The sequence below is a fragment of the Amborella trichopoda genome, chromosome 6 (genome assembly GCF_054954075.1).
Source record: "Amborella trichopoda isolate Santa Cruz 75 chromosome 6, AtrichopodaSantaCruz75HAP2 v2.0, whole genome shotgun sequence".
Lineage (NCBI taxonomy): Eukaryota > Viridiplantae > Streptophyta > Magnoliopsida > Amborellales > Amborellaceae > Amborella > Amborella trichopoda.
The window spans coordinates 24,820,048-24,892,136 of NC_142341.1; the positions used below are offsets into that span (position 1 = coordinate 24,820,048).

Sequence of the window (72,089 nt, forward strand, 5' to 3'; positions counted from 1 at the left end):
GTTCCATATGCATCAAATATTCTCACACCTTTTGAGGGTGATAAAGAATCAAGTAAAAAATCTAATGGCCCCAGTCCCATGAGAAAATTCTTCACATCGAGGTAGAAATCTCAATTTTGGTGACCAGGTATTATTTTGACTGTAACTCAAAGGGTATAAGGCTTTCAAGGCTTAACTGCCGAGCGGTACGGATGATAGGTTAAACCACCTCCAATTGATGTGAAACTTCAAGGTGAGGGTTATAATGCCTCGAACATAGGTCTATGAGAATCTCGGCTTAGTTCCAAAATACAAGTTCTGGGGCGCCAGTCAAGGCATATATTAACTAACGGTAGATATAGACATGGGTTAAGCCAAGTCCAAATATTACCCAAGTTATATCATTTTTGGATTTTAAGGCATAGCAGGCCTTAACATATATATCTTCAGGGATTTACCTCAATATATCAACACATGGTGAGGTTACCTTTGTGCTTCATCTATTAGAACGTCACATTAAGCTGAGGGATTAAAAAGAATCATTCCTCGTAAGTTACCACATTTATGCATAACTAACGGCAAATGTTGAGAAATCAAATCGTATCTAGTTCTTCAATATATCACATGAACAATTATATCATGTCTTAAGAGTGTATGTATCTTAGAACTTTTCTCAAAACAAGATTGCTTCAATTCTTATGCCAACCTTGAATATGCTCGGCTGACGAACTATGGCCATCATATCTTTATCGTTCGTAAGTTAAAACATTTAGGGATTAACTAATGAATCAAGACACTTTAGGCATATTAAGGCCTTCAAATGGGGAATCTTGATCATATCATGTATTTCATATCATATGGGGGCATATCTGAGTAGGTATTATCAAGAACGATACTCGTATCTTATCGACCGTGCATTAAAATAATTATCCAGCATACGTTATTGGTTTTGTTGTATAACAACATCTTCAATCTATCGAGCATTCATTCACTTAGTCTTATATGTGACTAAGAGACATATCCACCATTTCAAACTATATCTTCAAGGGATTCATCAAATTTGCATATCCTTATTGCACGTGCGTTAAAGTCATAACTCATAATTGTTTAAAGACATACTTAACGACTGGCATATCATTTTAGCCATGATCATCTCATTCTCCCATCGAACGTTCGTTAGAATGTACCTAGTCCTGCATATGACTAAAAATACACCCAACAGAAATATAGCTAGGTTTTGGTATAATTTTGTGAGACCTATAACCCACTAAATAGTATTGATATTTCCGGTAGTATGGCTAAAAGAATCGGATTGCCTACTCATGAAAACTATTAGAAATGAAGGGGTGAGCATACCCTGATTCATGGCCCAAAATACTTTTCTTGCATGGTCTTCTGCTCGCAGCTGCCTCCACTGATAGAAACAGGCTCTCCACCCATTCCAGCTTTTAAGTTTATTCTTTTGGGGGGTGTCCCAAGAAAAAAGATGAAGTTCTGGCAACTCCAAATACACACCGGGCACCCCTTGGCTTTTCCACCACCACGGACATAAGATACAAAGTTTCAACAAACTTGAAACTTCATTCCTTGCCCTCTCTGGTACATCAACATCATTGTTCGCAAAATCGTTCGATATAATCGCTAACTGCCGGTTAGATCGGAATTGACCAGTGGCTAAGTCCTTTTTTGGGCGGTTAGGGTGATCAACCGGTATTTTTTTAAAAAAATTCAAAAAAATGTATATAAATTCAAAAAAATAAGGAATTTGATTTGTAATGCATTTTTAAATATTCTTTACATTATGGTAAAGATTAAAAATTGTTATGGCCATTAATACTCACTTTTATATTTTTTCCATTTTTAAAAAAAAAAATTAAAATAGCCCTCGAAAAATATAAAATGGTTTAAAATCCATTTTTTCGTTAATTTTCAACTTCATTTGAATGTGTTTTGTTTTAATCATTCTTTATATGCTTTTCATATTTCAATAGATTTTTTTTGTATTTTTTTTTTTTTTTCAACACTTTATTGATCGCCTGGGACTTGTCCAATTAGTTAGGTTGAATCGGCTGGTTTACCAGTTAGGCCGGTTAAACCGCTTTCATGCCCACGTCCGATTAACCATTTTGGTTCAATTTTACAAACAATGATCAACACTCACTAGTAACATACACATGCGCTGCTTGCAACACTAAATATTAAGGCATAATTAGACCAATTATAATAAATAAATAACTTACCATACCAAAATAATAATGATAATAACAACTACAGCAATAACAATAGATATAAACACTACCTAAATCTAAATAAAGAGAAAAAATATAGAAATCAATTTTAAAAAGGACCAAGTTTTTATGCAGCCAAGCCCACTTATGTATAAATCTATTTTTGAGATGGATTTTTTGACTTAATTTTTAAGGATATGTAATATCTAACAGATTAGGAATATGACAAAATAAGTAAAATTTAAAAACTAATAATAATAATTCTAATAAAAAAATATTTAAACCGTTAGTTGCCATTGTTTTTAGATGAAACACCTACTTGCATCCATATTTAAGATGGATGCTTTATACTTTTTGGACTGCACATGTGGTCATGCGATCCGGCCCGCATGAAACAATTTTCCCTTTAAAAAACTACTTAACAATTCATTTCGGAATTCGTTTGATAATTGCAAATCTACATTTGGCAAACTTTTAGTAATGTTTATTATAAACAAATGTTATGTTTATAATATCTATTATATATTATCTATTATCTATTACTTAATGTCAGGCAAACCTTAAAATTTTAATACAAACTTTGTGAGCTAGAGCCCTTATTAGCATATACTTATTAACCTCATCAGTCTTTAAAATATCGTTACGTCACTTGAAAGGAATATTAATAATTTCATATCCATATTGAATGCGGATTTGGCGGTGCCTCTGGGTCTCTTAGTAAGAGGGGATAAAAGGAGTCAAGAGTGCACGTACATACTTCGCAGGTCTTATTAAAACGTTATAAGTAAGGAAAAAGTTTATATACAGCCGAGGCTCTAAACAATTAAATTAGAGCCCACCTTAAAAACTTCACTAGAAGAAGTTGTTTTGATGCTCAAATATCCTCAAATTGATCATCTCGACATCAAGATGCATGGACATGAGAAAAAAAATGGATTTTAAATTTTGAAAATAGTACATCTTGTAATGCATTTTTGGACCATCAATTTTTCAAGTTTTCATAGATGTACTCTATCTACACTACTTTTGAAGCTTTAAATTTTATAATAAAAGTTAATAATATATTTTAAGGCTATTACAAAGATTTCTAATATTGAAACCACTTTTCTCGACACTATTTGAAGGTGCTCTCTAATTTGAGCCTTGACTCTATACAAACTGCACCCTATACGTAATATGATTTGTTAGAAGTACTATGAAGGCAGATGCCCTTATCTTGCTCGAGGGACTCATATTGTTCAATCCACAGCAGAGCCCTTCCTTAATCGTTGAGGAAGATTCCAAGAATGTGATTCATTGGGCATCGGTTGCCTCTCGGGTCGCTGAACTCTGGCACTCTTTCTATTTGTGGCTCTAATGATACAAAAGGTAAGTCTTTATTGCATAGATTTTGTTTAGGATACGGTTTTTATGCAACCAAGCTCGAATAAATCTATTTTTGAGATGGATTTAAGACTTAATTTTTCAAGACATGTAATATCTAACATGGAGATCCTGAATATGAAAAAATAAATGAATTTAATTTAAAAAACTACAATAATAATTCTAATAAGAAAACATTTGGACCGTTAGTTACCATTGTTTTTAGATAGAACACCTACTTGCATCCACCTTTAAGATGGATGCTTTATACTTTATGGACCGCATATGTAGAAATGCGGTCCAGCCCGCATGAAATAATTTTCCTTTTGTTTATAAGAAAAGACATGTAAATGTGTTATTATAGGAGGAGATTCTCAAAAATAAGTCTCGAGTGTCACAAAGAGAAGGACGGTATTAGACGAGATTTGGGATAAAACTTCCCATTTAGATGTTTTTTGTACTCTCTTGCAAGGGGACCAATATGGAGCAGCCAAAGAAGGTATTAGGAAATCCTTATCGAGTATAAAAACTTTTAAATGAGTCTATTTACAAATTGCACAACATTTCTACCAATTAATGAAAGTAAAAAAAAGTTGACTATAAAAATAAAAAATAAAAAAAATAAAAAAAAGAAAAAAAGAAAAGAAAAAGGCTAAAGAATGGGAAGTAAACATAAAGTAAGAGAAGTGAAATTCTCAAGGGTACAACTAGCTAAGAAAAAAAAAAAAAGGGTCTTGCAAGACTCCACGTTCTCTGTTGATAAGCAAGAGAGCTGACATTTTTTTCTTTTGGAACGTTAATAGATGTGAACTGTCCAGTCATATTTAAACCTTCTATATTTTGTTTTTCCTTAACCTTTGCTGGTTGTTGGTTTAATATATAGAGTGTCAATATTAATAGGTATGCAGACATTGCATTATAATTATCAGATAAATTAGGAACATTGCATTCTAGTTATCAGATAAATTAGAAATCATTGTATAGAAAAACATCATCATTGTTAAAGCTTTTTTCTAACTAATTAGAGTCGGCTAGCTTTTTTCCAACTAATTAGAGTCGGCTATACGAATCTTGGTTTAAAGCTTTTTTCTAACTAATTAGAGTCGGCTAGCTTTTTTCCAACTAATTAGAGTCGGCTATACGAATCTTGGTTTGTCATTTTGCTTTATTAAAAGTCATACCCTCAGTGAGGTCATAAGTCCCTATATTTTTTCTCACTACTTCCAACCATATCTTTTCGGACCTACCTCTTGCCCTTTTTTAGCCTTCCACTTGAACTAACTCACACCTCCTAACAAGTGTTGTATTGAGTTTGCGTCACACATGGTCAGTCCACCTAAGTCTACTCTCTCTCTCATCTTATCATTATTAGTGTCATACCTAAATTTTTTCGAATTTATTCCTTTCGAATTCTATCCCTTCTTGTCTTGCTACTCATCAATCTCAATATCCTCATCTCCGCTACACTTATTCTATATGTATATTGTTTTTTAACCGCCCAATATTACGCCACATAGAGCAAAGCTGGTCTCACAGCTATCCTATAGAACTTGTCCTTCAACTTCATTGGTAGGCGGTCACCCAGCTCTAATTCTATATGCGACATTGTCCCCAATCTCTCTATTGTCCTAGATTATTGACCCAACAGATTGAAAGTGTGCTCTTTTTGGTATTTCTTGACCATCAATCTTAACTACTTCCTCGTCTCTACTCCTTTTATTACTAAACTTACATTTCATACACTTTATCTTAGTCCCGCTAATTTTAAAACCTTTAGAAACTAGAGTATCCCTCCAAAGTTCTTTGTTTTGGTACTATTTCAGGTCTCATCGATCAAAACTATCGCATTTGCGAACAACATGAACCACGGTGTCTCATCTTGTAGGTGCCTAGTTAAATCGTTCATAACTAAGACATAGGTACGTGACTCAATGCTAATCCCTAATGGAGACTCATTGTCAATGAAAACTCATCCATCTCTTTGCTAGTTGTTTATACACTAGTTAGCGCTCCATCATACATATTTTTCACCAAGTCAATGTAGTGTCTAGAGACTCCTTTTTTTCTAACACGCACCAAATCAAATATTGAAGTACTCTATCATAAGCTTTCTTTAGATCAATAAAAACCATATGGACTTTTTCATTCGCCCTAAACTTGTCAGTAGTTTTATAGAAAAACATAAAGTTATTTAAAAATAGGTTGGAAGACACAAACTAACATAATGGTCGAAGCTAGGAAGCTCAATGACAAGAATAAATATAAACTATAAAAAACTTTATTGTATCTACTGGTATTAAATGTTTATGGCAAGGACTTTTGGGGAGGAGAACTAAGATTGGAGAACATAGGCACAGCTATGTTAACACATTCAGACAAGAAGGTTGAGACCATCAGATACTGTCGAGCAGATGGGGATCATAAGAGGGAACTACCACAAAACTTTGTTTAGATTTGGAGAGCCTCCATATGTCTAAGAACGCATGACGGATAAAACTGCTCTAAACCACAGCTTTAAATTATATCGTTTTCTGTAGCATTTTAATGAAGGATCAATAGCAATATCTACAAGTTAGCCATTATTGGGGCTTTTGACAAAAAATATTTGTTAGTCGAATTTCTTTTTGCTTATATCTTTGGATACTAAGTCGCATTACAAAGTTCTAGCAAGGGCGAATCTCCCGCCCATGGCAGACTTCCTGGTGAAAGAACAAAGGAGAAGATGAACTCGGCAATTTTTTGGTGGTAGGTTAGGATGGGATTGGAACTTTGGATGTATGCTTGCTATTATTTATACCTTACCAATCAAGCCAATGGCCAAATCCCAAACCCTAAGATCCTTAGAAAGCATAATTATACAGCGTTTTTAATCAGAGGATGAACACAAAGGAGATCGCAAAGAGAAAAACCTGAAGGAGAAAAGTTCAGAGAGAACTTCAAAACAATGAGGAATAAACAACAAAAATGTATACAGGAGGAAACAGAAGAATGGGAAAGTAAAGAAGAGAGAGAGCAAGGAACTAGGATCTAGTCTCCACCATGACGGTGCCAAGTCCGCCACCCTGCTTGACTTGCCAATAACCGCTAATTAGCTACACATGACGCAAGTAAAATCTTATCATATACAGCTTTTCAATAAGTTCTTAGGGCACCAAACAGAGTGCACTATTATCCTCTTCGGTGGCAGGATACTGTTGCTTCACAATGTTCATGTAATATCAATCTCGCCCTTACGAGATTACCTTCCTAAGGATATGTTTTTGCAAAAAGGCCATTCATGAAACTAACATAATTTCGCAATAGAGAAACTTACAGATGCGCAATGTCACTCACAGACCTGCAACCTCCTGCAAACCAGCCAGTCAAAACGAACACATGCTACAGCAATAGACCACTTAGAAATCACACTCAGTTTCACTTTCTCAAAGGACATTTCAAGCTTTTGTGTATGTGCAGCTCATAAACATACTTCTAGAGGGATGCCACCCACAAAGTTACATGCCCTTCTGCAAATGGTCACTCCCAAACCACACACCATTCTGCAAAACTGATAACAATCTCTCTCAAACTCATCTACATTGTATACCTTGTGTATTATGTGCAAATATTTGGAAATGCTTTGCTCTACATTTTGCAAACTCCAAATAACAACCACTCTATGGCCCTCTGCAAGTTCGCCAACTCTAGGGTTACTCCTAGCATGATCCATCATTTTATGATTGTTAGATCATAGTGCATCATGCATAGAACACCCATATTGTGATCATACCAACACTAACTTCTGACGCCAAAGCAAAGCCAGATTCTAAGAAACTATGGTAGGCCTTCGTGTGGCAGTGCATTGCCAATTCCACAAAATCTATTCATGCCATTATAGGAAATGGTTACCAGCACCTTCTCGGCAGCTACTTTCTTTAATTCATAGGCAATTGTCCACATCATAACAAACCTAGTTGTAGATCCCTAAAAGTAAAGAATGTAGATATGAAATATGGACATGTATACCTCTTCCTTACACAGATTCCTAGGATTGATGATCAATTTCACACCTTTCGTATTCCCTTTCATAGAAAGAGGTTCACACCATTGGTGGAAGAGAAGTTGAGGGGGCAGCCTTGTATAGTTGAGGGCAGTTCTTTAAATACCATTCTTTGGTGTAAGGCGCAACGGGTTCCCTGGCAGCTGCGGCATCTTTGGTTACAAATCATAGATTGGCTGATGGGATTGGTGTTTCTTTCCAACATATATACAGGGAGGGCAATGATTTTGCAGATGCATTGGGAGCAACTTTGTATTCTTTGGTTGTTTCAGATGATGTAATTCCGTTGTTGTAATTCTTTGTACTCTCTCCTTTTTTAGCAATAAAATATCGAATATTGTCAAAAAAAAAAAAAAGAGGATAAACTGCCTAAGTCATGCAGCACTAGAGTAGAACTACAATAACAACTACTTGCATTTTAGCAAGGTCCAAGAAGCAATAGAGACCATAAAGTATGAGTTCATTGTTCCAATCTCCTTTCTCCTTTCCTTTTCTCCTTGTTTTCCCTTCTCTCTCCTTATACAAGCATTTGATGTTGTCCATTCAAACTAATTTATGCCTTTATGGTTCTTCAAATGACCGAGCCTTACAGGCCCTGAACCCCATGGCCTGATAATGTAGTTGTGCAATGGCTCTAACAAATATTATTTCCTAAACACGATTCATATTTAAGACGATTACCTAACATAATGAAATATTAATTTTCTTAACACAATTAGTCAACAAAACTTTTATCTCGTGTTTCACACCCTAGTGTCCTCGTAAGAGCTGAAAGTCATTATATCACTTTATGGCAGGCAATCGAAAGAACATGCAAATGTTTGGGTTAACAAGTCAGGTTTTAGGATTATATTGGTTGCCCTTGGGGTTTATCGCAAACACACTTGGTTCTTTCTCAGACCGTCCCTTGGTGACTTACCATTCAAAGAACTTAACATGAACCAAAGCTCACCATTCAAATGTCACATCCAAAGGCTTCCCAGAAATTTTTGGCAATATTTAAAAAATAAAAAATAAAAAAAATAGAAGAGTTTGTTACTATTTCGTTGAAATATCTAGAATTTCAAGGAAGAAGATAGGCCGTGTAAGAGAGTTAGATGCAACCAGCTCTACTTTAACGTTTTTATCAGGTCCTCTCCAGTAAGAGTTCAGGTCTGATGTTGTAGAAAAGTCTTCAATTTTCTCAGTTCAGACAGTTATGCAACATTGTTTCAATAGTAAGTAGAAGAGGATTATAGTAAATATATTGTATGTTTGCAGGTTTGGTTTTAAATATAAAACTGGAAAATCTAAAGTTAGTATATTTATTTGTGAACCTAGCGTACCCCATTTCATTAGATACCGGGTTGCAACATTGTGAACGAAGTGTGACATACTGAATCTGTGAAGTCTCAATAGTTACTTCGAATATGAATATGGGATATGAACCAATACCTAGTACATATATCATGCTGTTCAGAATGAGGAAGGCATCATATGCAGACCAAATGATGGTCTTCATAAACGAAAGAATGTTCAAATAACAGAAAAGGAGAGATTCAAGTCAACCAAATCAAAATAGCTCAATTTTAGAAATTTAGGACACATTTTTGTGGACTCCTAAAACAGATCCATTCAGCTTTGCTGATTCAAATATTTCATCCCAAATTATCCAAGATAAAACATCAAGTTCTAACTTGATTACTACAAATTCAACTAACAAACAAGGATACAAAAGGACACGGTTTACCGCTACAATGCAGGAATGGTACTGTCTTACCACTATTCACAAGCATTTTAGTTAACATCATTTCGTCTATTGTTGCAAGTTGCATGATGTAAGGAAATTTTCTGCCACTCCCAAGTTGATGAACCAATTCTGGTTTTCTGTTAAAGAAGTACATCGCTGAGAAATTTGAACAAGGAAATATGCCAAAATGTGAACTCTGCAGTGATGAACCCATCACCAACTAGAGCTGCAAGTTTAAAATAAAATTAATAGAGCAGCAGTACTTTATTCATCGTCTTTGTATGGGTACTCCTCTGGAACTTGCTTCAACAGTTTAACTCTTAGCTCGTAGGCATCATCTCCACGTAGCATATCACGTACCCAGTTGACTTCCGTTTTCATAGAAACCTAAATCAATAATCATAGGCTGACATCATGCAAGCAGATAAATTCAAGCACTACTGCTCAACAATGGTCTCTAATGATTAATTGTAGCAACTGCTGTATAGAGATTTTGAAATATTTTAAAGAACTTTAAAAAATAATCCTAGTTGTATATTAATACAGTGCAATTGCAGGTTGCCGAGTGATTTTAAACTACAGATACCCAAAACAGGACCAACTTGACAAACTGTAGAAACATAATTCCAATGTTGGTATGTTCACTATGATAAAGTGCCTGATTATTTTGTGTCTGCCAAAGCTAGAATCTACAATGGTCAAGAAGGAATTTGGCACCAAATAAACAAGACCGAATTTATGAGTAGAGGAATGAGTTCAACAAAGTGATACAATCTTTTCTTAATATAATTAAAGTGTAACTGAATATTCAGCGGATACCGGATTTTCAGTGGATGCATATTTGAATGTCACAATAAAATAAGCTCAGATGCTCCATAATACGCCTGTTGGATAGCATGTGAACATCATAAAGATTTATGTAGCTTCCCAGGCAAGGAGAGTTATTCTTATTTCATATGTATGAAGAACTTTGACAATTGTGAACTTGTAAGATTACAGTGCATAATATGATGTGGGCTGTTGAAGGCAGTAAAATATATATAGTTCTTAAATACATGTGATTTTTTTGGTAAATGCTTATGTTATATGCAATGTTCAAAAAAAGGGAGATCAGAGCCTAGGTGGCTTGGGATCCTGGCCCACTAGGTTAAACACCTTTGCCCCATTGGGGGGGGACGGGACCGGGGTGAACCTTAGCTATAATCTATTTATTTCTAACACAGATTTTTTTTTTTTTTTGCTATAAAGTCCATTTCTTTCAAACAACAATATCGCAATCGCTTCGAATACATGCATGAAGGAATATGCATTATTTTTTTTAACTTTTGCACACAAATTCTTTGTTGCATAATATGAAACCATATATTGCACTGATCCGTAGTCAAATTTCTTATAAAATTTTTGTGGGGTTTAGACAAATTTCTTAATTTTTTTTATAATTCATCTCCCATCCAACCAAATTATGCCTACCCCTAATTTGCGAGGGTTCCTTGCATATTTAGTGCCACATATCATCTAAACTAGTCCCTTTTATCAATGATGATTTCAAAATTACATTTCAAGAATAAAAGAAGACATATTTCTGAAATAATCAACAGAAATCGCAACTCAATTCCTCAAATTAACCATTAATTGCTCCCCAAGTAACCATCAGTTTCCATTAGCGCAGCTAAAAATCATCGATATAATCCCAAAACCCATTACGTTTTTTTGGGGGTTGGGGGGCCAAGATTGCCCCCCCTTTTGTTTTGGGGGGTGGGGGAGTACTTTTGTGCCCTTGGCTGACAGCCTTTTTCTGCCCTCGGCCAAGTTGTTCCAAGCCGCATAGGCATTTTCGAGCCTTGGTCATATCTTAGCATGATATCAAAATTGTAATAAGGGTTTCCCAGCAAGAATTTCAAAAGGTAAATATTGATCCAAATTAAATCATTCGAATGAAGTTAATGCAAACTTTAGGTCAGCCAAGGCTCACCTTACAATTTGAATAATGTGGATAATTGCAATTAATAAAACTATTTTATGAATTATAAGCTTCACAGTTTGATTTCACTAAATATACTCCTTTGAATCTAAAAGATCATGCAGAAAATAAACATACACCAAGGATCCAGCATTTTAGCAACCCCGATTTGACGATACCGACTGGGAATCTTCACGGAACCCCTTTCTGTGAAGTCTCGAATCTCGATTTCTAATATTACGAATCTCAATTCCAACACTTACGGAATTTCATTTCCAATATTTAACAATTCTTGATTCCACAATTGGTGAATCTCGATCCTACACTTGTTGAAACTGATTTCCACATTCACTAGAATTTTACCTCTTCCCTCCTAACACTTGTTGAATCTCAAGCTACAAGGTGTAGTCTTTTTTTTTTTCGGCATGAAATGACCATTATAAATCGAAGTCGTGGTCCACGTTCTCCACATAATTCTCTAAGTATGCATTGTATTGATCCAATGGAGAGACTGCAACTCCAAGATCAAGGTTTCAAAAAAAGCTAGGCAGCCCCAAGGCAGCCTGCCTGGCAACAAGCGCCTAGCCAGGCAACCAGAACCTCGGGCGCCCTGTAGTTTTTTTCACTTTGAGGGTTTTCATATATTGAGGGGTTTTTTTTTTTTTTTCACTTTGGGTTAAAAATAAACCCCATAATGTGCATATGTGGTATGTCGGTCAGTGAATGGCATTGAGACAAGTAATATTTCCCTCAGTTTTCTTTCGATTCCAAAGATGTCTTTTTTTTTCTGAGAAAGAGATTCCAAAGATGCCAGAATCTTAATTCCATAAATGAAAGAATCTCGATTCCATATTAGTCGATTCCAACTAGGTCAGAAACTCAATGCCATATCAGTCGATTCCAACTAGGTCAGAAACTTGATTCCAATAAGCTAAAAATCTAGATTCCATCTATGTAGGTATCTCGATTCTATTTTAGTCAAATCTCGATTCGTAAAAATAGGAATCTCATCCCCCCCGCAATTCCTCTTGTACGGACATTGATTACAAAAAAAAAAATCTTCCAGCCAGCGGCAATTCAGCACTTCCAATTCCTAAATCAATTCGGTTTCCGAATTGATTCGCGTAACTATGGTTTGGACCGAGAATTGTTGCCTGAACCGGTTGGTTCAAGGTCCTGAACTAGGGGAGCATTGAACCAACATCAAATAGGAGAATATCTGGTTCAATCCCTAGTCTAGCTGTTTGATTGGTACAAACTGAACCTGCAACTAGTAAGAACTATTCAAAACTAGTATGAACCAGTCAATTCGACCAATCAAACTGGTTGAACCAGCTGGTTCAGAAAGTTTCGACCAATTTTTTATTCTTTTATATCTTTCCTTATATATTCCAAACCTATGAACTAGCTAGACAAACCAGTTTTGGATCGGACCAGTGCCGTCATGAGTTTAAATATAGGTCTAGTACTGATATCACTGGTTTAGACAAACAAAGATGTATGTATATTAGATAATTAATATAAAAACCCAACCCCTTTAGAGGACAAAAGAAATAGACAAGTTTAATTGAGGTATCAAAGCATCAAGAAACTGTACTAAACAAAAAAAAAGACAAAATAGTCCTCCCTAAATATTTTTCATTGCAAAGGATCCTATAGCAATCTGATACAATATGAGAAGAATCCTGAGAGTTGGATTCAGCATGTCAAGAGTCAAGAGTCAAAAGATCTCATCAGTGATTTAAAAAGAGGACCGCCCAGCACCTAGGCCGTCCAGAAGGCCTATACGCATCGCCCATGCCTAGGCGGCAAACAAAGACGGAAATCCCTAGTCCCCTGCTTAGGCGCCTGGGAGCCCGCCTAGACGGGGCGCCCAACGCTAAACCTTGAGCGACCCAGGGCCTTTTTGTCATTTTTTTAATACTAAAAGGGCAAAATTGTGTGTTTTAGGTTCATTTGAAACCTAAAACTCATTAGAGCCTATTTTAGGGAGAGAAAAACTCCAAAAACCTATTTTTTGGTGATTTCCATAGGATCGAAGGGTTTCTCAAAGTCATGAGAAATTGATCAAAACATCACCCATTGATTATAGATTTAATTTTTGATGTTTTATAAATCTATTAGAGGGCTTTTTAGAAGATTTTGAGTCTTTAGAAACATCTTAGAGGTGGAAATTTGGAGAACAAGCAATCAAAGTTAGTGATTTTTTTTTTATTGCTTGTATAAGTTGTATTATTTTGAGATATCTTCTTCGGGATCTAATCGAAGTGGTGATCTGGGTTGAAAATATGGCTACAACCCAAATCTTTTACATAAAAATTGCATAAGATGCAAGTTTTGTGAAAAGGATACAAAAGGGGGCATACTCCAATGCATATGATGCAAATGCAGCTCACCCTACTTTTTCTGATGATGAATGATGAATGATGATTGAAGATTCTTTTGAGTCTTCAAGTATTTTTTTCATTTTTGTTGTCCTCCTCTTGGTTGGGTATTGTATATAGTGGATTTGTGGTTCCACTAGTTTGGTATTTGGTAACTTTGGTAATTTGGTTGGTAAATTTTAAGTTTTAACTATGTGTGGAATGTGGATTGTGGACTGTGGACTATCAATCAGACTATGGATAATTCATAATTGTAGATGGACTTATGGTTATGGTCTTATGGAGTGTGTGCTCCTATGGGTTGTGTAGTATACTTTAGAATTTTGATGTGCCCTAAATCCCTTATTCTTACAGTTATATTGTGCTGCCCAGGTTCTGGGCACCAGCCTAGGTGTTGAGCGGCTTGGAACCCCCAGGCCGTCTAGGACCCGCCTAGCACTTTTTGAAACATTGAGTCTCATTTAAGTCCAGGTGCAAAGCATTTTGGGGTGTTGTTCAAGAATTCATGTTCATACTCGAACACAATTTACACAACTGACAAGATGCAAATCCAAGCAAACATCATTAAGAAGAAAAGACATTTGGTTAACCAGTGGTCAAATAGAGAGAAAATAAATAGACAAGTTACAAATATGATAAACTTAGAGTTTCAAAACTTTTATAGAAACAAAATAAAGAAAATCAAGTACACAAAAGATAAGAAATCTATATGAAATACAAAGCGTATAATTCCCTATAAGTTAAATGGAACTAGATGAGAGATGAAACTACCAGTTTTTTTTAAGCGAGAGATGAAACTACTAGTTATGTGATTGGGAAAACCCATATCTAATACACCCAAGGTGCTCCAGGATAATGAGAATTAGTACCACATGCAGGAGTGGTGAAGATAGTCTAGAGTATCAATTGCAGCATTGATCAAAAATCACAATAAAGAGTTTTATGCATCAATAAAAGAAAACACCAAAGCAAGCCACCACACCATTGCAGCTAGATGAATAACTGAAAATGATTAGTCATGTGAACCGAAAGTGAACGGAAGTAGATGAGAGATGCAACTTACAAGTTATGTGATTGAAACCACCCAGATCTAATATCCAAGGTGCTTTAGCATAAACAGAATTAGTACCAAATATAGAAGTGGTGAAGATAGTCTTGAGTATCTATTGTAGCGATGATCACAAAATTACCCTATATAGTTTCATGTATAGAGATAAACACTGAAAAGGCAAGCGACTACATCATTGAAGGTAGGAGAATAGCTAATAATGGATCGAGATGTACCTAGAGCATCAAGGATATGATTTTTTTGCATCAATTCAACTGCTAAAGCTAAACAATTTCTGTGCCATAGGATATGAAATCCATCTGCCAACATACATAACCCACACTAGAGCAAGTATTGCTCAAGCCAACAAACTACTTCCCTCATTTAGAAACCTTGAGCTCTAGCAGAATTACAGGGCTTGATATAGTAAGTACGATGAACTATAATTAAACTCTTGATCATGAGACAAATAAGGCCAATTAATCTCCTTGCTAACAACTGGCAAGAGGTGCCTTTAGCATTGAGCAACACCAGCAGATGAAGAATATAAGCCCTTCTATTCAGATCAGCCCACAGGCATAAATACTGATGGTGACCTATCCCGAAATCGTTGGCTTTACATACTGATAGTATAAGGTGTACACTCCCAAAATTTTGAAATGATAGGTAGCCTGCCCCAAAATTTTGAAAAAAAATTCTTGCCTGAACAACAAATGGACTGCCAGCCTAAGACTGTTTATTCCGCAGAGGCAGGATCAAGTAATAGTCATCTTCATCAGTATAGATATTCAAATTTTTGTTCCAACTGATGATAGTTAGCACCATCAGTATGGTCATAATGACAGTGAAGATGATTTTAGAGTCCAGACTCCCTTCACTGCAGTAAATCTCATTCATCCAATAACAGTTAACAACTCCACTAAAGGAGCATTTTCTCAAAAAAAAAAAAAACTCCACTAAAGAAGCAATTATGCAATATGTATAGAGTTATTTTAAGGACCAATGATTTTTCAACAATTCTACTTAACAAATCCAGCAGTGAATTTTCCAGGTTTCAATGGTTCAAATGCAGTAAATCCAATGTAGGCCCCAAGATTACATTCAAAAAATAAAAGTACTTTAATACAAGAGCATATAAAGTAACATCTGCAGTATATATATTGCTCCAATAAGAAAACACATTACCAAAAATCAAAGAAAACACATTACCAAAAATCAAAGAAAACAAGCCAAGAATTAAAAGAAAAAGAAACACATCTTATTGGTCCCTTTCTGAAGTGATTTCTTCAGTGGGATAATGAAAGAAGTCAATGGCATTAATAAACTAAAATTGTCAAATCCTACTTACCTAACTAGGACATATCAATCCATGCTACATAAAGACTATAAAAAAATTTCTTCCGCACAAACACCAGTTAAAATGGGAAACCAAGACCTTCAATTCTTGATATGCTTGTGAAACTTGAACCAAAATAACTTAGAGCATTCTATAAATACCAGACTTTCCTGTGAAGGCATATTCACACGTATGAAATATCCAACTTTCAGAACATAACATGATTGAAATTTGAAAGGAATATTGCTCCAATTTGCTTGAGATTTCTAGATCCAATCCATGGTGAGTATTACCATTCTAATCCAACTAGTTCTAGGCCCAAACATGCTCCCACAATTAACTGCCATAAGTTTGATATCCCAACCTCGAAACTGATCTTCCAATGTATTTCTTGAATGCTTACCAGATTCACATAAAAATACTATCGATGGGCCAGTTTCACTCTAATAATCATCAGCCCTAAGATTTTAAGTTCAGAAAGCTTCAATTGTGGTATAGGAGTGTATGGTTGCTCATATGTGCAACATTCCAATGTGGGAGTTTCAGACAGCAAGCAATAGAAACAGAATTTGAAGATGTCAGAAATTTCTTGAAACTCAGACTTTTGAATGACCTAAAATTCCTTGATTAGGGATTTGAAGCTCAGGGTTTGATATTTTAAAATATCAAACCAGAGTCCATTACCATATAACCTCAATCAATTTGGGCAAAATGAATATCAATAAGGTAACAATGGGATTTTACTATTTTAGGTCAAATTGCAAAATTACAAGGTTAATTTTCTTTAGGGTGTGGTTTGCATAAGATTGCAACCTTAAAAAATCAAATTAAGGCGCGCCTCCAAATTTTATCATAAATGTAATTTTGGTGTTAAAATTTCTTAGGATGGCTTAAGAATCTATTTTGATCTCTAATTATAAAATCTTAAACTTCAAAAATGGTTCAAATCAAGTAGATCTATAAATATATTAAAATATTGAAAATGGACAATCCATATAATATGTTGCAACATACACTATTTTTGGGATTTGAAATCCTTATTTCTTTTCCTATTCATACATCTCGATGTTGAAATGATCAATTAGAGGGTTTTCCAACATCAAAACAACCTTTTATGATGGACGTTTTAGGTGCACCTTAATTCTACATTTTAAGGTTAAATTTTTTCCTTCCTTTATTGCAATATACAATGGCGCTGAACCCAGAAAAACTCACAACAAGGCTGAGTTCAATCTAAGTATATATATATATATATATATATATATATATATATATATATATCAGTTGTGCTAGTAGCTCACAATACCAACTGTATCAGCAAAGTAGCCTTTGTTTGCAAGTACAGCAGCCACCACATTTACCAGTCAACCCAGTCCCAAGAAAGCCAAAGCCCAGAGCAAATGGTTGAAGAATTAGTAAACTAAACCAAATTGAAACTCGCCAGAGGCAAATGAGTCAAGTTCAGAAAGTGCAGGTGAATCTACAGCCAGTTTTGGTAATATCAATGAACTTTTCAATTAGTTTCCCATAAAAGATATTAAGATAACAAATGACAGACATCAATACCTCATATACGCTAAGAAAGAGCTCCAACATATGCAGAACTGAAACTAATGAGAGAAAACAAAGCTTGAGACACTTACCATCTCCAGTGCTCCTCGAATAACTCCACTTAAGATGTTGCAATAGTACAGACCTTGGCAAGTATCAGGAAGCTCAACAAAGTCTACCAAGGGGTTATCCTCCAAAACAAGACTGCAACTTGTCCCATCAGCATCCCAATTTGTAACAGATGCAGTGACCCCTAAAAACATTTTGAAACCTACCTGTTTCATCACATTATCAAAGCAAGCCAACTTAGATAAAGGTGCAAAACTATCATTCAGAAAGGACATATAAAAAATGCAATCTTTAGAAAGGAAACTGATTTGACTAGTGTTATCCATGCAAGGCAATACTTTCTAGCTCATGAAAATCCATTGAAGTTAAGAAATGTGCAAAGCTAAATTGCAGGTCCCACCTGACCAACATAGCCGGAGATAAATAGGGCTGGCTAGGAATGGGGGAGGACATTAACAATGCTATGCTGACCTTTTTCCATATGATAGGGCTCAAAGATTTTGATCCCAAAAAGAATCAGTGTGTACATGCATTTATGTCCAGAAGTACCAACGCTGCTAGGATCTCCCAATATAGGTGGTCATTGCTCTACAGAATAACAGTCCAGTGCTATGGGAAAGGGATCTTCTTGGGATCTTGATTTTTAAATCTGGGATCTCACTCCACCAATAGGGATCTCAATCCCCACCTTAAAGACCAAGATAATGACCAAACTAATGATTTTCTATATTATAGCCGGCTAGCAATGCAAATATACTTTAGTATGCTTACATTGCTTGCTAGCTATAAATAAAGGAATCCCTACTTTAGGGCATGTTTAATAACATTCTAATATCCTGATATTTCAAGTTATTATTGAATACTATAATTCTAATTATAGAAATTGGTGGACCATGTTTGTTAGGACCAAATCATATCAGGATATATCCAAATAACTATCCAATATCTAAATTCCAAAAAAATCAAGTAAGTTGAAATTTCAAAGATACTAAAAAGTTTATTGGGCGGCATTCCACGCAATTGACAACTTGTGTCCTCTCTCTCTCTTCTCTAGTGGAGACTACTTCTCCCTCTTCCTTAATCTGTAACCTCGAGCTCTCTCCAACCGAGCCCCTCCTCTTTCTCTCTCCAACCTAGCTGAGCCTCTCATCTCTCTCTCTCCCTCTACAAACCAAAGCTCTCTCCACCCAAGCCCCTCTCTCTAAATCTAACCCTTACCACTTTTCTCTCTCTGCAGCCCCTTTCTATTTATCTCTCTGTTCTGGTTGTTCTCTCTCACACACCCAATCATTCATCTCTAGGCTCACTTTGGTTTACAGAGTATGGAGTAAGGTACTCCTAAAGAAGGCTGAAGGTAGAGAGAGAATATGAGCAGCCATAGCAACATAATCCAAATCACATATTGAGAACCACCATCTCCAAGAAGCCTATACCAGAGCTTCTCAGTCACTATCTCATAGTTAAATGGCATATTAAACACAAAATTCTTAGAGATTGAATCAATCTCTAAGAATCTTGTGGGTTTCCTTCTTGGGTTTCTTCTGTGTTCTCCAACTCTTTCCTGTGTTAAATCATTGTGTGGCTCTCAATCTTCTATGCTAAAATTGAGGTCCAAGCTATGTTGCTGCAAGTTTCATGACTGCTTGGCTTCTGATCAGAGGATTTCTTCTTATGGGTTTTTCTCTTTTTCCATGGATGGTCCTCATTTGAGCATTGTGCTTGCAACTTGATTTTTAATTGAAAGATGCCGTTTTGCAAGCATCAAGGTTCAGTAGAAATTGAACATAGAGAGACTAACGTTCTTGCATGGAAGTTCAATTCAAATAGTATTTTTTAATGGAAGGATGCTCTAGATTGGATGGAACTAAAAGGAGAATGATTAAATCAATGGAAGGAGAAAGGCTACAATTCAAAGGAGATTATTAATGAACCTAAGCAAAAAGCCATAGATTTCAAAAGAAAACATTTGCTTAAGAAAGGAAAACATAAGAAACAGTCTGAGATTTGGAAAACTAGAGCCGCAGGAATCTCCATTACAGAAGCAAACTAAAATTTTGAGATTCAAAGGAAATCAATAACAGAACTAGAAAGAACAACCAGGAATAGAAAAGGAAGAAAAGAATAATTGCTTTCAAAGATGGAGAAAACTGAAAGAATTTGGAGGGGAGAGAGAGTACACAGGGGAAGCCGAATATTCAAAGCTTAAAGTAGAATAGTAAACCCAAAATTAGATGATCGTGACCTGGAGAAAAAATTTGAAAAAATAAAAGTAAGCAGAAGAAAAAAGTCTAAGATATCCAAGAGACTATTTATAGAATCAGTCATGCATAGTGCTTGCACCTTGATTCTTTTTATAAAATTCAGTCAAACATGCACAAAAAAACAGATGTTAGGATTACATACAATTCATATATACGAAAAGCAGGGCACTGGCTTTATTCAGATTTTCTAAAATTTGGATATTCAGATTATGTTTTGTCAAACAGACCTTTAAACAAGATATATAGTCCTGGACTAAAGATATTCTTTAAGGTTGAGAGCAAGAACCCCGAAAGGTTGGGATCGAGATCCCTCATATTCAAGGATCTAGATCCCTAACATTTGCATCGTAAGCACAACGATTCCAACCACAGGGATCTTCTAACCTCTCATGATCTCCGTCGATCCCACTCTTGATTCTGCTCTTGATCTCAACAACTATGAGGACTGCATGCAAAGGATCTAAATCCAAACAAGAACCAAAAATGTCAGTACCTCACTCAGATTCAATGTGGTTGAAGTTTCCAGCTCTACCTGCTGACTTGCTTGCCAACACAAATTGAAATGCTATTTACTATTACACTCATATATTAATTTTGACTCAATGTGCATATAAAGACTCACCTTTTCTCATGTAGAAACACACACTTATCTTTATTTGGTTTTTATGAAGCAATGGAAGGAAATTGTTTTATTCCCAAAATTTTGTTGCGATTATGATGCAGGAAGGAAAGGTGGGAAATTGAATCTACCATTTTCTTGAACCTTAAACAAGTAAAATCAGCAATAATGCAGAAAGAACATGGTTGTAAATCGAACCAAGAGAAAAAAAAACTCTTTCATAAAATAAAACTTATTCCACTAACATATCCTTTGAAATTAAATAAAGAAAAAGAAAAAATGCCAATTTGACCCTCCATCATTCTCCCTTGGTTGGAGAAACTCGTCCTCGAGTTTTGAACTGTGCTAAGATGAATTCAGTATCAAAACCGCCTTCTTTAGCCTTCTTCTTTGCTGGGCCCAAATATTATTCATGGTAAAAAGAATTCCTCAAGAACGGATCTTGATATGTATATTGAGGAATCGATGCAAACTTATCAAATTCAGCTGTTCTTGAACTCCCATTGAAAATCATGTAAGATACTCCGAACTCAATGTTTTGGCCCTTAGAGGTTTTCTCAACAAATTCGGGCCACAATTTACGGTTTATGAGATGACCACATTTCATCTGTGCTACTCTGATTCCAACACCCTAAATCTCTTGAATGCTCTATATCGTCGATATTAATGAGATCTTCAAAGGCCATAATTTGGATCAGTCCTACTGGCTTCTCTCCATATTCTTCACCCTCTTCCAAAATATATCCATCATCAACTCGATCCTTATCATAGATCCAATCTCTTAAGAAATCTTGTTTATTTTCTTGTTCATCTGAGTATGTATCAAAGATTGGTGGTAAATCTCAATCTACAACTTGTTTATTTTCAATAAAATATGTGTCAATCAAAAATATCATCCTTCAAATCGAAAACCCAAGAGTGATGTTTCCCACATCTAGGTCTTATATCACTATCCTCATGACCTAACTCCACACCCGGAGCGTGAAAGTGAAAAAACTTGTAAGCAAGATCCTCTTGGGCTGAAAGATCACCCGTCTTGCCCATTATTGAGGCTCGTGAATTGTTGCGTCAGCTATTGAACTTACCTTTCAAGTTCTTCAATTCTCTCACTCTAGGATCACAGAGCAAATCTACAAAAATCTCCCTTCTACAGCGCCTTCTCGTTGCCATGTGTTCACCAAAATCACAAAACCTAGGTAAGTAATCAACAAAAAACTGCTCAAATCAGTTTTTTGAGCAAAACTTAGGTCAAAATCAGCAAACCCTAGATCCCACTGTAACTTCAAAGGCACCAAAAAATGATGCTACAGTATTGTCCGTACAGTACTTTAATAACTTATGTATAGTGCTATAGTACTTCTGTACATTGCTACAGTACCTTCGTGTGGATCGCGGGCTATGAAACCACTTGATGCAGGAAGGAAATGTGGGAAATTGAATCCACCATTTTCCTAAACTTTAAACAAGTAAAATCAACAATAATGGAGAAAGAACTTTTTCCATTATTTATTGGAGAAGAACTTCTCTTGGTTGTAAATCAAGCCAAGAGAAGAAAAGCTTTCTTCTTTCATAAAATAAAATTTATTCCAATCATGGCAGCATCATCTATGTCTATGTTGCGCCATGAAATGTTTATTTGGGTAAAGCTTCCTACTTCCTGCTTTTGTTGAAGTTTTCTTACTTCAAACTAACACGGATATGCCCATAACTCAGACAAGCTAAAAGGTTGCTTCAAGATATTACTTATTAGCACTTGCTTTGCAAGGGAAATCCATGTGACACCTATGAGTATGAGATGCGTATTACAAAGTGATACTCTATGAGTATCGTTATTTCAGAGGCGGACTTTTTCACTTGATCCTCTAATATTTATTATTTATTTGCTCGTGTTAAAGCACTCCTTGTAAGCGATGCACCGTACCAGCACACAAGTGCAGTGAAAAATGAGCAAAGGTTAGCTAGGGCATCCCCCAGAAGCGACACGCCATAACGACACCCGGTTGCAGTAATGAGTAGGCAGGGGTTACTGTGCCATTTTGGCCGAGCACTAGTAAAGAAGCTAGTCCAAGAGAATCGGATTCATTTGGCCACATGGAATGTTGGAATTCTATCCGGTAAATATGGAGTTAGTAGATACAATGAGACAAATGAGAGTTAACATAGCTTGTTTACAGAAGATTAAGTGGAAAGGGGTAAAAGCTAAGGAATTTGACGGATATAAACTTTAGTATATAGGAAAAGAAAAGAATAAAAATGGCATAGGTAATAATGGTAGACAAAGATTTAAAGGATAAATATTAGGGGTATTAAGACAGTAGGTGATAGGCTTTTATTAATTAAATTCGTGTTAGGATGAGATAATTAATGTAATTAGTGCTTATGGGCCACAAGTAGGATTAGAGGATAGAATTCAAAGACAAATCTGATAAGTCTAGGAATACCAAATGAAGGGAGGACATTTTTAGGAGGCGACTTACATGTAGGAAAAGGTAGTAGAGGATACATGGATAATATAGATTTGGGGAAAAAAATGAGATAGGGATGTTATTTTTGATTTTACTATGGCTTACGATCTAACAATAGCAAAAACGTACTTTAAAAAGTAAGTGGATCTTATAAAAGCTAGATAGCTGTTTTTCTAGTTAAGAAGACTAAACAATCATCATGTAAAGACAGTAAGGTTATCCCAGGAGAGAGTTTGACTGCACAACATAGGTTCATGGTTATGGATGTTTGCATTAAGAGATTGAAGAACATTTAAAAAGCGAGAAGAACATTTCATAACTTACCAAAGTGGATCATATAAAAGCTAGATAGACATTTTTCTAGTTAAGAAAACAAAACAATCATCATGTAAAGACTATAAAGTTATCCTAGGAGAGAGTTTGACTGCACAACATAGGTTCATGGTTAAGGATATTTGCATTAAGAGATGAAAGAGTAGTGACATTAATGGGTATCCAAGAACTAAGTAGTGGAACTTGAAAGGATAAATTGATAAAAGAAGGAAAATGGAATTCTAATGATAAATTCTAATGATAAGTTAACGTTACGTAGAATGAGATGGTTGATTGTAGTAAGAAAGCGGTAAAATAAGTATTAGGATAATCTAGAGGGAAAAGACTTTCAGATAAGAAACTTGGTGATGGAATGATGAGGTTCAAAAAGCTATTAGCCAAAAACAATCATGTTACAAATCTTAGCAAGGGAATAGAAATGATCAGAATTTATAAGAATATAGAAATGTCAAGAGGAACGCTAAGAATAGCAAATAAGAGAAAACTTAAGGTATAAGATGGTTTATATAATAAATTGGGGACAAGAGAAGGTGAAAAAGATGTCTTCAAACTGGTAAACATTAGAGAGAGGAAATATAGAGACCTAGAACATGCTAAAGGCATTACGGGTGAGATTCAGAGGGTGTTGGTGAAGGATGACAGGTCAATGACAGGTGGAGAATCTATTTTCAGAAATTGCTAAATGATAACTACTCTGGGAGCTCAATGTTACGAGGAACCATTAACATAAATGAGGTCGAATATTATAGGATTAAAAATCTGCATTGAAAAAAGCTTTGTGGAAGATGGAGATAGGAAAGGCTCTAGGACCAAATGGTATACTAGTAGAAGTTTGAAACGAAGCTATTCAATAAGATTTTGAGAACAAAGAAAATACGAAATGAATGGAGGAAAAGTATTGTGGTATTTATTTACAATAACAAAGGAGACATACAGAGTTATATGAACTATTGAGGGGTCAAACATATGAACTACACTATGAAACTGTGGGAGAAAGTGATTGAGCCGCCTAAGACATGAAGCGAGTATATTAGAAAATCAGTTTGGATTTATGCCAAGGATGTCAACCATTGAGGCTATTTTCCTTTAGCCAATTGAATGAGAAGTTTAGGGAGAAGAGAAAAGACCTCCACAAGGTCTTTATTGATTTAGAGAAAGCAGACGACAGGGTACATAGAAAGAGAATTTTGGGGTTGCTGGAAAAGAAAGGAGTCTCAAGAGCATATATTGACATGGTTAAGGATATCTATGAGGAAGCGTTAACTAATGAGAAGAGAGGGGTGAGGGTTCAGAAGACGAGATTAATGAATCGGGAGGGGCCACCATGCTGATTGTATGACAGACTTCATATTGCTGGGAAGAAGGGTGAGAGACTTTGGCATATCCAATTCCTTTTCTTGCGTAGTGTTGAGCAGCAGCTACCTCAATGGCTTTGAATGGGACAATCATCCCTTTCCCATCTTTTAGTCCTTGATTGGTCGTGGGCTCATAATTCATCTTCCTCATAATTTGATGGGCTTGGTGACTATAGAGACCCCATTCTGGAAGGACCTCAGCATCTTTATAGGGTGGTCCTTTAGTGGCCCCAAGTCCGTCGGGACTTCGTGTTTCTGAAACAAACCCTAGTAATGGTTTCGAAGCTGTAAATTTCAAGGGGATATGCAGGACTCTTTGGTAATCCGACGTGTAAGTGACCCTTGGTGCCAGAGCGTCAATGTCCATGGCTTCTTCATGCTTTGCAGTAGATTTCGGCTCAGTCGTCACTAGGTGTGACTCTGGAGTCGGGGGAATGGGGGATGAAGTTTGCCCCTCATGGTATTCAGGTGGTATTTTCAAGGGAGAGTTGGGGACATTTGCATGGATGGAAGTCAGACAAGCTTTCTATACGGACTGTTTCTATAGGGACTGACTTAGAATCAGATCTGAAATAGTAGTGGGGTTTGAGGCTTCAACATGCAATGAGATCTCGGGTCACATATTGCGAACACAAGTCAGTACTGCATCAATTTCTGGTATAGGGTTGCTTTGGTACATGGCCAAATCCTTCCATCTGGCGATGAACTAATCCACGGGTTCATCTGGTCCCTGGGTCTTGGTAAGTTCTATGGCTTGCACTTCCCTCTCAACCTCATAGAAGCACTTGTAATTCAAGTGCTCCATCTCTTCCCAGGACTAAATAGAGTTCGGCAGGAGACGAGCATACCACTTGAACGCTAGTCCGTCTAGGGTTTCCACAAACTGACGGAGGAGAAGTCTGTCGTCTGAGGTCGTTTCTTGGAACACAAAGTGCGCAATATGCTGATGGGGTGAGCCCGTACCATTGAAGACTAGGAGTCTCCCCTTTTGATAATTTGCACCCTTTTGATAATTTGCAGGGAACGGCAACAAATCGATGAATGCAGGGTAGGGCTTGCGATAAAGGGCTCGTACCTCGGGAATCTGTCTGCTTCGTAAGCTATGACTCACCATAGCATCAATATCGGCTTGCGTAACTGGGTGAGAAGGAGCCTGAGGTGTCATGGGGAGACAATCACCATATACCAATGGAGGAGGTGGTTGCCTAAGCACCTCATCTGCAGAGTGTGGTAACTATGGCGAACTGGCCCCATGATGGGACGAATTTGCCTGAGGACTGGCATTCTCTACCTAATTAAGCCTCTTCATCATTTGATTGATGACCGCTTCAAGTTGGTCTATGCAATCTTGAGGCTCGTCAATGGCTTGGCTAATGACCATGACATTAGTCCTCTCCTCCGAAAAAAAGGCTTCTAACATAGCAAGGGCTCTGCACCGCCAGGTGACTAGGTCCAGCAGGCCAGTCAAAAGGGGTTGGATGTACCCCGACTGAGCTTGGGGTCTAGTGATAGACCAGGTCATCATTGGTTGGCAACAGTCTTGGGATCGTGGATTCTGATAACTCGGGTCATCTCCAACGACCTCAATGACCATGCATTGTTCCCCCCCTCTTGTCTCGGACTCCGTCGCTGATTGCAAAGGGTAGAAGGGGTTATCCTTTAGGAGGTTAAGGGGCTCAGGTACCGCCCGTGCCTCGGGCTTCTTCTTCTGAGTGAACCGCACGCCCTTCTTGTGCTTGATCGTCAATTCTAGTATACCTTCTCCCAAAACTGGAACTGGGAGCGGGATTGCAGGCGGTTGGCTCTTCTTAAGGAGGCCAAGGCCACATCCATCAGTCAAGGCAGGGAATGAGGACTCGAGAGGGCCGGTTCTACATCCTCCTTGGGTGGCCCTAATTAGACTGGGAGAGACAGGGTACGAGGTGAAAGGGGATGAGGGCACGCGTCAGTGACCTTTCCCCTTGGAGGTCAGAGCAGGCCGGGGGTTAGGTGTGTGAGCACGGTTCGCAGAGGGCCTCTGGGTGACTTGGGGGCCAACCCGGGCTCGATCACAAGGCCCAGCTTCAAGAATACCGGCCTCACAAGGCAATGTGCACGATGAAGTGGCCTTGCGACCACCTCTGACTGGGTATGTAGGCATGTGCGGATGGGGTTGACGAGGAGGTCGTTGCCCGTGTGCTCGCGGTGGCGTGGCTTTGTTGCCACCCTAAGTTGAGTGATAGAGATGCATCTTGCTCGGTGAGGCAGCGTTCGGGCTGCCCTCTTGTGTGGCGCTAGGTCCTAAGAGACCTAGCTCGTGATAGCGTACTGGGGTAGTCCTGGGGCTGCCCCGAGATGTGGACCCAGCAGGTAAACCGCGAGTCTTGGCAAGTGCGTGAGAGGGACTGGCCTTGAAGCCTCCTCTTTGTGTCGAACTGCTAGGAAGACTGGCAGTTCAGAGTGATTGAGAGTGGGGGATGGCCACGTGGCGACCCACAAAAGCAATGGCAGGCATTCTGCCAATTACAGAAGAGAGAGAGAGGCAGCCTTTCGGCTGCCCCGAGCAGGGGAACCGGCAAGTGTTTTGCCGGTAATTGGGTGAATGCGGTGAGAGGTGATCGTAGTGCCACCAATGCAAGTGACACCAACAGGTGGGTCGTTGATGCCGGTAGATGGGGAATAAGGGACTTGAGGGTCCCTTCTCACCTCGAGCTGAGTGAGAAACTGGGAGTGCGAAACTTGGTCCACGCTCAAAAGAAAAGCAAGGAGTGAGGTTTGCAAAACCCCGTCCCTAGGGGACAAACTCACGAGTGTGGGGATGACGAAATCCCCAACTTGGACATAGGGATTAAATAATCCCAAAAGCATGTGTGTGAAGACCATAATGCTTTGGCGAGCAAACTAAACCGACGATGGGGTAGCAATATTCCCCAGTGGAGTCACCAAGCTGGTTGGGCCTCAATCTCATTGAGTCATAAGACCGTGCAAGGACCTGGATGTGTGGGTCCGGCCCGATATCACTCTCTCGAAAACCGCAGTGTGTGAGGTGAAAGTGCTGGCAGGTACTAACTAATGAGAGAGAATTATGGGGTGTGAGATGGGACCTACCTCACAATGGGTTCGTGACACGTTCGGGCATTTGCGGGTGCCCTCTTAGATCACGATGGAAGGCCCCCCTAGCCTAAGGTTGGTTCGGCTCTAGCTCCCCTGCTCACACTATGTGGCTCACGACATACACGCATAAGACGGCGAGACAAGTGAATCAGAAGACCCTGACTTGTCATTAGATGGGTATATATGTAAAAGATGGGGTGTGGGGACAAGAGACTATTTGTCAATTTGATAGCCATTCGACGCCATCTTGACAAACAATCTTATGTAAATAAATAAATGAAAAGATTCTGAAAGATGATTTATGTGGTCAAGAGAGGTATATCATGATGGTGGGGTGTAAAATAAGAGTCAAGGGAGTAGAGGGTCAAGGGGAAAAGATGGAAGAGCTTATAAGAGATAAAGGAGGAAAGAGTGTATGCAGAGAGAGAGGGAGTAACGAGAATGAGAGAGAAAAGAGGAGAGAGAAAGAGATGAGAGTAGAGAGAGGAGTGAGGAAGACAGAGAAGAGAGAAGAAGAAGAGAGCAGAGAGAACGAGTGAGAGAGCGAAGAAAAGAGAGCGAGGAAGAGAGAAGAGAGAGCGAAGAAGAGAGAGCAAAGAGAACGAGTGAGAGAGATAACGAAGAAGAGAGAGAAAGAGAGCGAGAAAGGGAGAGAGAGAGCAAGGAAGAGAGTGAGAAGATATAGAGAGCAAGGAAGAGAGAGCGCGAAAGAGGAAAAGAGAGAGCAAGGAAGAGAGAGAAACAAAAAGGGGGAAGAGAGGAGATCGGGTTGAGAGAGAGAAAGAGAAAGAAGAGAGGGGCCGGCAGCTAGAGCGAGGGAGAGAGAGGGAGGTAGGGAGAGGAAAAGAGAGAGCGCAAGAGAGGAAAAGAGAGAAAGAAAAAGGGGGAAGAGAGGAGATCGGGTTGAGAGAGAGAAAGAGAAAGAAGAGAGGGGCCGGCAGCTAGAGCGAGGGAGAGAGAGGGAGGTAGAGAGAGAAAAAGAGAAATGGAGAGACAAAGAGAGAGAGGGAGAGAGAAAGAGAGAGCGAGAGAGAAAGGGAGAGAAGAGAGGGGACCGGTGGCTTCGAGTCGTAAGGGGAGAGAGAGAGAGAGAGAGAGGGAGAGAGAGAGAGAGGGAGAGAGAAAGAGAGAGAAGGAGAAAGCAAGAGAAGAGAGGGGACCGACGGCTAGCCGTCCGTCCGAGCCGTAAGGAGAAAGAGAGAGAGAAAGAGAGAGGGAAAGGGAGAAAGAGACAGAAGAGATAGGACCGACGGTGAGAGAGACAAGAGAGAGAGAAAAAGAGAAGGAAGAAAAACAAGAAAGGTGAAGAGGGGACCAACGGCTTAACCGTCAATCCAACTGAGTGGAGAGAGAGAGAGAAAAGAGAAGGAATAAGAGAGAGAAAGAGGGGTTAGCCGTCAGTCTGACTAAGCCGGGGGTGAGAGAGAGAGAAAAGAGAGAAAAAGAGAAGGAAGAGAGAAAAAGAGAGAAAAAAGGGGAAGAGAAGACCGAAGACTAAACCGAATTGAGAGAAAGAGAGATAGAGAGAGGGGACCGGCGGTCCGACTAGAACGAGAGAGAGGAAAGAGGGAGGAGAGAGAGAAGGGAGGAGAACAGATAAAGAGTGGGAAGAGAGAGAAAAAGAGGAGGGGGAGGACAGAGAAAGTGAGGGGTTACCTAGTGTGGCCCTTGAACCAGACCGGGGGCTAGGTTGGGAGTGGGGAGTTCCAAGTGGGAAGTGATGAGTTCTAAAGGTAGTGACTTGTGAGGAAAAGCTTTCTCTCCTCTCTTGAGTGAAAATGGGAGAGAAAAATATTTCCAACCAAGGGGAACTCAAGCTAATTCTATTAATTTTTCAGCTTATGAAAAAAGTCCTCTTACAAATGATCATGAAATGCTTATCTAGCACTCCCTTGGAACAAGGGTGGATGCTCAAAACTGACCCTAATTGCTAAAAAATACACTTTTTATGATTTCAATTTAAATCCCCTTTTTGGGAAAAAATGACCATTTTTCCCTATACCCACAATTTGGGAAATGACAAGAAGGACCCCAAAAGGGGCCATGAGCTATGGTGATCATTCGGGGCTCATTTCGGGCTCTTCCGGTGACCTTCCGATGAAAAGAATATTGAAAAAGTGATGGTCTCAACGAGGTGATCGTTTTTTATATATTATTTGATCCGTGAATCAAAACGTAGAGCTCTTGACAAAAATCGACAAAAGATGAGAAATTTGCGATCTTAGATCTTGTCCATTCCATGATGTTTTGGTTTGATCTTTCTATCGTATAAAGACGGTGAAGCCGTCATGATCGTTTTGTGACAAAAATGACTCGATTTGGTGACCGAACCACCACTTTCCAAATTGGGGAAGTTGTCGAAATATGGATCCTGGTCGCCGAAAAATATCCCTTTTTGCAACCTCAAAATACAGCTTATGGTCGTTTATCACATATGATGTTCACTTTGGATCGAAGCCCTCGACGTCACGGTCGCAACATAATTGTTTTCAAGTCGATCAGAGGTCAGGGTTTCGTGATATGACCGCTTGATTGAAGGGATCTCCTTGCAAAAATCTGCAATACAAGAGTTTTCTTGAACAACTTCTCTCTAGGATTGCTTCCGTCTCGAACCGTGTAATGGGTCGTACCATATATCAAAATGTGCGGGTCGATGAGACGAAGAACCTCCTGAAATTTGAGCTCGATCCGACTTAAGATGGAAAAGTTATGGCCTTTTGAAGGTGATCCCGAAATCATAAGACAGTTTTTGTAAATGGAAACTGGTTCACCGAGGGTGCGCTAGAATAGTGTGTAACCTACCTTTTTTGGGTAAGTTGGTCGCAGAATGGTCCAGAAGCGCCTGAATGAGCTGAAATTTGATATCTGACGGTTTTCGGACCTTCTGAATCCAATTAAAGTGGTTTGGTGCTCATCTAAAGCCCTGGTGATAGGGTTGCAGGTATAAGTTGTTTTTTCAGCATGTTAAGAGCTGAATTTGAAAACTGGTTTTGCGTCTAATCCACCTTAACGTCGTCGGATCGCGACGAAATTTGGAATGAATGCATTTGAGGGATCTTAAGCATAGCTCCAATAGGCAATAAATGAAGGAAAGTAGATTTCGATGGTTTGGTTATGTGCAAAGTCGACCTAGAAAACACCAGTTATGAGGGGTGATTTGATTTTAGTGGAAAGCTCTAAAAGGGCAAAGAGAATGCCCCAAAAGACATGGATGGAAGTAGTGAGAAATGACTTACGGTCTAATTGGGCATATGGCCCTTGAGAGAGTAAAATGGCATAACAAAATTCATGTAGCCAGCCCCTAATAGTTAGGATAAGGCTCTAATGATGATGACGATTTTTTTAATGGATGCATTGAAGTTTCGATCAAGCACCCTACATATAACTACAAAAATATAAAAGTAAAGTGCAGGTTCATTAAAAGTCCAAGACACCAGATATATATATCATTTCTACAAGATTTAATCAATCCACTACAAATCTTCACATACAGGTTTAAAGACTCATGTTGTTGATATTTCTGTAGAATTGTTGCAACAAGATTTAAAGAAGTAAGAAATTGATATGCTACACAAATAAAACACCATGACAAACTTCATTTTTCATAGAGAAAGAATTTGACCATATATTGGACTAGTCTCTCATACTTGTTTGTAATGACAATGATCGTGCCAATGCATGTCCCCAGCTGTATACCCACATTAAGACACATACATGGCATATGCCATATATAGAGAAATAAGGCTAGGTGAGGCAACCATGCACGGAAATTCAATACAAAATTGCTTGCATAGAGAACAATTAAAGATTGTTCAAATAGTTAAAGAATATTCAAATAGTATCAAAGAAGAGCAACACCTTTTGATATCTACTTATTCCAAAATTTTGTGCTCATATTAAAAAATGAGCCTTTAGACAATCTATATATAGCTGTACGGAAGGAAATCAACTCAAAGGTACCTTTGCAATCACTTCTGTCGTCTCCTTGAAGTCAACACATCTAGAAACATTTGACTTGGCCAGAAATTCATCAATCAGTCGTATTCCAATGTTATAGCCCCTGAAAAAGAATCAATGGATCGTAACACAAAATAAAAACATAGAAAACGGTGTGACAAGACCAGTTACAGGAAACACTAATTGACACATACCTAGCTCCATTTTCTGATATTGCCACAAATAGAAGCAATAACACAGGTTACAAGGTCAAAAAACATACAACACTGCAACTAGAACTCTGAAGAAGATCTAATTGGACATCATGTAAATAATTCTGAAAGTGATGGTGGATCACCTATGGCCATCCACAAAAAGTGGCATGCTAAAGGTCAGCCCTAGGTGGGCCCATGATCATGAAACCTAAGATTGGACTCTAGGGCGACTCTACCTTAAACCCTAGACCATCCATTCCAAAAGGGTTTGGCTAAAATAAATTAGTAAATTATAGTTTCTTTTTAGCATTCCAGCTTATTACAAGTTTCCTACTCTTTTTAGCACTTTCTAATATCATAAAAGGGGCTAGCTTCCTAAAAAACTATAAAAGAATCTTAATCTATAATTTGGGAAGAAGGAAGATTCAGGAAATATTTAAATTACTTGTTAGGTATAACCTCTATAGATAATACCATGAGGCCTAATGACAAGTTAATGAAATTTGAATAAAGAGCAATTATTGGTCATATACCAATTTTTCGAGGACAAATCACTCTCAAATGGGGAGGAGATTTCCACTAGAATGGGAAGTGAAAGCAAATTCACATTTAGGTTTGTGCAATTTTTGTGTAATTGTAGTATGATAAAATGCACAAAACGAGCATTAGGAGCAAGAAGCAAGCAGGAAGCTATCAACAAAGACCTAGTGAAGCAATGAATGCCAAGCTACATTTCTATTGAATAAAGAGCAAGTTTGCTAGCTTGAACAACATGATTCTAGGAGGAGGAAAGATTAGTTATTACCAACATCTACAACTCAAGGAGCTTTAATTGGAGCATGGGAGGGAGTGGATGAGACATTTTTCCTTTATGGAACCTTATGAATCACCTAGGAACAAAGGTCATAACTAAGGGAAACAGGAAGCACGGTTTAGAATATATTTTGCAATAATGATCCAAAAAATGAAAAAATGATCCATCTCTTACAAATGCAGCACTTGAATCTCCACAACTCCATCTATTAACTTAGATTTTTTATTTTTTTGATCTTGTTAAGCGTTGTATTACTAAAGTAGGTAAGTACCCCACAGACCAGGCCTCTTGCCAAAAGAATAGGCTTCCCAAGGTAGCAGTATACAAAAAATGGTTAGCAGCAAATAAAAAAACCCGTTAAGAGAGTACGAAAGCAGAAGAAACCCATCTATTAACTTAGAATGAGTTTCTAGAGCCATCACATAATGAGATTCACGAAAATTTATTGCAAATTTCGTCTTGAGAAGCAGAAATTCCACTGTGAACTAAATTTCACAGTACTAAACCATTGCAAATAAAATGATAAAAAAAAATTACAAGTAAAGAAAAAGTCTAAGCTATTTATCAGAGCAGACCTCCATATCCTACAATATGGAAAGTTTTCTAAAAACAGAAAGTAGGTAACAAATGATCAAACAGCAATTGCTGCTCATAACATAAAATACTTTAGACGGAATCCAATTTCAAGATTTAAAAGGACAATGGCTTTATCATCTTTTCTATCTTCACAAAAATATCCAAAATGGTAAGCCAAAGAAAAAAGGAACAATAAAGAAAAAACATACATTTGATCAAGCTGCTTATTGACTTCTTCGACCTCTTCCAGATCGGTGAGCAGCTGGCGCACGATCGCTCCATATGTAAGAGTGAAAAGCTCTGCATTCTGTTTCAATCAACATACATATATAGAAAAACAACACTTTAAAGGAAAACATGAAATGAGAATACGTCGAAATTTAAACCGTAATTGCTGATAAATTTAAAAAATGTGTGCATGAGAAGCATCAAGATCAGATAAAGAACAGCAAGAAATTTGTATATGCTAAAGATAAGTGAATAACCACTCTCTCAACATTGGCGAAAACTGCATCTCCAGATCTCGGGACCAGAGGAGCCATGGAAATTAAGATTTAAAATTTACAAAAAAAAAGGAGGAGAAGAAGAAAACAAAATTCCTGAACATGTGGGATACATTCCTAATTTTATCAAAACATCAGTTTTCACTTTTCGAAGAGAAATAGAGAGGAGGAAAAATTTCAGCAAATCCCTCTAAGTTGAGAGTTGTTTGAAGGCACAATAAAATGGATCGCACTTTGCAGTGTTCTATCCATTTTCGTAAATGAAATGCTCTCCATAAATTTTGTATTGACAAATATGTCTTTTCCAATGACTAGGGGCATTTATGCCTCGAGAGAATATTTTCTAACCTTTTCTAGAAAATGGTCATTTTCCACATTTTAGTTTAGCCAACTCGAAACATGCAGCTGAGAGTAGGTTGCCCGAGTCAACCTTTTAAACATGGCTACAATAATGTCTTTTTCATAAGGGCCCTGTTTGGGTACCCAGAGAACAGGTCCTCCTAGAATTGGCCTGTACTTGGGATAGGGATGTAAGCTATTTGGATAACACCTGGTAAGAAACACGCAATATGCCTGGATGATATGAATCCATGGAATTCCAGTGGCAGTTTTTGTATTTTTATCCCACATTTAATTTTGAGATATACTAATTAACTTCATATTTTCATTCCATACTTCAATATTGTTTCTTAACTATGATGAAATCCTTATTATTTTCTTTTTTCTTTCCAATATATCCTTTATATAGGATTTTTACATTTCAAAGTCTATGTTAACGTCAATCTTTTGGAAATGTATCACATTATTGGAAAAGAGTTTGTTTTTCCTCAATTCTTAGGGATATACATTGAATCTTATCACAAATTCCATGTGGAACTGAAGGTGTGCATACCTTTAGAGGAGAAGCTTGCCGATGCCTTTTGGCTGAATCTGGAAAGGTGTCCCAATACCACTATCTTTTTAAGTCCAAAAATACGTTAAAATTGTGTATTAAATATATTGAACTTCTGAAAAGCGTTTGGCCATTTATTAAATCATTATAACGTTGAATTTTGATTCTCTCTCTCTCTCTCTCTCTCTCTCTCTCTCTCTCTCTCTCTCTATATATATATATATATATATATATATATATATATATACATATATATATATATATATATATATATATATATAAAGCAACAAATCATACAATGACACCCATGATTTAGAGAGGATGAAAGACTTTAGCCTGTCTCCCTCTCTCTTAATCTCTTTGCTTTTGCCGATTATTAAAAAAACATATCATAGATCAACATTCACAAATTACAGAGCATAAAACAACTAATATCGCTTTCGATAAAAGATTGATATCTTTGTCCTTTGATAAAAGATCACTTTCGAGTTCATAAATCTTTCTCCTCAGATATTCGATTTCAGCTTCTAATAACCTCTGCATTTTTCTGCCTCTGTACCGTAATCATGATGAGCAACTTCTATCTGTTTCAATGCATTTTCATTCACTTGTGCCATGTGCTTAAACTGCAACATGTGATCCTTGTACGATCTTGCTTCATCTTTCAAGCTTTCAACTTCTTCTTTTGCTTTCTGCAGATCTGTGGATGCCTCATTGGAGAGACAGCTGAGGCTGTACAGGGTCCTTTCCAGCAAATTTCTCTTCAGAATGTTTGAGTTTCACCTGCAGATCAATTTTCACAAATCCTGGTCCCCCCCATTGATGACATTGATTTGTTGGCTTGTAGAAGGTAATGCACAGTCCAGTTGTAATACATATTGTAACCTATGGGAAAGGATAGTGCACGGTTCTTTGCAAAATGCTATCTATTGGGCTATCATGTTAAAGACGTTTCAATATCAGAGAAACAGACTTTGACCTTGGACTGGATATTGGCCATCTCCTTAGAGGAGAGACATTCATGGCTATAGCAATTCATCAAAAGCTCCCTCGAATTTGGGCCCTTAAGCTTTATTTTGACGGCAGATCTTTGGCACCTTCATCACTGTTGGAGATATCTTCAAAGATTTTAAGGGTAATATTTGTAAAGGATTACTCAGCCAACTCCTTATCAAGGGACATTATCTCAATGTAATTGTTGATAGGGATTCTCTCAATGTTACTGTTAAGGGTGGATTCCTCGATGTCATTGTTCAAAAGGATTCCCTGAATTCATTGTCAATGGGCTCAGAGAGACAATTTTTGGTGGAAGACAAAGAGATATGATAGAAAGAGTATTCTCATTGGAAAATCAGTCACCTTGCCCCCATCCCGCAAATTGAGTGCTTTGCTTTGCCACCTAGACCTCTATCTTTTCTTTTTCATTCCAGTATTAGTGAATGTCTCTGAAGAGACTATCTTTTTATTTCATCAAAATTCACACTTGTTCTCTTCTCATTCAGAACAATATACGAGCCTCCATACGTCTTTATCTCTCGATTCTGCAACTTAACACATCTTTCATGAATAACATGTTATCTATCATATATATGGTTCCCATCTGTAGGCCTAAGATCCTTGTTCAAACTAAAAACCTAAAGTCTAGTTGATGATTCTGCTAAAGGTTTCCACTAATTATTTTTTATGATATGAAGTTTACATAAGATGTCAGCTGTACAGTGTAAAAAGTAAGATGCACCTCAAAATCCACCTGAAATGGTTATTCCGACTTGGAGAAACCCTATATTTGATCATTTTAACCTCAAGACATATGGATACAAAATAAAAGGATTTCAAGTCCTAAAAATAGTGTATCTGTAACACATGATCTAGTTGGTCCATTTTCAAAAGTCCTAAGTGTTTATAGCTTTAAATTTCATAGTTAGGGTTCAAATAGGTTTTTAGACCATCATGAGGATTTACAGTATGGGAACTGCATCTTTAAGCGAGATTTAGACGTGCACATTACTTTAATTGCTTAAGGTTGGCACCTTACGCAAACTGCACTTTTTTTTTTTTTAATTTTCTTTGGGACAGTTGCTAAAAGCCTCCAGTGTTGAGACGAAAAAAATAAAGACAAGGGCTCTCATTGCCTAATACCCTTAAGTTTTATAAAGAATCCTACAGAAAAAGCCATTGATAAAATGCAAAATAATATATGCGATATGCACACCATAATCGAAAATGTCAATTTCAGCCCCCAAAAACCATGAGCCTCATTAGATAATGATGAAATCCCCAAGCCATATGATCATTTGTCCATCTAAGGTTATTTCCACAATCAATCCATGCCTACCTTCCAACTGGAATCAATACATTCACAGCAACCAAAACACTGCACAAAATACACATCCCTCGTAGCGTTTGTGGGGATATTACGAGCTCCACAACTCAACTCAATCTATTTTCTTCAACCTTTTCAAGGATTTTGTACACACCTACTATTAGTCTAACAAAACTACAATGTTTAACGATCTCCACCTCGTCAAACTTCAGGATGAAGGTGAGAAGAATGGAACTTAAGCCTGTGTGTTTAGTTTGCCACGAACAATAAAAAATCATGAAACTTCATTCAATCAAGTCAAGAAAATCCTAATAGGATTCCATAGGATAACCCTCCAAGTCAAGAGTCCTATCCCTACTACGAGAGAACATTGACTTTCATGTAGTACTCATCATAAATCCAATGATATTTTCTTACCAACACCACTTCATCATGGGAAATGAACAGAAAGCATAGGTTACAAACTGCGAATGAAACAAACGAAAAAATTGGAAGGTGATAAGAAAGAAATCCTCAAATACAAATGTAGAGCAAATACTTCACGATATTGATTCTTGGAGGTGCTATAACCTTAAATTCTATATAAGTTTATAAATGCTAGAAAACATGTTTAACGATTAAATTATCCTCCTGAAATTTTTCTAACCACTAATACATTTAGTTTTTCACTGAGCTCAAGCACTTAGAGGACGCCCTATTGAATCAAAAGATGTTTATCCTTGTTTTTCAAATGTTAAAGTTTGTGCCATTAAGTAGTACAAATTACGAGAGTACAACAATTGTGAATTACCTTGCCATTTTAGTTAATGATATCAAAATAAATACCTGTCTTGAATAAAAAACAATTGAAGTTTTGTGTGCTCTCAACCAAGAAATAATTATAAGTTCGATTAACACATTTTCGATTTCCATATAGCCGAAAAATCTCAAAGAAATAAGAAGTACACAGATATAAACTAGACAATTTAATGCCAACTCAAAACCCTGCTCAATAAGAGAGACATTATCCCCAAACGCCAGCTAAAAGGAAAACAAATGAAGGATATAAAGGAGACAGAGATTATAGTTCCATTTTGAGTTCAAACAATACAACGGACAGAAAAAACACCAGATTGAGCATGCAAAATATCAAACAAATAGTGATATTCGATCAAAAATGTAATAAAAAAAGGGTTTTGAAGCATACCATTTTTGCAGAGAAGCAGCAACACAATAAAATTACGGCACAAAAACAACGGGAATTCGCCGAAAATTCACCAAATAAAAAGAAATCAGGGTTTATTTATTGATATAAAATGAACGAGTATTAATCTTTTAGAAGGGATCAATGCCTCAAGATCAACGTTCAGGTTCTCCTTGTACGTGAGAAAACGCGCATCGTACAGAGAGAGAGAGAGAAAGAGAGAGAGAGGTGAAGTGATAGAAATGCACAGAGAGGAGAGAGAGAGAGATGTGAAGAGAGAGAAATGTACAGAGAATTTGAGGTACAAGCGGCTACTTCTCAGCAGCAGGGCTTCAATATTTAACGAGTTCTGCGCCGTCCGATGAATAATCGTCAACCTGGACCGTCCGTTCGGGAGATACCCCTTTCCGTCTAAGAATTACAAATATAAGACGTAATCAAGTTGATCATCCATAATTTTGAATCTTAAAAAATAGCACATGAGGTTAATATATTTTGTAATGGACTTGATTTTTATAACTCCTATGACTCATATGTAGAAACGAGTCCCTCTTGAAATTCTGTTTATGAGATGGATTTTAAACCTAATGTTTAGAAGGACGCGGTTAGCATGTGGCCAACCCGCATATTGTAGAAATGCGGGCTTGGCAATAAATGGATTTCAATATGAGCGTGGTTTCTATATGGTTGCGACATTAAACAATCCAAATAAGTTGCACTTCCAAATTTTATCAAAAGATGTAAATTTAGCAGAAAAATTTATTAAGCTGACCTTAAAATCTATTTTCATCTTTAATTATGAATTTTTAAATTCTAAAAAATGATTCAAATCAAGTAAATCAATAAACACATGAAAATCTTAAAAATGGACGGTCTAGATAATGTGTTGCAAGATGCACTATTTTTCTGAAGCAAAATCTTTATTTTTTTTATATACTCGTACATCTCTATATTAAGATGATCAATTAGAGGATTTCCCAACATCAAAATAATCTTTTTCCTATAGATTTTTGCCTCCTTGTTGAAGCTTGCATAATGGTTCATATGGAATTCTAAACTACTTTGTTCCAATTTTTAATTGGACTCTCTCTCTGAAATTCGCTTGAACTATGAATGTGATGTAAATTTATTTTGTTGGGTAAATGGTATGATGTAAATTTGGATATGGATAGTAACCATTGTGATCTTTTTGTGTAAAGTGTTTTATGTCATGTAATATGTGTGTAATCCAATGATTTGATTTTCAATAACTGACAAAATCATATTTATATAGAGTATCAATATTGGACCTTAAAATAATCTAAAAACGAATGTGAACCATGTAATTAATATATCACATCAGGGTTTGTCTTTGTTTTCCATTGTTTTCCACGAAATCATTTTTATTGGATATATATTGACATATGAAATCAGGAAAAAGTTCATGTACTGTCATGTGTTTACTGCTACAGCAAACGTCTAACAGCCCAAATCGAATCTGGACCGATCTGATAGTCACAGTTGTTTGAAAGTATTTTAATTTTAATTATTTTCTTACAAATCGGAATGATCTAAATTTGAGATGTGTATATATCTTAGTAAGGCACACCTAATAAAAATATAAAATAATAATAATTCATAAAAACAATTGACCAAAATACCCTTGAAACATTTTGGGGGTATTTTGGTCAATTTATTTCATGTAAAATATTTTTTTGATATTTTTTCGTTGATTCGCCTATTGTTTATGAATACACACTCCACATTTCAGATCATTTTGATTTGTAAAAAAAAAATGAAAAATAAAATACTACCAGACATCCGTGATCGTCAGATCGGCCCAGATTCGATCTGGGCCGTTCGACGTTTACTATAGCGGTACACAAATCGACGTATCATAGCATCTTCCATGCAATCAACTTATGAAATGATACACAAATTGGTTTGATAGAAAACGCTTACTCGTTTCTACGTTTTGGTTTGTGTGTATGGGGTGCGAACAAAGGCATTCGAATATGCCCATCATTTTCTCTCTTCTATTTTCTTTTCCTAGTCAATTGTTGGCTATGCTTTTGCCAACAACCTACATGACTCGGTGGGTTGTGGCTAGCACAATGTTCGTAAAATTGAACTAGAATGATTAATCGGACATGGGCCTAAAAGCGGTTTAACCGGCTGGTAATTGGCCAATTCAACCACTCTAACTGGACAGTCCCGAGCGGTCAAAAAAGTGTTGAAAAAAATAAAAAAAATATATAAAAAATATACTAAAATATGAAAAAGATATAAAGAATGATTAAAACAAAACACATTCAAATGAAGTTGAAAATTAATGAAAAAATGGATTTTAACCCATTTTATATATTTCAAGGGCTATTTTTTAAATTTTCCAAAAAAGATGAGAAAATATAAAAGTGAGTATTAATGACCAAAACAATTTTTAATCTTTACCATAAAAATCTGACGGCTGAGATTCCACCTATAATACTATTCATTGTAGCTGTCAAGTTTTTGGTAGCTTTACGATATATATATATATATATATTTGGTGCACCTTGATGAGAAGAACATACACCTAAAATTTCAAGTGATTTGGATTTGTATAAAAATAAATAAAATTCAAGTACTATCGGACATCCGTGATTGTCAAATCGGCCCAGATTCAATCTCGGATGTTTGGCTCATATGTTCATATGAGCTAGTGGGCTAACCCCAGCTTTTTCCACACACACACACACACACACACACATATATATATATATATATATATATATATATATATATATATATATATATATATATATATATATATATATATATATATATATATATATGCCATTTTGTTTGCAGAAGCAAACATTATCATGTGTCTCATGACATCTAATATTTTTAATTCAGATAAACCATCTATTGTCCAATTAACTATTGATCTTCCTAAATAGGAAACTACTTGTTGTATGGCATCTTCTTCAAGCTGGACATCAACAGGTGTAGGTCTTTTATAATATGGTAAAGCGGTAATTGGTTTCCAAGTTTTACCATAGGTTATTCTATTTATATCAATAGGTGTAGTATCCATAAAAGCATTTTCTTGGTTTTGTATGGTGTCTTCGATAATTGGTTCTTCTTCTTGGAGCATCATTGTTTCATGCTCTGGTATTTTTGATTTTCCTTTATCTGAAGATTCTGGTAATGGAGCAGGTATATTTGGCATAGGAATACTGAGTTTGGGAGAAGGAATTCCTTTAATGTCCAATTGCGATAGTTTGGCTATTAACTAATCCATTAAGGTTTTATTATTTTCACCAATATGAATTTATTTTTATTAAGTTCTGGAGGTGGTTTGAACAAGACTGCTTTAGGAATGGAAGGAGTTACCTCCTTTGAAACTAGTCTTTCTATATGTTCTGCTTGTTTTCCTAAAGACTGCATATATAGATTAGTATAATTGTTTTGCTCCACAATATGGGGAATAAGTTCCTGTTTTTTACCTATTTCTTTGGGTAATACTTTATATGGTGTGGCACTTATATTATATAAAGATTGTGGTGGTTCTCTTTTGCTTGATGGGGTTACTCCTTTGAGTATTATACTTTTTTCAGGAGGGTGTGTACTAGCAGTAGTAGTACCATCCGTACTGATGTATGTTTTTTCTTCTAAGGTTTGAAGATTAATAGACGCAAAATCTTTTGCTACAATTATCTTGACTTGAACAAACCATTTTTGAATCATAATTTTATCTATCAAATTAACAGAGGGTATTGTTACCATATGAGGTTTGGCTTCTGAGGTTTCTGGTATATCTTCTGGTGGATCAGGATCATAAGTCATAAGCTGATCGAATTCTATTTCATCTGTATCTGATTCTGGTTGAGTGAGCTTTTGTAATTCTAAAGTCTTAATTCTATTTTTTAATTGATATCCTTCTTTTTTGACTTCTTTGATTTCTTGCTTTAAGTCTGAAATATATATGATATAATTGCCAAACCATATAAAGTATTACCCAAAGAAATAGGTAAAAAACAGGAACTTATTCCCCATATTGTGGAACAAAACAATTATACTAATCTATATATGCAGTCTTTAGGAAAACAAGCAGAACGTATAGAAAGACTAGTTTCAAAGGAGGTAACTCCTTCCATTCCTAAAGCAGTCCTGTTCAAACCACCTCCAGAACTTAATAAAAATAAATTTCATATTGGTGAAAATAATAAAACCTTAATGGATCAGTTAATAGCCAAACTATCGCAATTGAACATTAAAGGAATTCCTTCTCCCAAACTCAGTATTCTTATGCCAAATATACCTGCTCCATTACCAAAATCTTCAGATAAAGGAAAATAAAAAATACCAGAGCATGAAACAATGATGCTTCAGGAAGAAGAACCAATTATCGAAGACACCATACAAAACCAAGAAAATGATTTTATGGATACTACACCTATTGATATAAATAAAATAACCTATGGTAAAACTTGGAAACCAATTACCGCTTTACCATATTGTAAAAGACCTACACCTGTTGATGTCCAGCTTGAAGAAGATGCCATACAACAAGTAGTTTCCTATTCAGGAAGATCAATAGTTAATTGGACAATAGATGGTTTATCTGAATTAAAAATATTAGATGTCATGAGACACATGACAATGTTTGCTTCTGCAAACAAAATGGCAGGCAATCCTGACCAAGAGGTTGCTAAAGCAATAGTCAATGGATTCACTGGCTGGTTAAGAGGATGGTGGGATTTCTATTAATCTTTTTTAAGATAATCAATATTAATTTTCTTCTTTTTTCGCTCTAATTTAGCGGCTAAATATGCTGCTATATATTCATCATCATATATATTATTAGTATTTATTTCTTCTTCTGTCTCATCTTCTATTTGTAATGTAAGGATTTGAAATTCCTCTATATTAGGTTTAGGAATATAATTTACATCTAAGAAAGTTGGTCCGAGAGTTAAGGCAAGAGACGAAAGGACAAGTCTAGGCAAAGTACTCGTCAAGGCCAGGAAGAGCCGCTTAGGGGAACACGCTGGACCCTTGATCGTCCAGATTGTCATTATCCGCAACCTACAAATGGCAAATTTAATTAGGAATCTTAAAGGTAATACTGCAACTCAACCTCAGACATTAAGGGTTAAAAATAAAGAACAGATTATTATAAATGATAATGAAGATCATATCAAAAATTGGAATATTCCTAAGGTTCCAATAAAAGATATTTATCAAAAAGGATCATTTAAATTTAAATTAGGTTATGCTATAAAAACAGTAGAAGAAAGGAGTTTGTGTTGCGACCTTGGAGATGAAGGGAGAGGGAGTAGAGCGGAGTATGAGAGGGAAGAAGCTTGGAGAGACCTGAGAGATTTGGGAGGCAGGAGGCTGCCTTTTATAAGCTAAGGGAGGTGCCTTCGTCGCAAAGGTAAGGGTGAAGGAAAAGACCGTGAAGACATAAAGCAGAGGGATATGACATAAAGAAAAAAAAACAAATGTAAAAAGGAAAAAGAATATGCTATTGGTCGGGAGTGAGGACAAAACGTCATCTGGGAATAATATTTCTTTTATCGTCTTGTGTCGGTGGCTTTGTCGTTTCTTGTGTGCTACAGTTGCTTTTTTTTTGTCTTATATATCAGTGGGAATAATAACTTGTTTGTCTTCTCTGTCAGTGGCTACAGGAGATTGTCGGCTTCTTTCCGTTTTTTGCATCAGTGTGGATAGTGATTTGTTCAGCATGTATGGGTCTTATCGGTGCATCATAATCATGGTCTTTGGCCGCACTCTTCTGGATCATCCTCTTCTTCTTCAGGATCAGTTTCTTCAAGTGGGAAGTATTTATTAGTGTGCAATGGTGAGGATTGTACGGTCTCATCTGATGAGACTGGCTTTCTTCCTGCTTCGGCAAATATTTCCTTCATTTGTTGTTCCAGCATTTCTTTGGAAGCATTTGGGTTTGATTGGAGCAAATTTCGTAAATAGGTGAGAAAGTCAAATGAAGTATTAGCTGTATTATGGTCACTTGGACTTGGGTTATATATAAGTTTTTGAAGAGGTATTCTTTTGGGAACTATAGTTGTGGGAACCATATTAAAGATGTCCCACCATTTAACTGAGATGGTTTTTCCCAGTCTGGGAATATAGGTATGGTCGGCTGTATTATTAACAGAGATGGTATATTCCCATTTTATTATCCATGGGAGTTGGTATAATGCCACAAAGTATAAGTGATTGTTAGTATTATTATCACTATTATTGAACTGCACAAATTGTTCCTGCACTTTTTGGAAAGCAGGAGGTAAAATTGAAGTAGTTGATCCTCAAACTAAAAACCAATTTTTAAACCAATTGGGGAATCGTTCGAAAATAGGTAATCTGAACTGGATATACCAGCTATGAGTATTGTTTGAATTTTGATAATAAAACATTTTATGCCAGGCTTCTATATATTCGGCATATTTATAATATTTGTATGAAAAATCAGGGTTATGCAATTTCTTTCCTTGAGCAAGATTGCAACCCCACTCATCATAAGAAAGTAATTTCTTCATCTGGACTTTGGAGTAAGCAATGACTCTAGTATTCTATTGGTAGTAATGGACAACGGATATGGATCCTTTTTCCATGAGAATTGCTTCATAATATTCTCTAGTTTTGACTCCATTGGTTGGATTTAAATGGTTTATCAAGTATAATGGAGTAAGTTTGATAGGGTCCATATTTATATGGTGTTCATCAATAGTAATATCCATAAGGTAGGCTCTTTCAATGTATGAAGACCTAGGAAAATTAGGCTTCTTATTGGATTTGGACTGTGCTTGAGAGTAAGCAGGAGTCGATGTATTGGCCTCTGGGTAGGTAATTTAGTGAATAGGAGAATTGGAAGGTGAAAGGGTTGCCAAATGCGGGAATTCACCTTCAAATGGTATTATATTCAGTGGGCGTTTTTCGTTGCGAGAATTGCTACGAGAATCCATGAGAGTAGGTGGATGTTCTCACTCAACCAGAATCAGATAAGGATGAAATAGAATTCGATCAGCTTATGACTTATGATCCTGATCCACCAGAAGATATACCAGAAACCTCAGAAGCCAAACCTCATCTGGTAACAATACCCTCTGTTAATTTGATAGATAAAATTATGATTCAAAAATGGTTTGTTCAAGTCAAGATAATTGTAGCAAAAGATTATAGCTTTCAAACCTCAGCCTTAATAGTTTCAGGGGCTGACCTTAACTGCATCAATGAAGGTTTAGTACCTTCAAAATATTTTGACAAAACAACTCAAATCTTGAATACAGCAGATGGTAGTAGACTCTTTATCAATTATAAATTATCTAATGCTTCTGTCTGTTGTAATAACCATCAATGTATTAGTATACCATTTATTATGGTCAAAGGATTAAGTCAAGCTGTTATACTTGGAATCCCATTTCTTACACTTCTATATTTTTTATCAATAGATCAAACAGAAATATCTTCGAATTATCAAAATGTACCAATACACTTTGACTTTATTCATAAACCAAAATTAAAGGAAATCAATAATGTCAAAAGTCAGTTACAGAATAAAGAAAAATTTCTTTGTACTTTAAAACAAGAAATTAAATATAAGTATATAGAAGAACAAATACAAGATCATTTGATACAACAAAAGATTCAATCAATTCAACAACAGATAGAAACCTCTATATGTAGTGAGCATCCCAATGCTTTTTGGGAAAGGAAAAAGCATAGTATTAGTCTACCATATGAACAAGGATTTGATGAAAAACAAATACCTACAAAAGCTAGACCAATACAAATGAATACTACCTTATTAGACATGTGTAGAAAAGAAATTGATGAACTCCAATTAAAAAAGCTAATACTGCCAAGCTCATCACCTTGGAGTTGTGCAGCTTTTTATGTCAATAAAAATGCTGAAAAAGAAAGAGGAGTCCCTCGACTAATTATTAACTATAAACCTCTTAGATTAATAGAATTACTTCATAAAAAATACAATAAATTTCTCAAAAAAGAAAGAGAAACAAAAGGATTTTTATATGGTTAAAAGAAATATGTATTCAATATAAAATTAACATTCCTTCATTCGATAATCTTCAAACCTTAGAAGAAAAAACATACATCAGTACGGATGGTACTACTACTGCTAGTACACACCCTCCTGAAAAAAAGTATATACTCAGATTCTACTGAATCACATATAGAACAAATTCAAGATGGTGACCTTTTATGAACAGAATCATATGATTCTTCAGATTCTACTACAGACACAGAATCATCCAATCCAATGAAAGACACTAATTGTAGTTGCTCTATACCTACACATAATCTTCATATGCTTACTCAAGAAGATAATTTAATATTAGATATTATTGAGAAAATTACAGATCCAGAAGAAAAAAGATCTGTAATCACTAAATTTATTACATTAACGAAAACCAAAGCAAAAACACATCCAATTAGTAAAACACTTGATGAATACAACTTTGCGTCTATTATGAAAAGATCTACAGTGAATTTGAACCAACTATTCTATATTAAGTAAGTAAATAGCATACCATTATATTTGATTAATTCTTGTAATATATGAATATAATTAAGGATAAATAAGATTATTATAATAAAAGGTATAACGGAAATATCAATAACAAACCACGATGTGTGTGTGTGTTCACCTATTTTGATACTGAATACTATTTTAATTTGCATAATATCAATATTTCATTCTTATATATTGAATAGGATGCAGACTTATAACATTTGAAAAGGATGCAAACTTATAACATTACATGTAACTGACTGTATATAAACTGGTACAAATAATTACATAAACTATAAAAATCACACTTACTGTTTACATATGCAATAACTGGAAAATAGTTTCCAGTGTTGAGGGCAATAGGAAGGAAGAGAATGAAGATTACAATCACACATGCTAGGTATAAAGAAAAAGGAGGAAAGATATAACCAGAAAATCAAAATGAACTATTGTGACCTGGTATTCATGAGCTATGAGGTCAGGATAGCTGTTGTATAGCAGAGTATCTTCGGGGAGAGAGAGAGCAGAGAAAGAAAGGAGTTTGTGTTGCGACCTTGGAGATGAAGGGAGAGGGAGTAGAGCGGAGTATGAGAGGGAAGAAGCTTGGAGAGACCTGAGAGATTTGGGAGGCAGGAGGCTGCCTTTTATAAGCTAAGGGAGGTGCCTTCGTCGCGAAGGTAAGGGTGAAGGAAAAGACCGCGGAGAGACATAAAGCAGAGGGATATGACATAAAGAAAAAAAAACAAATGTAAAAAGGAAAAAGAATATGCTATTGGTCGGGAGTGAGGACAAAACGGCATCTGGGAATAGTATTTCTTTTGTCGTCTTGTGTCGGCGGCTTTGTCTTTTCTTGTGTGCTACAGTCGCTTTTTTTTTTTGTCTTGTATATCAGTGGGAATAGTAACTTGGTTGTCTTCTCTGTCGGTGGCTACAGGAGATTGTCGGCTTCTTTTCGTTTTTTGCATCAGTGTGGATAGTGATTTGTTCGGCATGTATGGGTCTTGTCGGTGGATCATAATCATGGTCTTTGGCTGCACTCTTCTAGATCATCCTCTTCTTCTTCAGGATCAGTTTCTTCAAGTGGGAAGTATTTATTATTGTGCAATGGTGAGGATTGTACGGTCTCATCTGATGAGACTGGCTTTCTTCCTGCTTCGGCAAATATTTCCTTCATTTGTTGTTTCAGCATTTCTTTGGAAGCATTTGGGTTTGATTGGAGCATATTTCGTAAATAGGTGGGAAAGTCAAATGAAGTATTGGCTGTATTATGGTCACTTGGACTTGGGTTATATATAGGTTTTTGAGGAGGTATTCTTTTAGGAACTATAGTTGTGGGATCCATATTAAAGAGGTCCTACCATTTAACTGAGATGGTTTTTCCCAGTCTGGGAATATAGGTATGGTCGGCTGTATTATTAACAGAGATGGTATATTCCCAATTCATTATCCATGGGAGTTGGTATCGTGCCACAAAGTATAAGTGATTGTTAGTATTATTATCACTATTATTGAACTGCACAAATTGTTCCTGCACTTTTTGGAAAGCATGAGGTAAAATTGAAGTAGTTGATCCCCAAACTAAAAACCAATTTTTAAACCAATTGGGGAATCGTTCGAAAATAGGTAATCTGAACTGGATATACCAGCTATGAGTATTGTTTGAATTTTGATAATAAAACATTTTATGCCAGGCTTCTATATATTCTGCATATTTATAATATTTGTATGAAAAATCAGGGTTATGCAATTTCTTTCCTTGAGCAGGATTGCAACCCCACTCATCATAAGAGAGTAATTTCTTCATCTGGACTTTGGAGTAAGCAATGACTCTAGTTTTCTGTTGGTAGTAATGGACAACGGATATGGATCCTGTCTCCATGAGAATTGCTTCATAATATTCTCTGGTTTTGACTCCATTGTTTGGATTTAAATGGTTTATCAAGTATAATGGAGGAAGTTTGATAGGGTCCATATTTATATGGTGTTCATCAATAGTAATATCCATAAGGTAGGCTCTTTCAATGTATGAAGACCTAGGAAAATTAGGCTTCTGATTGGATTTGGACTATGCTTGAGAGTAAGCAGGAGTCGATGTATTAGCCTCTGGGTAGGTAATTTGGTGAATAGGAGAATTGGAAGGTGAAAGGGTTGCCAAATGCGGGAATTCACCTTCAAATGGTATTATCTTCAGTGGGCGTTTTTTGTTGCGCGAATTGCTACGAGTACCCATGAGAGTAGGTGGATGTTCTCACTCAACCAGAATCAGATACGGATGAAATAGAATTCGATCAGCTTATGACTTATGATCCTGATCCACCAAAAGATATACCAGAAACCTCAGAAGCCAAACCTCATTTGGTAACAATACCCTCTGTTAATTTGATAGATAAAATTATGATTCAAAAATGGTTTGTTCAAGTCAAGATAATTGTAGCAAAAGATTATAGCTTTCAAACCTCAGCCTTAATAGATTCAGGGGCTGACCTTAACTGCATCAATGAAGGTTTAGTACCTTCAAAATATTTTGACAAAACAACTCAAATCTTGAATACAGCAGATAGTAGTAGACTCTTTATCAATTATAAATTATCTAATGCTTCTGTCTGTTGTAATAACCATCAATGTATTAGTACACCATTTATTATGGTCAAAGGATTAAGTCAAGCTGTTATACTTGGAATCCCATTTCTTACACTTCTATATTTTTTATCAATAGATCAAACAGAAATATCTTCGAATTATCAAAATGTACCAATACACTTTGACTTTATTCATAAACCAAAATTAAAGGAAATCAATAATGTCAAAAGTCAGTTACAGAATAAGGAAAAATTTCTTTGTACTTTAAAACAAGAAATTAAATATAAATATATAGAAGAACAAATACAAGATCATTTGATACAACAAAAGATTCAATCAATTCAACAACAGATAGAAACCTCTATATGTAGTGAGCATCCCAATGCTTTTTGGGAAAGGAAAAAGCATAGTATTAGTCTACCATATGAACAAGGATTTGATGAAAAACAAATACCTACAAAAGCTAGACCAATACAAATGAATACTACCTTATTAGACATGTGTAGAAAAGAAATTGATGAACTCCAACTAAGAAAGCTAATACGGCAAAGCTCATCACCTTGGAGTTGTGCAGCTTTTTACGTCAATAAAATGCTGAAAAAGAAAGAGGAGTCCCTCGACTAGTTGTTAACTATAAACCTCTTAATAAAGTGTTAAGATGGATTAGATATCCTATCCCCAATAAAAAAGATTTATTAGATAGAGTAGCCAATGCTTGTATCTTTTCCAAATTCGATATGAAATCTGGATATTGGCAAATACAAATTCAAGAACAAGATAAATATAAAACAACATTTAATGTGCTATTTGGACAATATGAATGGAATGTAATGCCATTTGGTTTAAAAATGCTCCATCAGAATTTCAGAAAATAATGAATGATGTCTTTAATGCTTATTATCAATTCATGATAGTTTATATTGATGATGTCCTGATCTTCTCTGAATCTATAGATCAACATATAAAACATATTAATACTTTTATTCATGCAGTCCAGAATGCTGGATTAGTTGTATCGGTAAAGAAAATAACTTTATTCAAAACCAATATTAGGTTTTTAGGACATATGATTCATCATGGCACCATTATTCGTATAGATCGATCTATACAATTTGCTGATAAATTCCCTGATCAGATACTCGATAAGAAAGAACTTCAAAGGTTCTTAGGATGTTTAAACTATGTAAGTGATTTTTATCCTAATCTTGCCATAGATGCTAAACCTTTACATGATAGATTAAAAAAGCATCCACTACCGTGGACAAATATTCATACTAAAGCAGTTCAACTAATTAAACAAAAAGTAAAAACTCTTGTTTTCCTTTCTCTTCCTCATCCTACTACTTTCAAAATAATAGAGTGTGATGCCTCAGAAATAGGCTTGGGTGGTATTCTCAAGCAACACATTGATAATCAAGAACAACTACTCAGGTATACCTCTAAAGCCTGGAACCCAACTCAGAAAAACTATTCTATGGTAAAAAAGGAATTAATAGCCATTATTCATTGTGTTACAAAATTTCAGAGTGATATTCTCAATCAACAAGTTCTCATAAGAACTGATTGCAAAGCAGCTAAAGATATTCTGCAAAAAGATGTTCAAAATCTCGTTGCAAAACAAATATTTGCCCGCTGGCAGGCTATCCTGTCCGCCTTTGATTTTACCATTAAACACCTTCCCGGGTCTTCCAATTCTCTTCCTGGTTTTTTTACCCGTGAATTTTTGCAGGGGCGGCAACACTGACGCCAACGACGAAGAATCACCACTCTCACTTGCACTACAGCTCTTTGCAGCTAATAGAAATAATACTACTCCATCACATCCACCTATTCTCATGGGTTCTCGTAGCAATTCTCGTAACGAAAAACGCCCATTGAATATAATACCATTTGAAGGTGAATTCCCGCCTTTGGCAACCCTTTCACCTTCCAATTCTCCTGTTCACCGAATTACCTACTCAGAGGCTAATACATCGACTCCTGCTTACTCTCAAGCACAGTCCAAATCCAATTAGAAGCCTAATTTTCCTAGGTCTTCATACATTGAAAAAGCCTACCTTATGGATATTACTATTGATGAACACCATATAAATATGGACCCTATCAAACTTCCTCCATTATACTTGATAAACCATTTAAATCCAACTAATGGAGTCAAAACCAGAGAATATTATGAAGTAATTCTCATGGAAACAGGATCCATATCCGTTGTCCATTACTACCAACAGAATACTAGAGTCATTGCTTACTCCAAAGTCCAGATTAAGAAATTACTCTCTTATGATGAGTGGGGTTGCAATCCTGCTCAAGGAAAGAAATTGCATAACCCTGATTTTTCATACAAATATTATAAATATGCCGAATATATAGAAGCCTGGCATAAAATGTTTTATTATCAAAATCCAAACAATACTCATAGCTGGTATATCCAGTTCAGATTACCTATTTTAGAACGATTCCCCATTGGTTTACAAATTGGCTTTATGTTTGGGGATCAACTACTTCCAATTTTACCTCCTGCTTTCCAAAAAGTGCAGGAACAATTTGTGCAGTTCAATAATAGTGATAATAATACTAACAATCACTTATACTTTGTGGCATTATACCAACTCCCATGGATAATGAAATGGGAATATACCATCTCTGTTAATAATACAACCGACCATACCTATATTCCCAGACTGGGAAAAACCATCTCAGTTAAATGGTGAGACATCTTTAATATGGATCCCACAACTATAGTTCCCAAAAGAATACCTCCTCAAAAACCCATATATAACCCAAGTTCAAGTGACCATAATACAACCTATACTTCATTTGACTTTCCCACCTATTTACGAAATAGGCTCCAATCAAACCCAAATGCTTCCAAGGAAATGCTGGAACAACAAATGAAGGAAATATTTGCCGAAGCAGGAAGAAAGCCAGTCTCATCAGATGAGACTGTACAATCCTCACCATTGCACACCAATAAATACTTCCTACTTGAAGAAACTGATCCTGAAGAAGAAGAGGATGATCCAGAAGAGTGCAGCCAAAGACCATGATTATGATGCACCGACAAGACCCATACATGCCGAACAAATCACTATCCACACTGATGCAAAAAACGAAAAGAAGCCGACAATCTCCTGTAGCCACCGACAGAGAAAACAAACAAGTTACTATTCCCACTGATATACAAGACAAAAAAAAAAAGCAACTGTAGCACACAAGAAACAACAAAGCCACCGACACAAGACGACAAAAGAAATATTATTCCCAGATGCCGTTTTGTCCTCACTCCCGACCAATAGCATATTCTTTTTCCTTTTTACATTTGTTTTTTTTTCTTTATGTCATATCCCTTTGCTTTATGTCTCTTCGCGGTCTTTTCCTTCACCCTTACCTTCGCGACGAAGGCACCTCCCTTAGCTTATAAAAGGCAGCCTCCTGCCTCCCAAATCTCTCAGGTCTCTCCAAGCTTCTTCCCTCTCATACTCCGCTCTACTCCCTCTCCCTTCATCTCCAAGGTCGCAACACAAACTCCTTTCTTTCTCTGCTCTCTCTCTCCCCGAAGATACTCTGCTATACAACAGCTATCCTGACCTCATAGCTCATGAATACCAGGTCACAAGAGTTCATTTTGATTTTCTGGTTCTATCTTTCCTCCTTTTTCTTTATACCTAGCATGTGTGATTGTAATCTTCATTCTCTTCCTTCCTATTGCCCTCAACACTGGAAACTATTTTCCAGTTATTGCATATGTAAATAGTAAGTGTGATTTTTACAGTTTATGTAATTATTTGTACCAGTTTATATACAGTCAGTTACCTGTAATGTTATAAGTTTGCATCCTTTTCAAATGTTATAAGTCTGCATCCTTTTCAATATATAAGAATGAAATATTGATATTATGCAAATTAAAATAGTATTCAGTATCAAAATAGGTGAACACACACACACATCTTGGTTTGATATTTCTGTTATACCTTTTATTATAATAATCTTATTTATCTTTAATTATATTCATATATTACAAGAATTAATCAAATATAATGGTATGCTATTTACTTACTTAATATAGAATAGTTGGTTCAAATTCACTGTAGATCTGGGCGTGTTTTGTATATATATATATATATATATATATATATATATATATATATATATATATATATATATATATATATATACACACACACACACTATAATACCATTTATCCTTATTACAAAGTGATTATTCAATGTCAATTTGGATGGCTTATGGTGTGTGATGAAGTTCGAGATTTTTTATTTTAAAATTTTTAGGATGTGTGATGAAGTTCAAACTTCATCTGATGTCTGATGATACCATTTATCCTTATTACAAATTGATTACAATTACTCGTAGTCATTCGATGTCAAATTGGATGGCTTAGGGTGTGTGAGGAAATTTGAGATTTTTTTATTTTTAAATTTAAGTCTAGTCAATGAGACTTACAATTGTTGGGAAATTGTGGCCATTTAAAGGACCTATGAGAACACGTACTAAAAACATCATAGGGAAATATTGGCTCCAATGGGAGTGTCATCCACTTTGGATTATGAGGCACTGCTAGTGCTAAGCCTCATTTGAGCTTTGACCTATTATGGCTCATCGGTGTTGTCTAAAATCCGTAGTCATGGGCATTATATAAGCACATCCAATGAGGGTTTCGATGTGAGGTTATGCCTTAATGAAGTCAGAGTTGTGCACAAGACAATTTGGTCAATGGACTCGATAAAACCCTATGTGTGATTGATGATCGGAGAGAACAAGGGCTTAAATTCTCATCATTATCATTACACATCATGTACACTAGATAGACATTCGGAAAGTGGTCCTTTTGAAAAAAGGTGTATGATGTGTACCTATACGGAAGATGTGATTCCTTGAAACACTGGACTATGTTAGAATGACCCAGAAAGCATAGTACTAAAATGGGCTCGGACTTATCCTCAAGGAGGGACTTGTAATCTGTGGGCTAAGATTGTATCTTATTTACTTATTGGCTGACTTTGATAATCAAATGATGAACCCCTACGAAGGGCTATAGGTCATGGGAACTATTGAGTCAGTTTGAGAAGTTGCAATGAGATACGGTCTCCAGAAATGATGGAGTCCTTAGTATGTTAGTTGTAATTATAACTCTATGCATCATATTCCCATCAAATTTCTTTCAATATATTTTTAAATAATTAAAAATAATTTTTGGACCTCTTTGGGTATTTTATTTTATTGAATTATGATTTTTAAATAAAAAATCAATTTTTTTATTTATTTTAATTAGATAGAAAAATAAAATATTTAATGATAATATAAAATTTATTTGATTATCTGAAATTAAATTTTATATATTGTGAGCCCATTGGATTTTTTTGGGCTCATCAATTAGTGGGGCGTGGGGCCTACATGGCTACCCATGGTGTGGGGCGTCCCACCTCCTCTTATTCTTTCCTAAATTGGTTGATTCTAATTAAGCTACATGGTGACTTAAGAATTATAGGAAAGTATGGTGTAGAGATTTTAATTGATTTCAAAAGGGAAAAGAGTAAGAATTGATTGAAATTGATTTAGAACTTTATCTACTTTATATTTTGACGGGAATAGAGTTATGGAAACTAATGGATAATGATTTCACATCATTCTTGTAATAATGATGGCTTATCTAAGAAATGAATGATGAAATCACTTCACCCCACAGGTCTTCAAGATCAAATGTCAAGATTAAGTCTCACAAAGATAGCAAAATCCTAACCCTAGAAACCTTGGTCTTTATTCTATATAAACTAACTATAGGGGTTCATTCTCTAAATTTGATCTCTCTCTCTCTCTCTCTCTCTCTCTCTCTCTCTCTCTCTCAGCCTAAGGGGCAGCATGCCTCTCTCTAATCTCTCTCTATTTTCTTTCTCTAAATTAGGGTTTAGGAAGCATAAGAAACCCTAAGGGGTGGCATGCCTAAGCCACAACATCCTAGCCTTCTAATTTTGGCATTATACTCATTTGTTGAGAGTTGGTCTAAGTTATCCCATGTCATGCTCTCAGCTAGTATTGTTTTGGCTTCCCAAATTGTGAGACAAGTTCTTGAACCTAGATTCTGGTGCCATTGGTAGAGGCAAGCCGACGTGGAGTGTGCTAAGTCCTTTGAGGTAACTTAAGGCAATGTATACAATTCTGGTTTATGCTCTTTTGATTTAACTACATTTGTTATGTAATTTTCATATATATGTTGTGAATGTAATTTTGTTTTAATGGTAAGCAAGTGGGTGTCCTTGGTGTTTTATTCGTTTTACATATTATATTTAGACACTTGTGAGTAATTTTGGTAGAAACACAAAAGAAAAGATAGAAAAATTTTAATCGTTATTGACTTGCTCGATCACATAATCCACCTTTCATTGGTATCAAAGTTAGAAATTCTTACTGCCATTTTTATTTTATTTTCTTTATCTTGCTGTAATTTAATTCAGAAGTCATGGCTACAAAGAGTTTATGGCTGAATGCTTCACATAAAAAAGATTCGTTGGGGGGAACTAATATCTTGGAAGCGTAAGTAGAATATATCCTTTATAAGGAAAATCTCTACGATATGCTTTCCAAAAATCCTCCACTAGTTCCAAGAGGAGATGCTTATGACAGGTAGCATGTAAGAAATGAATATGCACAATGGGAGCGGAAGAATATGCTTGTCAAGTACATATTACTTGTTCTGATACACTATTCATATGCATCATATTACAATAACATGAAGACTGTGAAAGCTATACATGTATAGACACCCCATTTTAAATTTGACAAATTCTATGGTTTTCTAAACCCTTAGGACCACCATATCCCAGTAGATCCAATTTAATTATCCCAAAACTGCCCAAATCCTATCCCAATTTGAAGTAGAGCCCAAGAGCTTTCCAACGGTCTAAGGATCGTCTGAATCGGACCTATGAATAAAAAGATATAATAAATGACAATTTAGTTCCTTTGAGACCCAACTGTCGGGACGCGCGGGCTGAGTTGTAACGGGCTCGACAAGCCCAAACATGGGCTGATGATGCAGTCAACGCATCTGATGATGCAAGAAACACATTTTCTTTAATTAGATAAGGCTAAAACTTCAGGATAAATCCAATTTTTTTTGAAAAAACTCCAAAACATTTAAGAAAAATCGCTAATTGAATCTTATAAATACCCCCTCTCCCTAACCCAAAAGGAGAGAGAAAAAGCGACCCAAAAAACCCTTAGAAAGTTCTGAAATTAGGAAAGTTGCCCAAAAATACTAAAAATTGGAAAAACCCTTAGAAAATTTTTAAAAATTGAAGAAAAATCTCAAAAAATTAGAGAAAATCTCAAAATTCATATTCAACCTCTTGAGATCACCAAACCCTTAGAAAACTAAGGAAATTCTCCTCCAGACCTCTAGAAAGACTGTCATCTTTAGAAAACTCTCTAGATTGAAAATCCTATAGAAGATAGAAGCCCTAGCCTCTTAAAGTCCTAACCCCAAATACTGAGAAAACCTAGACCTAAGGCATAAAAACCCTATATCAAAACTAGAATAGGTGAACAAAAACCCTAGATCTAACGCTTTACACCAGAGATCTGCTGGTCAACATCCGAATCAGAGAGGCAAAGAGGATCTGTTCTGATACGGCCGAGCCCTTTAAGGCTCGGGAATCCCAGACCATCTGGCCCCGGGCTATCCGGCCCGGTTTGGTATTATTTCTTCCTCTCTCTTTCTTCTCTTTTTTACTGTTCGTTCCGGGCAATTCTAGCCTCAAGATTTGAATTCAATCTATCTCACTTTCTCTACCTCTTTATTTACATCTTTTTAATTAGTTTAAGGTGTTAAAATTCAAGATTGTTCATCGGAAGATCTGTCAGATTTTCATCGTAAACAATTTGGCGCCCACCGTGGGGCAATTCAAGCTTGATCCAAGCTTCAAAATACAATTTTTATTCATTGTTTTACACTGTTTTCAGTCACAAAAGGTCCCAAAAGTCATTTGTGACCAGAATCCAGGGTTTTGGTGCTTCGAAACCTTGCTTTTTCTGAGCAACACTGTTGGAAACTATTTTTCATCAACATGGGGCCGCCGCTCAACAAAGGCTTAGCAAATAGTGGAATTCTGAGCATCTTAGCTTAGCCCCTGAACTAGCCAAGATCTTCATGAGGTCTCTCAAAAGTCTCCTACTAAGTTTCATTGCATTTCAACATGTCTAAGGCAGTGCAGACTGAGAAACAGTTCCAGCAAAATCAGCCTCTAACACCCTGAAACGGACCCGATAACTAGAGCTACATTTTCAGCATCTCAATTTATTGTGATCCACCACCATTGGAACCAGCACAATTGGAAGCCCCTAGGGGTCAAATTTTAGCTCAAACGGACACTCCAAAAAGACGTTATAAGTAAAAGAGTGAAATAGGAGGGGCCGCACGCTATTCCCGTACAGCCACCCTGCAACTCCACGCCATGGAACGGACAATCACGACCAACAACTTTCGACGCTTATATCTTACCTGTCCCAAGTCGGATTGCGCTCAAATTTGGTGAGCATGTTCATCTAGTCAAGACGAGCGATGCGATATGTGGCACGTCCTGTGACGACAACCAAGTGCGAAGAAAAGCTAGAGAGAGTTGTTGTTCCGTAAAGAAAGTGCAGGAAATTCAGTTGCTTCATGGCTCGCTCAAGTGGCTGGATCTCGCTGCTCGCTAGTCCAATCGACGCGAGACCAATGCCATTGTGGGCGTATGGTCTCGGGCTATCGCTGACCCAGACCCCGTACATGATGAACGGTCGGATTCTGCATATGAAGCCGACGAAGCAACTGTAATTCCACCAAATTGTTGCCAAAATTCAAAAGTTGTGAAATCTTCCTTCGGGCATGGAATCGAGCAGCGTTTGTTGCCCCGTGATAGTAACGGCATGCTCAGTGTAGTTCAGCGAAGAAATCACCGAAAAACATCAAGGAAAGAGTACACTATCGATCTGAAGTTTTAAGATCCACTCAAATTTCAAGCCACATGATCGTGCACTAAAAAATGATCCATGGCTTGAAGTTGGTATCAAATCAAATGTCATGTCGAGTCCTACAAGAAAACAATCATCTTACGATAAACCGGACATCAGAACGACCCCGGATCATCCATGCACGATCATGCAAGTTCTAGGGTAACACAAGGACTGTTCTGGAATTCCATGAATTGTTAGGAAGGGGCAAATCTATCATTGTGCACTCTATTTTCTAATTTCATTAATTCAATGTAATCTTAATTTCTAGCAATTAGGGTTACTTTTGATCATCCGACCATGTTTGGGGCAAATTCTATATATACGTACCAACATTGTATGTAGAAAGGGACACACACACACACAGGATCCATCTCCTTGCAAAAGAGAGAGTTTGTACTAAATATAGTTTCTCTTTCTTCCCACTGTTGTGTCAAGCTTGAGAGAGAGACTGAGGTGAGAGAAACTTTTGACCGGTAACCCTAAGTTCGAGGTAAACAGTCTCTCTCTTCTTCTTCTTCTTCTTCTTATTCTTCTTCTTTTCTTCTCTCTCCTCTTTTCTCTTATTCTCTTTCTTCTTATTCTTCCCTATCTGAGCTCTCCTCAAAGGCCATGCATGACAGTGGTAGTATCGTGCATGACTCTCTGATAGCCTCACAAGTCGCACATGGCGATGACAGTTCTATGCACGCGTCTCTTTCTCCCTATGTTCTATCTCTTTCGCGAGGCTTACAAACGACACTGCTCATCGCAGTCTGCAAACATATCCTAAGCGTCTTAGTGAAGGATGCGGATAACAAATCTTATCTCTGCCTGCAAGGGCTTCACCCTGTCGCGTGACCGTTGCAGACGACAATACCCATCACTGTCTACAAAAGGGTCGAGGCAACACCCGTTGCTGCATGCTAGCTTCTTCCGCGCTTCCTTGCGCTCATCGTCGTGCACCCTATGCGAAGTAATCGTCGCGAGACCTATGAGAAGTTATCGTCGCGAGACCTATGAGAAGTTATCGTCGTGCACCTCGTTAGGAGCCATCACTATTCGCTAGGGACATGTTGCCTCCTCGTGCTGCCAACGGCGATGCCCATTGCTGTCTCTCTCTTCTCTCCATCCTTTTCTCTTCTAACTTGACTGAGGGTAGATCTAACTTAGCATCACCATCTCGATCTCGATTTCGAGTAGTATTGCCGACGTGCTGGTCTTGAGGACCATGTCCATCTTGCTACCACTCCGAGTAGATAATTGTCCGGATGTTATGCTAGCTTCACATCTTCGTCGAGTTTTTCTTCTCTTTTCTATCTTTATCTAAAACTTTACATTTCATCGTGCTCTCACATGAATGTACGTTGCCCTAAGACAAGGGTGGGTCTCCTTGACCCACTTGTCTTACAAATTAACCATAGAAGTGTTGCGCAGAAAACAAGAGGATTGCAACTCAAGGGAGGCAATTCCAAACTAGCTAAAGCAGCTTGGAGGGAATTCTTCGTGATCTAAGAGAGTTCCCACGCGAGCCAGCCCAAGTAAGTCCCGAACCCACCTAAAATTCCTCTCTCATCGATTAGTATACCTGCCCTTGCTCTCGAGCAAGGTTATGAGAGAGCAATCTCGAACCCCGGGTTCATTAGAAACCTAAGGTATTTGTCGCCAGATCATCTAGATCTGGAAGGCATGATCGAGGCACCTAACCAGCTTGGCAACTCCACTGGGGACTTATTACCCCTTAGTCAGTTTCCAACCAATATCATTTTTTACTTTCTGCACTTATTTCTATGGCATTTGGGTTGTTCAACCTGTTTATCCGGGTCGGGGATTTCCTTATCCCTGCACTTGTAGCTGTTCTAGGGAAGCGAGCTGCTCAAGCCTTCTTCCCCACCCTCCTCCTGAGTCGGGACTCACAGTTTGGCTCCCAAGTTCTCACCTGAATCGATGCGAGAGGGGACTTAAAGGTCCCTGCCTCCCTGCCTTCTCTCCTTAGTGGACTTTCCATGAAGGCCCCTTGCATGGTTAGCACACCTGCTGCCGTGCACCCTGCTACTGGCAAGTCTACAGCCAGCCATATTGATGAGGCATGCCTGAAGGCTGCCCCCATCACTCTTGCAAAAGACAAGCAAGTTGTCGTCGCTCCTAAGGTTTGTCGAAAGGCAACCCCTTATGCTCCTTCATCACCTCGAACCTCCACACCTAGAGAGTCAGCACATAGAGGTGAAGGTCCTGAGATCTCCACCCCTCGCACACACCCAAGGGCTCATAGTTCATCCACTCGAGCCGCACCTCGGGGCAACCTTCACGTTGCCTTGAACTCGCATCCAGGGCTAGGCATTCTAGGGCCAAACCCTGCATGCGCCATGCATTTGCTTTCCACTTCCCGAGGCAGCACTAGCTCTACGCCACCTCAAGCACATAAAGGTCGACCACTCCGTCCTCCTTCCCAGCACACATAGCTTCACCTGTGAGAGGTGGGCTTCTGCCTCACCCCTCAGAGACACAAGCTCGTAGGTCTCGACCTCCTCAGGTCGGACTCATTGACCAAGCCCGGGTCGACCCCCAAGTTACCCGGAGTGCTAACTCTAAAGGTGCACACGCAACTTCTTGACAGATCCCTTCCCGACCTCAACTCAGACGGAGTCATAAACCAGCTCCTTCCTCTGTCACTCTCTCGACACTAAGTAAACACCTCAAGCCCTGGTACTCGAAGGTCTTCCCTAAGAGTTCCATCTCAAGCTAACCTCGGGTCAGTCATGCACGTGCTCCCCACAAAGGAACTCGGGGCAACGACCTGATGTCAGCCTCCAAGTAAAAAACCCAGGCTGCCTTCCATCCTTGGACCCCACGCCCTGTTCTAGCTCATAAACACAGCCCTTGCGTGTTCGAAGAAGGCAGGGCAGCCCAGGTCTCATGATCGGTTCTGGAGTGAAGTCCACAGCCGTCTTAGGGTTAAGCTAGAAAGAGGTCTTCAGATCCTGACCAAAGAAGCCTCCAAGGCCGTTGAGGTCGCCACCTTTGATGACCTCCAGCCTCGAAACCCCTTCTTCCCTCTCCAAAGTCCAGAGTCTGACCGGGTCCAAAAGTATTGTTGGGTCATCACTATTCAGAAGCCACAGTCCCAAGACCGTCAAGAACCGGTCCTCACAAGATCGACATACAAGGCTCGGGTCCAATCGGGGCAGGCTAAACCACCTCAAGACTGACTTGCCACGCACCACTTGCCGACCTCGACAACCCGCTGTCCCACCAAGTTCTGACCCTCCATGATGGTTAGTGTTATGGTGATCAATGACCCAGACGACTCTTAGGAGGAGCGGATGAACAAGTTCGAGGAAATGATGCAAGCCATCCTTGGAAAGATGGAATGCTTAGATGCCTCCAGGTCCCCTTCTTCGACCGACTCCCCTCTTGGTAAGGACACAGTTCCCAGGCAAACTCCTCCATCAGCCTCCCAAGATAGTTCTACCTCCCCCAGGGTCTCCCAAATCGACATAGATGCTATGGTGGCCCATAACCTCAAGAACAAGGTCCCAGGCATGCAGGAGACGCTGCTCTATCAAAAGGCGTACCCTTCGTACATAGACCATGTACCCTTCCCTATGAACTATCAAAAGGGGAAGCTCCCCTTGTTCAACGGTACTACGTCTCCACAACAGCATACTGCTCACTTTCAGGCAGCCTGTCAGGATACGACAACTGACAGACGACTCCTCCTCCTCCACCAGTTCATCGAAACTCTCGAAGGGCCAACCTTCTAGTGGTATGCTCGGCCGCCTCCCAACTCGGTACACACATGGCAAGAGATGCAGCAGTTGTTCTACCAACGCTTCTACGAAGTTCAAAGGAACGTGGAGACCATCGAACTCCTCACCTCGATGCAAGACCTTGGTAAGCCGGTTGACAAGTTCATCACCCGCTGGCGAGAGTTGGCGACCTTCCATGCCACTCCATGACCGAGAAGGAAGCGATCCAGACCTGCATAAGGAACATGCTTCTCGAGATTGCTCTACATGTCGAGGCATCCAATCGACCCTTCATGTCAGAGCTCATCTCCAAGGCAATTCATATTAAGGGATTATTCAAGCATCACGACAACCCTCGTCAGCAACCTGTCAGCTCTAACTCTCGCTCCAACTGTCGGGGCAGCCAAAAGGCAGTAATCTGTGCGGTCGTCACCATGGCCGACACCAAAGGCATGGTTCCTTAAACCTTGGACCTTTCCAAGGCACAGGTGTCTCCGGTTGGGGGCAACCAGCAGTCCTACAATAGTGTCTCGCCTCCTAAAAATTCTAGGTGAAACTATTATTGGGTGCAACATCTAAATAAGGTTTACGCCTTCGACACAGAGTGGACGCCTGTACTACTTTGACTGCTGCTAGAACAGAACATGATACAGCTGCCAGAGGCCAATACTGCAGAGTCAGCAGGGCAGGAGGCAAACGAGCAGTACTGCACCTATCACACCCTACTTATAACTGTTATAAGCTCAACGACAAGATTGAAGCCTTTATCAACAAGGGTCAGATAAAGCTCGAGAAGTTGAAAAGAGCGTTCGGGGCAACTGAGGTTTCTCACATAGTCACGATCCAAGAGGACGACGGGGCACCCACTATCCTTCGTGCTTTTTTCTCCATAATGCTCGAAGAAGGGCTCGTCACTCCCAAGCTGGCAAGGCAGCCCAAGTTATTGTCCCCTGTAACCAAGAACCTCTGGTGTGCATATCACCAGATACAAGGCCATGATATCAGCAAATACATTGGCTTCCACAAGCTCTTGGTAGAAAGGATGCAGCAGTGTTATGAAGTTCAAGGTAACCCAGAAGGACACCCTCAAGTCCCTCTTCCTCATGAGCAAGAACACCTCCTGAAACCAGCCCAAGGAAGCACTGAGCTAAACCCTTCGCAAACCCTCTTCAAGGCAATGCTATAACAAGGTCTTGTCACTCCCAAGCTTGCTAGGCGTCTTGCCCAGGGCACGGAAAAGGTATGGTGCCCATACCACCAAATATGAGCCCACAAACTCAACGAATGCTTTGGGTTTGAAGCTATAGTAGCCGAGAAAGTCCAGTAGGGAAACATCATTTGTGCGGTTCTCTCGGAACGCGTCCAGGCCGTCGCTCATGTTTTAAAGGAAGCCACACTACCGGCCTCTCTTGAGTATATGCCAGACCCTTCAGAGCCTTCGACCTCTCCGCCCTGGAAAGTCTACCATGGGCGGAGTAGGCTCAAATCCTTGAAACGTGAGGTAGTCTACCAAGCAAGGGCTACTTGCCAGCCTAATAGGGTGGTCCAGACACTCCCTCAAGGATCTAAAGGAGACGGCAGGCACCTAGGTCGGCCCGCCGAAAGAATCATCCTCCTCAAGCCACCAGTCGAGGAAGAATTCCTCAGGCCCACTGCTGACCTTGCAAGACTTTATCGCAGGCGCAACTCGTCTCGTCCTTTCGTCCAATCAGGCGGACATCCCGGAGTCACCAACAGTTCAAGATTCCCCCAATATGAGTGACGACACTAAAATCACCTCATGATGGTCAAACCCGGGGCAAGACATAAAATATCCCTTGGGCACATCCAACTCCAGCGATGACGTAAAAAGCCGCCCGAAACATTCTAACTCTTCTTCTCCTCCTCTCTTCTTCTATTTTCTTCACAAGTGCAGCTCGACGGTGCCTGTGCTCAGACTTCGACACTCTAAACAAAGAGTTTGGAGACACCAGCCTCACCTAGCCACAGCAAGAGCGCCTCAGAGAGATGCTGGCCCAGGCGGCTGGATTCTCAACCACCTTCGATGCCCTGTCAACCCGAGCACAAACCGAGTCATCTTCAGGCTACTGTTTCAAAGAAGCCTCCCACATGGTGCAAATCTTGGAGGTACCAGCTAGCACGGGGCAAATGGGTCTAAGATCAGTAAGGAAGCTACAACCCATACCTCAAAAGCTCAAAGCCCTCAAGTTTCCTAATCCTCTGCTTTCCCCCAAACCTCAACCTCAAACCTATATATCCCTAATACAAGCTCATATTACTTCCTCATCAATCCAAACTGCACCGGCTGAACAACAAAGTCAGTTGGTGTCGCAAACCAAAACACAACCAAAGCCGTTACAAAGCCTACCCTACCAGCCACACCAGTGACAGGATCAAGAACACAGAAGACTAATAAGGATAAAGTGAAATACGATGTAACTGGGCACTTGAGAAAGCTTCCAACCCTTTTAAGTATTTATGATGCCCTCATGCTGTCTAGAGACTACCGTATGGCTTTGGTTCAAGCTCTTTCTAACCTAGAGGTGTACGATACTGAAGTGGAACCTATTGAGGTTGACCCGGCTATCCTGAGTGGGTGCCTGACAATCTCCTTCGAAGATGACCTTCAGTTGGGAGGCAAATTCCACAATCGCCCCCTCTTCGTAAATGGTGAACTTCACGCTTACCGTCTCAATCGGATCATGCTAGACGGAGGGTCAGCAATCAACCTGATCCCAAGAAGGATCGTCACCTGATTGGGATTAAGGTCTAACCACCTCATGCCTACCGACATCACTGTGGAAGGGTTTAACCAATTAGGAGAAAAGCCAGCCGGCACAGTGCGCCTTCGTCTCAAGATCGGTGATCTCAATAATTACACCCAATTTCACGTGATTGACACCGATACATCTTATAACGCCCTGCTTGGTCGCTCATAGCTTCACGACCACGGAGTAGTTCCTTCCACACTCCACCAATGCTTCAAGTACAGCCAAGATGGAAGGTAACACAGAGTCTATACTGATAAAAGACCATTCCTTTTAGCTGAGAGGCCTAATGCCGCATGTACTTCATCAAGGACCTAACACCGTGTGCATTCTATCGCAGTCCCATCTGTACCATCATTCTACGTCCCTAGGGCGTTAATTCTCTGCACCACAGCCATCATAATCTTCAGGAGTCAAGTCGTTAGTCACGGCTCTGTTACCCATAGAATCACATTCCCTTACCACATTAGGGTCTAGATGCACGACCCTAAACTGCATGGTCCAAACTATAGAACCTTAAACTGTAGCGGAGATCTAGTTGCACGACCTTAAATTGCATGGTCCTAGCTACATGACTTTAAACTGCACAGTTGTGGTCCAAACTATAGGACCTTAAACTGGAGCAGAGGTCTAGTTGCATGACCTTAAACTGCATGGTCCTAGCTGCATGACTTTAAACTACATAGCCATCGAAAGTCAGACGATTGGAAGCCTGTGAGAGAAACAGGACCTTCGTCTCATGATGACGTTGAGGATAGGGGCGCATGATCACGAAGATATTCAAAGAAGAGGAAAGACAAGGCAAATCCCTCCCTTTGACCCATATCCACCTGAGTATACCTTGCCACCTCTCCGAGGTCATGGTGTCCTCTCCCGAAGACAAAGCTTCCCCCTCTACTTCTAACTCACCAGAACAAAATGGTAAGCTAGAAGTAACCCTTGAGCCTGAGGAAGTCCCAGAGGTAGACCTTCTAGTGCCAAGGGTAACCTATATATAGGACCGCCAAAAGGTCCTGCATATCCCCATCGCTCTTTTAGAAGTAAAACTGGTATACCAACCACCAAGGAAGGTACTCCAAGTTCTGAGCTCCTTGAACAAAGGAAGCATCAGTAGCCAAAAAGGATTCTATACTTCTCGAGGGTTGTTGAAGAAGTACAGGCAGACAAGAGCCATCCCTCTGGCTCTCAGGATCAAGACCCCATGGCAAAGCCGAGAAGCGAGGTTTGTAATTTCCAGAGCCAATTGGAGATCATGCGCATCACTTCAAAGCATTTAAAGGGGTTTGTCCCTGAGACTAAGCCTTATGACGAGCTCAGGACCAATGCACCTCAAATCGAAGCCAAAGCTTCCCCAGATTGGAGCATTTATAGAGAGCAAGCTCATCGAATCATGAGAACCATAAATTATGAACCCCTTTCCAATCAAACACCAAGGGGTGAGGAAGCAACTGCTCCCCCATTCAAAGTCGTTGAAGCCACAACAGGTTGTCACAAGGCAAAGCAAGGGGTGGGATATTCTTTTTCGTCTCACACTATCAAAGGATGAAAAGCAATAAAACAAAAGAAGACAGAAGAGCACAACACTCTAAGCAAAAAGTGGCATTTCATACATAAGACCAAAAATTCATACAATTGGCGACACTATCAATACCAATAATTCGTGTACAAAGAGTTATAAATGAGAGCGTTCACTCAAGCCTCAAGACTAACCCTATAATGGTCTTGTTGTGTCCACTTGATTCCATCCTTCAAGGTTGCCGCCTGAAGGAGGGCAAACTTTCTAACCAAAGGAGGATATTCCCGACATACCAACTAAGGAGAGAATGGGTCTTTTCTTACCTCACCGGCCACAACAAGCAAGTTTCTAAATCATTGATGTTACATTCAAGAATCGTCATGGCATTCTCGTTCTCAAAACATGCGATTTCTTTAACAATCGAAGGAACCTCCGAAGGCAAAATCTCAAAATCTGGGCGAACGAATTGACGCATGAACAAGTTGGTTCTAAGGTTACCCAAGTGTGCTACCGCGGAATCGGTGACAGTCAAAGGCCCAGGAAAGAACTTAATCAAATGCCTAATAGAGGGATATTTCTCGATAGAAGCTAATTCTTCTAAAGACAGAACTTCCCGAGCCTGTCGAGCCATTTTAGTCACCTTCGTTTTGAACAAGCCTGCGCAAGGAACCTCGAAGTCTAAAAGGTTGTCTATCAGCTTCTTCGCCAAAGAGGGGAACATGATCAGCTCAAAAAGAGAAGCCGGGATGAAAAGTTGATAAGTGGCTCTAAGAAGATCACATTCGTTGTCTGTAGAAACATTACGGTGATTGAGCTTGGTGAGTTGTGCAGGGAAAGGCATCATGGCATGCGAAACAACAAAGCCTCCCCGAATGCGCCTGACAAGAGGATGAATAACTTGCCCCAAAAAGGAAGTGACTACAAAAGCTGAGCCTATGATCGGTTCCCTTTGAGCGGAAGATGCACGACCCCCTCTCAAGGTGGCAAGAGGTATCACGTTGTTGCCCATGATTATCAGGTAATACTCGCTCTCACCTCCAGAGACAGGAGGTTGAGGAGAGGGATGCGGTTCATTCTCAGTAGTAAGAGGCTCTTGATCCTCAATAACCGTAAGGTCCTCACTTGAAGAAGCATGCCTCCTAGCAGCTTTAGAAGCCTTGGTTGATCGACGAGAAGGCATTTGTCGGAGGACACTAATTATTGTCAAGGTCAGGACTATCGTTGTCTGCCACTAGGAGGGAATCACTGCCTCGCAATTAACCGAGGGTTATCGCCGTCTCACAACCAAGGCGTATCAATGCCTCGCTCTAGCTGTCAGCACGCGTTGCACGTGCGTCCCTTGAAATTTGGGCACGTCGGCTGACACTTTCGATGTGGCGTTCCCCTTGGTTTCCCACTTCAGCAGTTTACCAAAGCTCCCCGGAATTCCAATGAGTTTTCGGTGAGCCCAATGCAGCACCTTCTCTTTCTCCTCCAACAACCAGAGGATTGACAGAGCCCTATGAACTCTCTATGACCTCCTCTGCAACAAAACGACCGAAGGAGACCCCGGCAAGGCACCTCTGTGAATCCTGCTAAGGCCCTGAGAAGCCTTTTTCCTTGCTCAGAAGCTTTGGTGCTTGTCAAAAAGTGTTCACAATCACCATGCGAATCTTCTCACTTCCTGAAGCTCGCTAGAAAAACTCCTAAGGGCCTGCCTCTACAAGTTTTGGCTGGAAAGTTTCAATCAAAAAATCCCTTGCCAAAAGCTCTGGCTCTCTCTTTCTAAAAACTGTTTGACCCTTCGGTAAAACAGTGAATGGGGTTTTCCCCCTTTTATACCCAGCAATGTCACAAACTGCCCTCGATAAACATGAAATGACATTCCAGTCCGCAGTTCCTGAGGGCAATAAGACTAGGCCGAGTCGGGTCAAGCCTGATACTCGAAAAGGTCATCGCCATAAGCTTCATTCAAAGGTCATTGTTGCACGCTCCGTTGGAGGACTATCACTGCGCGCCTCGTCTGGAGGCTATCGTCGCGCGCCTCGTCAAGGGGTCATCGCTACATGCCTCGTCAAGGGGTCATCGCTACATGCCTCGTCAAGGGGTCATCGTTGCATGCCTCATCAAGAGGTCATCGTCACGCATTTCGTAGGTAGCTACTGTCGCGTGCTTCACCAAGGTTGTACTCTCAGGAAGTTCACCCCCTACACCACAGCCTCACTCCTCATGGAGTCTAGCCTCCTGTGACAGCTTTACTCTCCAGAGATTCACATTCCTTCACCACGCCACGGTCCATGCTGCATGACTTTAAACTGTACAGCCGAGGTCTAGCTGCACAACATTAAACTGCAAGGTCCAGACTGTATGACCTTAAACTGCAGCGATGGTCTAGTTGCACAAACTTAAACTGCGTAGTCCTCGTTTCATGACTCTAAATTATAGCGAAGGTCTAGTTGCATGACCTTAAACTTCATGGTCCAAATTATATGACCTTGAAATGTAGCGGCGGTCTAATTGCACGACCTTCAACTGCATAGTCCCATGTTCATGATGCAAACTTTTATGACTATGCTCCAGCTGTGTGACCTTAAACCATAATGCACGTCCTGGTCGCATGATGTTAAAAGGTTTAGCATGACGGTCCAAACTACATGACCTTAAACTATAGCAGAGGTCTAGTTACACAACCTTAAACTGCATAGTCCTAATTGCATGACTTTAAACTACATAGCCATGGTCTGAGCTACAAGGCCCTAAAAAATGTAACGCACGACGCAACAAATGGCCCAGCGCACAACTCCAACCGAGAGATAGACCACTCCTTCACTAAAAGGGTATCTCAACAACATCCCCAGTGGAGTTAAATGCACGCAGGGGTCGTACCTACCCCCTTAACCCCCAATGGGTGTGTTCCGCACCAACATCCCAGTAAGGGTCACATCTTACTACGGCCCATTATCCCTAGGGAGTTAGGGCCATCCTTATCCCTTCAACCCTCAATGAGGTTCATCTGTGCTCTGGCCTGTCATCCTCAGCAGAGTTACATATAACCCATTGCTCATTATCCCCGTGGAGTCACATTGGCCCTCCTAACCCCCAGTGAAATATCTTCCATCTGCCACTCCTCGATTGCTGCCATCTCCATCTAAAACCTCTCTTCTTGTGTATAGCCTTAACCACCTTTTTCCTTAGGAGTCAGATGGTTATTCACAACTCATCCCCCTTGTAGCTTTACCTACATAACGACCCACACACTGATCCATGCTGCATGACCTTAAACTACATAACTATGGTCTGTTCTGCATGACCTTAAACTGCACAGCCATGGTCCAAACTATATGACCTTAAATTGTAGCAGAGGTCTCATTGAACGACCTTAAACTGCATGGTCCTAATTGCAAGACTTTAAACTGCATAACCACAGTCCAAGCTATATGACCTTAAACCATAGTACTCGTTCTGACCGCATGACATTAAACTGCTTTGCCTTGGTCCAGGAGGCATGATCTTAAAGACGTCCCCCACATACGCGCACACACCTTTTACGTGCATCTTCACGCATGTCTTCCCTAACCGACCCGTTCGTGTGCGCACTCCACCTCCATTTCCTCCCCGGTGAGTCTACATACTCTCACACACGTCCTTTACGTGCATCTTCACGCACACCTTCCCCAGTCGGCCCATTCGTATGCACACACTACTTTCACCATCATTACTATCCTTTCCTTCAATGAGTCTTACCCATGCTCACCAAACAGGGAACCCTTCCGCAAGCCATACTTACCACCAGTTAGTGGGTCACCATTGCTCACCCACCATCCAGTCATCATCAACTCTTAATAAGGCAACTTCATGCCATCTTCCCAAGTGAGTCAAAAGTCACCACCAAGCTCACTCTATGGCCTCCACAAACTACCATTCATCACCACTACGGTCCAGTTGTATGACCCTAAACTATAGTACACATCTTGACCGCATCACATTAAAAGGTTTGCACAGGTCTCGAAGGCACGACCCTAAACACGCATTCTAAAAAAAAAAACGGGCATGGTGTACACCAAGAAAAGGGAATGCCATGAGTAAATATGATAGACGGGCATGTTCACAAAACCATGAGTAAGAGAGTTCTGTGGAAAACAAAATACAGGCACAGTGAAAGCCCCGAAAGGGCATCGTGAGTAAAAAAGGATGAAAAGGGTGGACATGACCGCAGGTCATAGGTAAAAGAGCCCAAAAATAACAAGAGTTGGCGAAAACCGTCTTCACGGCACCACTTCCCCTGTTCAAGTGAAAACCCGCAAAAGGGCGCTTGGACCAATAAGACAAGATGACGCACGACTGTCGCCTCAGTCGACGTCTAGTTTCCAAATAGTCAAGATCTTGGCTAATGAGGTATGTCTAAAATCCTCAAAAGCCAGTATCTAATCACAACACCAGATGGCTTGTCAGGGAATGAGAGCCATATAAGATCTCCCAAGAACATGGCTCATCAGGGGTGAGAGCCACATAAGATCCCCATGTTTCAACATGGCTCATTAGGAAGTGAGAGCCGCATAAGATCTCCCAGCAATCATGATTCATCAGGAGGGAGAGCCGCATAAGATCCCCCACGTTTCAACATGGCTCATCAGGGAGTGAGAGTCGCATAAGATCTCCCAGCAATCATGGCTCATCAAGGGATGAGAGCCGCATAAGTTCCCCCATATTTCAACATGGCTCATCAGGGAGTGAGAGCCGCATAAGATCTCCTAACAATCATGGCCCATTAGGGGGTGAGAGCCGCATAAGATCGCCCACGTTTCAACATGGCTCATTAGGGTGTGAGAGTCGCATAAGATCTCCCCAGTTCAACAACAACAAGAGTCCTTGAGGGTGAGGATGATGACTAAAAGATCCAAGATCCCTCCCGAAATGCTAAGGACCATCATGAAGTCAAGAAACTGACGAATCCAAGGTTTAACGTGCCACAGGCTTCAGGGAAAGTTTCGCCAAAAGCCCCTAGCCTATATGCGATCAAACTTTCGTGACGGGTCAGAAGCCCCCGATTGGACCCCACTAGACTGGACCTATAGATATACCCTGAGTAGAAAAAACAAACCTGGTGTAGCAGCGAACAATGCTGACCAAAGGTTCATAGCATTTGACCTTCAAAAAAATGCCTAGTAGTTCCTTGAGGGTGAGGACTTCGACAAGATCCCTCAACATTCCTAAATGATTTCACTTCTCGATTCTCTCGAAGCACAAAATTCGGCAGGGCATGTTGCTGGAAGTCATTTTTCATCAACATGGGGGCCCCGTTCAATAAAGGCTTAGCAAACAGTGAAAACTTTGACAGTCTCAGAATAGCCCTAGAATTGGCCAAGATCTTCATGACATCTCTCAAAAGTCTCCTGCCAAGTTTCGTCTCATGCCAATATGTCTAAGGCAGTGCAGACGGAGAAACAGTTCCAGCAAAATCAGCCTCTAACACCCTGAAACAGACCCGATAACCAGAGCTACATTTTCAGTGTCTCAATTTGCTGTGAGACCACCACCATTGGAACCGGCACAATTGAAAGGCCCTAGGGGTCAAATTTCAGCTCAAACGGACACTCCAAAAAGACATTATAGGGAAAAGAGTCAAACAGGAGGGGCCGCACGCTATTTCCGTGCGGCCACCCTGCAACTCAACGCCATGGAAGGGACAGTCATGACAAGTAACTTTCAACGCTCATATATCACCTGTCTCAAGTCG

The 72,089-nt window shown here is 38.7% G+C and overlaps 1 protein-coding gene across 5 annotated transcripts; it reads right to left on the reverse strand.

Moving 5' to 3' along the window:
• Positions 1–9,194: 9,194 nt before the first annotated feature.
• Positions 9,195–38,594, reverse strand: LOC18440121 (uncharacterized). 5 transcript variants are annotated; one of them, XM_011627254.3, is made up of 6 exons: positions 38,257–38,594; positions 33,562–33,659; positions 31,772–31,871; positions 17,709–17,891; positions 9,601–9,724; positions 9,195–9,474 (listed from the first exon to the last, which is right to left on the reverse strand). In XM_011627254.3, exons 1-5 carry the CDS (start codon positions 38,257–38,259, stop codon positions 9,602–9,604), a joined length of 507 nt encoding a protein of 168 aa, XP_011625556.1. In that variant the 5' UTR covers positions 38,260–38,594; the 3' UTR covers positions 9,195–9,474; position 9,601. The 5 variants fall into 5 exon arrangements, with proteins under 5 accessions (XP_011625556.1, XP_088726057.1, XP_011625555.1 ...); XM_088869931.1 differs by lacking the exon at positions 38,257–38,594 and adding an exon at positions 34,748–34,850; XM_011627253.3 differs by having other exon boundaries at positions 9,195–9,724.
• Between the last annotated feature and the right edge of the window lie 33,495 nt (positions 38,595–72,089).

Coding starts and splice junctions, on each gene's coding strand:
- LOC18440121 (XM_020670883.2), bottom strand. CDS start 33,894: ATGGCTCCTCTGGTCCCGAGATCTGGAGATGCAGTTTTCGCCAATGTT. Junction 31,872..33,561: donor AATAAGCAGCTTGATCAAAT/GTATGTTTTTTC, acceptor ATTCTTTTTCAG/GGGCTATAACATTGGAATAC. Junction 17,892..31,771: donor CGACAGAAGTGATTGCAAAG/GTACCTTTGAGT, acceptor GTGATGAAACAG/GTAGGTTTCAAAATGTTTTT.